Raw genomic sequence first — 72,089 nt, 5'->3', positions numbered from 1 at the left:
ACAGCAGGACAGTAGTTGCAAATGAGAAGTAAATTCCTATTGAAAAAAAAAAAAAAAAAAAAAAAAAAAACACAACACCACACACATGCCAACACACACACACAAACTTGTGGGTGATAAGAAAACAAGTAATTGTTCATTGTATTTGCAATTTCTTTCCTTTCAGTTGGAACTTCAAGAAGCTGAAACTACTCCACTGCCGTGACAGTGTCTCCTGCTGCATAGCTCTCAAAGCAATTGCACACCAGTGCCACAGTCTGTCTGGGCTGTATGCTGTGGGAGTGTGTAGGATACACCTTCCCTCAAAAAAAATACCACAGAGGAAAGTGCCTGCTTTTCCACTCTTGTCAAAAATTGCTTCTGCAGCACTTCTACACTGCGCATAACACAGAAGCATGAAACTTAACAGCAAGCAGAGCCAAGGGATATGGGGGCTTGCCAAGCTCCAGTGTTCAAAACAGTCATGTTTACCAGGAATATGTACATCAGGCTAAAAGAAAGCTACTGTACCTGTAGCGATCTGACATGATCTTGACAAGTTACAGTCTTAAATAGGTTGGAAACAAAAATTCAAAGGCTAGACAACTATCATTTGAAAAACGAAGGTGAGCTTTTAATGATGGGAAATAATGGGAAATGAAGTTGTAATACTCTTGGATGCTCGGTTTACTCTTAAAATTTATTTGTAGATGTGTTTTCTGTGCAGGTTATTTGTGTGCTGAAGTCTCACAAGGTCATCTAGAACATTTGCAGTTCAAGAGGTCTTCTCTTACAAGGATTGCATGTTCCACAATTTCAAAGGGAAAATATTTCTTTCAGGGTTCATGTAAACAAAACTCCAAGCTTCACCTTCTGCTCCTGTTTCTCACATAAAAATTAGACTTTAGAATCCAAACAATAACCCACCACTTCATCTAAAAGAGATTAATAAATGGAAGTATTCCATGTTGTACTGATTGTCAAATGATCCCCAAAACAGCATAGATGCTATTAACATAAATTCGTATGTGAATAGAAACCTAGCTATAAGCCTGTCAGAGCTAGCACAGGCTGATGACTTCTCTGTCAAGTAGTTTCTCAAATTTCACCTGCCCTGTCAGCAACATTTTGAATTTGTAAGTCATTGACAGTCCCTGTATGAAGTGCTTGGAGCAGTTAATGCATTAGACCTTTTTTAAGAATAACAAAAAAAAAAAAAGTTACATTTTGTTAGACATCTATTTTTTTCTTAACCAAATCCATAATATGTTTACTTTTCTAACTAATGTAATACAGTCTGCATCTCCATTTTGTATTAGCTAAAACACATTAAGATTTATGACAGAAGCATTGTAAATGCCACCTTAGCTGTTTTCTAGTATGAAAAATAGAAATATCCATGTAGGTAATTTGTGGTGCAATGGTATTTTCTAGCCATTGTTTGTTATTTGCTTTGTAAATAAGTCATCAGTAGTTAACCATGGGAAAATGTACTTTGATGAATTTAAGTGTATTCTAAAATACAGCTCTATGGAGCAGGGGGTTTTTTTTGTTTTTTTTTATTTCTGCAGCCAAAATGTATTTCTTCTTTTCATTGTTAAAATCTATGTAGCAATATGCTTTTAATGTGAAATTGTTTGTTTCTGCAATGGACTGTGTAATAAAAATTGAAGGCCAAATCCTTACAAGTTGTAAATTAAAGTAATATTTGAGTTTCATCACTTACAGCTAAATCTGTAGCCCTATATATAAGCAGCATATGAAACTAGATATAGTAGAAGTGCCTTAATTTTTTCCGCCTTTCTATTGAAAATTCCACTGTGCTGTCATAGGGATTTAATATTTAATTTTGTATTAGTTTAGTAGAAGTCCCCTGATGTGATCATTAAAGTTTAAACCAGAGCTGTCACCATTTTAAGAGGTTTTGTATCTAATCTATAAACAGCATGATAGGTACTCAGAAGAATTTGACATACTGTTTTGCACTATACAGCAGTATTATTTAGATAACAAGAATATAGAATACACCAGAAATGCAAACAGACTAATGTCATACCACGTCATTACTATCTGACAAGTTCCGAGTAGCCTGCCATGCTTACAGACAACCACCTCACAAAATTGAAATACACTGAGTAACTATTTGAAAGGTCTTAATTGATAGATCAGAAATATTGTTCAACTAAGCTTAAAATCCTAGTTTCATGACTAGTCAAAAGTTCATCAGCTTTCACAGAATTTACATAATTAATTGAAACCATTATTTCTTCTGTACTTAGAATGAAATGCTCACTATGACTTGCTAACAGACAGCCTAATATTTTTTAAGATATTTTTGGTTTCTACAGTCCAATAATTAATTGAGCAACCTGACTGTAAATATTTTTAGCAGTAGTAATGCTGTTGTAGCCTTGATGGTCTAAGGATATGAGGAAGCAAATTTTATTAGCAAAGCATTAGCAAAAATAAGTAAAATGTCTTGGCTTTTTCCAGAAGGCTTGAATGTTTGCTGGTAGTGCTTTGCAGTAAGTAGCATATTATTACACAAGTTCTGTATCTGCATTGTAAACCTTTAATAAAAATGTTTGTGTTTCTTCTATATTTGCAACATACTGTATTCAGATACACACTGATTAACATTTTATGTCCTATATTAATAGTTTAGCTTTAAAAAATGACATGCAATCAACCAATACCAACACAACTGCCTTGAAGGTTCTTAGATTAATTACCTGACTGCTTTAAAGAATATATTGTATATTTTATTTTAGAAAAGGCAAAATCCCAATAGTTCCATTATTTATTAAAAAAAAAATTAAAAAGCATATGGACAAAATTCAGTTTTGATCCAAACCGCACATGTTCCTCCTGTGCTGACAGCTTGTTGTAGGGGCTCAGCTCCAGGAGCCAGCTAGTGTGGAAGCCTGTCTCCAGCAACAGAAAGACAGGGAGAGCAGAAGGAAACTTTCCAGCTTCTGGCAGGCAGATGCTTCCCAGGGTCTTTCCTAATTAAACAGCCTGGGCATATGCCCAGGCACTGGAACAAACTCACCTGTACCACTAAACCAGGAGGCAGAGTAGAGCCTGATGCTACTGCCTGGCTCCCTGCTGACATGCATGCTCCTATAAAATTTTGGAGCCTAAAAGAATTTTCTAGCTTAAATGTAAGTTGTTTTGTCCCAGTTGGTCTCTGTGTCTTGACAATGTTAGTGGCACATTTTCTGTATTGTTGTTGAAGTAGACAAATTTTCGAAAGTCTTTGGTGAATTTTTTGTTATGGAGTGACTGGACAAATTCCTCAATCTATGAACTTATAGAGGTTGTTACTTAAAACGTCCTCTAGCAAGGAGTCCCATGGTTGAGTTGTGCTGAAATATTCTTGGTTTGTTGATTTTTAAAGTTCCTCTAGATATTCTATTTGGGCATAACTCTTTCTTACATTTGAGGGGGAAAAAAAGTGAATAATGGCCATTCAGTATGACATAAGAGCAAGATGTTATGAATATGACCTATTCAGTGAGGAATAAACATGACTATTTTTATTCGCTTCCTCATGCCAGTCATGATTTTACAGATTTTATTGTGTAACTCCTCAGTTGTGACTTCCCTAGCATGCTCATTGCCATTTTGAACACTTGAGCACTGCATGGATGTTTTCAGGGGTTTACTCACAACAACTCTTTAGATCTTTTGCCTGATCAGTAACAACTAATTTACTATCCACTGTTTTATGTATGTGATTGGAAGATTTTTTTTTACACACACACACACACATTATTTTGTATAGATCAATTTTGCATGCCACCCATCCTTTGAGCCCCCCAGTCACCCAATACTATGAGCTCTTTGTCACATCTAGCCTAGCTTTCACTATTTTAAATTACTATGTGTTTTTATAAACGTTACTCCAGTGCATGCCCCTCTTACATATGACAAAATGCAACAGCAACTTTCTGGGATATGACTGGAAACTTCCTCTCCACATACTATTTATTCCTACTGTTTGTTTCTTGCCTTTCATTCAGTTATTAATTAATGAAGGACTTTTCTTTTCCTTTATATCATTGCACTTTGATCTCTTTAAAAGCCTTAGGTGAGATATGGCGTCCAACAGGTTTTTTGGAACAGATGCACAGTATCTCGGCTGTATCACTTTTGTCCACATGCTCATCATCTCCTTCAATGACCTCTGAAATGCTGGGTCAGTTGTTCTTCATTCTGTCTTGACACCTGTCTATACATTCTGCTTTTCCACCTACCTGTTTTACTGAAAAATCAGAATTATCTCTGCGTAGTTCCTGTTTCATGAAGTTCTTTTTTTTAAAAATATTAAGTTCCCAACTGCCATGTATTTTAGTTTTAAAGTCAGTTGTAAAGTGCATAATATAACACAGTAGCTCAGCAGTTTCATACCTGAGTACTTTCAGAACCCTTGAGTGAATAACATCTGGCCCTCACTATTTGATCCTATTGGAAAACCTGATTTATTCTAAGCCACTTCAGCTAACACTTCATTCTGAGATGCCTCTTCAGGCTTATCCTCTATGGAGGATGCAACACAGAAACTCTCCTAAGATCCTCTGTAATGAACTCTCATGCAAAGGATTGACACATCATTTCATTTTCCGCTGTCTTTTATTTCCTAGTTATTTGTGGGACCCTTGGCAGCTTTCCAGTTTGCCATGCTATGTTTACTCTAGGTCTGAATAATTTTTCATATTACCAACATATAACACGGGTAGTCAAATAATCTAAATCCATAGCAAAAAAAATAACTGATTTATGATTGCTGTCAAGAGTCAGACACTGCATCATTTGGAGAAATATCAGAAGTACAGGAGAAGTAATTTACTATATCCAGAAATCTCTTCAAAACACTATTTCTATGATTCTGTGACTGCATAGTACAACACACAGGGCCTCAGTGAAGGTTTCAATATAGAAGAAAGAAAATAAATGCTCTATATTAGTGGCCTTGCTTTATGTCCATTCTGCACCCACATTTCTCTGAGAATAGAAGTGAGATGAAGCAAGCCAGCAGCTGCTGAGCACATTGCTCTCAGCCGTTCCCAGCCTGCGTAAGCCCCTGGAGAAGAACCATTGTCCTCAAGGAGCACATCAACTGACATCAGGAACTAGCCTAATGACACAAGGCAAGAGGACCCCACAGAGATTTTAAAAAAATGATGCAAAACCACATCAATCCCCAAGTTCCATTTGTTTCATAGACATCACCTGGCCAGAAAGTGAGTATCTAGACATAGTAAACCATGTGTTGGTGTCAAGAAAGGATGAAGAGGTTACGTGAGAGAAACCACAGTAGGTGCAGTTCCTAAAGACACTTTTGTATGTAGCAGGCAGCTGCAACAGTTCAGCCCCCTGGACCTGAACTGTGGAGCACGGCCTGAACAATACCATTTTGGGCAACACTGACAATTCAGTTTCTCCAGCCTTCAATCTCTCAATGATTTTGTGCTTTGGAAGAGATTAAACCCAGCTATGTGAGTTTGCATCTTCCCTGATGCGTTATCTACCACCTGGATAGGAAAGAGTGATAAATTCTGTTTATGATCCAAGGGAAGCTGCACAGACACCACACAGTGCCCCAGCAAGACACAGCTGACCTCTGTGATGTAGAGCCATCTGCAGCCTCCCGAAGTCCCACAATAAAATGACTCATCAGGTTAAGGGCAGGACATAGTGTTTTCTTTGGATGAGGACCTTTGTAACTCCTACTCTGTTAAAATTTACCATAAGGATCAGCACAATAACTATACACAAACATGTATTCAGTTTTTAATGTACCATCAAATTAATTCCACTGCACCAAATTCACCTTTGGCATTAGATAAAGAAACAAGATATTTTTTCTTTGTTGGACAATTCAGTGAAAATTTTTGAGTGATATGTAATATTAGGCTGAATTCCTAAGTGCTACATTAGCGAAGAATATAAAAAGTAGTATGGCTAAAGATGACAGATATTTGTTCTGTATCACTCCTCTGGACTACACATAAATTTGCACATACCCACAGATTCACAGATTAATGTGCTGATATAGGTTGCAGTAAAACAAAATACCTTGTGCTTAAAGAAAAGTGTGTTAAAGCCTGTAAAGTTGTTGAACACTCACAGCATTTTTTGTCTTCGTAACATTTTTTAGATAACATTTTATTTCACTGTTCTTTTCATCATAAACTTAGAGGAAAGAAAGTGTTGCTTCTCTTTACACTCTCACTGATATCTCTTCAGAAAGACCAGCAACAGGCATCAAATACATTAATAGAAACTATGCATTTAAAAGGAACATTAATTTCTAGAAAGAAATAGGACCAGAAAGAAAAGCATTACACAATGAAAAGATTGCTGCTGTGTTTGGGAAGAAGCAGCAATAGGTCTACTGAGCTTACACCAGACAGGAGGTAGTATAGCAACTAAAAGCAGAGACAATAACGCTGAAAGGAAAAGAGTAGGGGAGCAGGAAGCAGAAACTTTAGCAAAACAGCCTGTGGAGATAACATGACATTTAAAACTTGTCCTGGTTTTTACTCCAATATAGGTAATCCTGATTTCACTGCATTTTCCTGTGTAATAAATTCACTTACACCATTCTGTCTGTTCTCTTTTTCTCATATACTTCTAAATTGTATTTTATTGTTGATGTATATTTGTTCAGGGCCTGTAAGAGATTTGCTGAAGTTTTGCCATGGTTACCTAAAATTTACCACTACTAGTGACCTGTATTACTGCTTTTAAATCAAAATAATCTGAGGATTTCATCAGATGGTTCTTTGCTCATCCGCTACAAGGCAAATTCACCAATCCAGAGATTTGAAGACCAAAAACAAATGCTATACCCTTCTGTTCAGATATTCTACAAAACCATTCTGCTAGTCTTCTGTCAAGTCCAAATGATCTCACAGCATGGTGTAACGGGTTTTTTTTTTAAAAAAAAAAAAAAAAAAAAAAGTGGGGAGGAAAGTATTCTTGATACAATGAGTATAAATGACAGAAATCCCATTATATCCTCATGATACCTCTGTCCAAACCATGATTCTGCTACATATATTTTATACAGGAGAGCTACCTGAATTGGCTATTGTTTCTCTTCCTACCTATTGCAGTGCCTTTTCTGAGTTTAAGGACTCCCTGCTATTAGAAGCCACTTTCTTGGATATTGGGCTTGTATAAGATGCTTCTTAGAGGTAAAACTTTGATCCAGTGAATCTATTCTCCCAACTTCCTCTTGAGTAAATTCAAGGCAGAGATGCAGGTTCCTCCAGCGCAGTTCAGAGCATTTATCTCTGGGAACCTCATCTGAACCAGGATAAGGTTCAGCCTTATTAGGGAAAAACAGACCATTGCAAAATCTTTCCGCTTCTCTGAGCACTTCTTAATTTTCTTCCTATAAGGCATTATTTCCAAATTTCCATTCGTTGTGTATCATTTACTGCCAGCTAGCTTGCTAATAATAACGGTGTCCATGTTGATGTGGAATTGAGAACAGTACCCAAAGTTTCAGACACACGTATGGCATTTCAGAAGTGCATTCATATACTAGCCACTATCCTTCCTGAAAAATACATACTGGGAGGTGGGGGCATGTTCATCCAGGGGTTATAGTCTCCAAGGGATTTATTCATTTTATCATCATCTCCAAGGGATTTATTCACTTTACCAGGAGCTCCTACTCATGTAATTTTTTATTTTTATCCACAAATATGTCACAGTTACTTTGTTTCAGCAATTTTTTTGTTCCCAGATCCATGACTTTGTATCTGCCTGCACTAAGACAAGTTTCAGATGAGTCTCCCTCACCAATCTCAATCATCAAAAACCAAAATAATAATGAACAAACATAAGTTTGATCATGAAACTGAAGCAAACTCTTCAATCTCCTAAAAACTAACTTGAGAAAATTAAAGTGATAAAAAATGAATGTTTTTTTAAAAAATTCTGTTATATATCCACATTCAAATTTACAACTTTTAGCTGGTGAAGGGTCTAGAGCACAAATCTTATGAGGAGCAGCTGAGGGAACTGGGATTATTTAGTCTGTAGGAAAGGAGGCTGAAAGAGACCTTATCACTCTCTACAACTACCTGAAAGGATGTTGCAGTGAGGTGGGTGATGGTCTCTTTTCCCAAGTAACAAGTTGCCTCAAGTTGCACCAGGGGAGATTTAGATTGGGTATTAGGAAAGATTTCTTCACCAAAAGGGTTGTCAAGCATCAGAACAGCCGCCCAGGGAAGTGGTGACATCGCCATCCCTGGAGGTGTAGGTGTGGCTCCTGAGAAGGTGGTTTAGTGGTGGACTTGGCAGTGTTAGGTTTATGGGTGGACTTGATAATCTTAGGTCTTTTTCAACCTAAATAATTCTATGACTCCACTTCAGTGCAACCAATATACAGGAGCAGAGGTGGTCTGACTGTGAATATGTAATTCTGCTGCTATTTTTCCTGTTTTAATACAATTAACATGGAGTTTCTCTGCCAGCTCTAATGCATAGCTTTATGCATTATAGAGAAGAAAAGCTTTCCTACAATTATCCCATATTTGAATTCCAAATAACAGAGTTAATGATGGCAATATAAAAAGGCAAAGTAAATATTCTATCAAATACTTTTAAAAAAATTAGTCTTGTGTTGCTCTGTAATGCACTGCATTAAGCCAGAGACCATCAGCACAGATGGAGGTTATAGTTATTATCAACAGCAGTAGGAGGCCTGTTCAAAGTTCATCTAGTGATGATACTCATCTTTACCATTACCAAGAATTAATGCCAATGTATGAAATTCTGGCACACCATAAACTGATGCTTAGATTTGGTTCTGATCCTCTCTTGAAAAAAAAAAAAAAAAAAAACCAAACCAAACAACAACCCAACTCTTAAACACTGTATAACAACTTTTGTGTTATCCATTGTTAAGATGCCACTATTCTCTGCTTTTATCTAATTGCTTTATGACACATAGAAACAATCTTGATTTGTATATTTTTCAGAGCAGGAGGGTTTGATTGCCCTTGTCATCAGACCCTAACACATTTGGATCTGCCAGGTTGTATTTATCCCTCTGACTCAACATGCAGAGAACTGGGAAGAATGTTTTCTTCTGATGCTTCAAACTAACAGCATTACAAGAGAAAAATAAAATAGATATTTACAGAAAGAGGCTGTGACAGTAAACAGATGTGCAGAAACACCCAAGTAATGCATCATTTACATATGAATGGTGCATGTCTTGAGCCCCCAAGTTCCCTGTTCTTTTGTCTTCTGATTCTCTGGAACATCAGATACAAGGAAATGTTCCAATGAAGGAATACAAAATGTAATTAAATTTGAACAGCCTGTATCATCTCTGCACTATTGACTAAACTAAGCAAACATTCAGTAAAAGAGGTTGAATATGTACATTCACAGGCTTGTTAAGCAATGAGAGAGAATTTAGATTATCCTCAACTAAATTGCACCTTATTCACAAATATATTGCTTCTTCCCAAAACTCAAAAGAAAATACTAGTTGTTTAAAATCTCAGGGGAGAAAGAAGTATGATACTGTGCCTGGTAAAAAATCAATTCAAATATATGAAAGTACAAGTAGTTTTGCCTTCACTCTATTTCCTAAAATCTAGTAAATGGAAGCACTGATCAGGAGACAATTTTGAAAAGGTGAAGAGAAACAGCAGATGGTCAAATTAGAAACTGAATACCAGTTGAAAGTGTTGATCTTATGACCTGATTTGGATATTTCAGTGTTTACAATCCCTATATGATGTATTTTCCAACCAGTTATCAGTTCTGCCACAGAGTAATAAATTTGATCCTATATGATGCATATAAAAGTTTGATACAAAGCAAAAATTGAAAGGAGACCTTTTCATTTCTGTGTAGGAAGAGGCTTTCAAGAGAACCCAACATAATCTTAAAACCATTGTTATGAGAAAAAGCAAGTAACTCAGAACGAAGACACTGCAAAAAGAGTATGGAATCATCTTTGGAAAATCATAGCTAATCTTTTTTCATGTTGCTTTACTAAAACACTGACCCTACACTGAAACCTTTTTTGGTCAAAAAAAACAGTAAATAATAAGTAAAAAGAAAGACAGAGACAACCCTAAGGATTCATGGCTGCAGGCAACCCACACTGGGGCAGGGACCCACCTGAGGCCACCAAAGTAGTATTTTGACCACTGCAGCTGTCACGTTTTATTTGATTACCAGAGTTTTTCCTCAGTACCTGAATCCTGATAAAAATTTTATGTTAATTGCCAAGAATTAGTCAAGACCATTTTGCCCATGACACAATCTGCCATCAGCACCCTATCTTTTTCTGTTCATTTGGAGACATGGAAGAATCTGATGTGAATTTCTAAATTAACTTCCCGTTATTCAAAATGAGTTAGGTGCCTGTAGCACAGATAACCCTCCTCATGCTGCCTTGATTTGAATAACAATAAAGCCAAAAAGACAGGGAGTTCAACCATCCAGTCACACTCCTCAGGGTGCCTGCTAAGTCCACTCCTCCCTTCATTAGCCAAGTGAACTGGCACAAGCCAGCTCAACTGTGTATTTCTTCTGCAAAGGCATCTGCAACTGCACACAACCATATTCTGACTTCAGGAGAGACAAAGCCATGCAAGAAGAATTGGGCTCATGGGGTCTAACTCTGCAGCGGACAATGTCAACTCCAGGATGCAGCACCTCCAGTCACAGGGGACACTTAAACAGGAAATCTCTTCAACTTTCCTCTTCCTTTATACAGAGCCTTTTGAAAGCAGCCACTTTCCATGATATTTGAAAAGCCATGGCAGTCAGGTGAAGTCCCTGGTAACTGGAAAAAGGGAAATAATTGCACCCATTTTTTTTAAAAGTGTAGAAAGGAGGACCCTTGGAACTACTGACCTGTAAGCCTCACCTCTGTACCCGGAAAGATCATGAAACAGATCCTCTTAGCTAAGGCACATGGAGGACAGGGAGGTGATTTGAGAAAGCCAGCATGGTTTCACCAAGGACAAGTCCTGCCTGACCAACCTAGTGGCCTTCTATGATGGAATGACCACATCAGTGGACAAGGGAAGAGCTACAGATGTCATCTATCTGGACTTCTGTATGGTCTTTGACACAGACCCCCACAATATCCTTGTCTCTAAATTGGAGAGATATGGATGTGATGGGTGGACTGTTCAGTGGATGAGGAATTGGTTAGATGTTCGCATCCAGAGGGTAGTGGTCAAAAGTTCAATGTCCAAATGGAGATTGGTGACAAGTGGTGTCCCTCAGGGGTTCATACTGGACCAGTACTGTTTAATAGCTTCATCAATGACATAGACAGTGGGACTGAGCGCACCATCAGCAAGTTTGCAGACAACACCAAGCTGACTGGTGTGATTGATGCCTGAGGGAAGGGATGTGCCATCCAGAGGGACCTGGACAAGCTCGAGAAGTGGGCCCATGTGAACCTCATGAGGTTCAACAAGGCCAAATGCAAAGTCCTGCACATAGGTCAGGGTAACCCCTGATATCAATACAGGTTTGTGGATGAAGGGATTGAGAGCAGCCCTGCAGAGAAGGACTTGGGGGTACTGGTAGATGAAAAGCTGGACATGAGCCAGCAATGTGCACTTGCAGCCCAGAAGCCCAACTGTATCCCGGGCTGCATCAAGAGAGGTGTGGCCAGCATGTCAAGCAAATGGATTCTGCCCCTTTACTCCTCTCCCATGAGACCCCACCTGGAGTAGTGTGTCCAGCTTTGGAGCCCTTGGCACAGGAAAGACACCATCCTGTTGCAGCGGGTCCAGAGGAGGGCCACAAAAATTATCAGAGGGATGAAACTTCTCTCCTATGAAGAAAGGCTGAGAGAATTGGGATTGTTCACTCTGGAGAAGGCTCCAGGGAGATCTTATTGCAGCCTTTCAGTACTTAAAGGGGGCTTATAAGACAGGTACAAACATTTTAACAGGGCTGCTCTTTATTTTAAAGGCATTTAAAAGTTACATTTAAGGTTATTACAGACAAAAGTGACAATTAGGGCACAGGTAGAACAGATCTAGGGTGGGCAGAGACTAAAAAGCAGAAGTCAGCACATGGCCTAACCATAGCCCAAACCTTAGCTGTCACCCTAATCTAAGAATGCCACCCGTCCCCAAATCAAAATTAAAAGAAAAGGGAACAGCTTTTACTAACTCTAAAATATCCTCTGAGCTTTTTCTGCTACCAAGAAAGTAATGATGGTACCATCAGCTGTCACTATGTTAAACTGAATGCAACTGTAGAGACAAGTTTCTGCCTACCCCTGGATCCCCTATCTTAAATCAATTCCATTTGCTCATGAAGGACCTAGTAATAGAGATCCTAAATTACTTCTGTCCTGAACCCTGACACAGTCTAAGCCTAAACTCAATCATGAACATCCCCTTGGCACACACCAGGGCCACAGCTAGAAACAAAGCAAAGATAGGTGCATGATGCAGCACTCACCTCTGTGACCTCTCCCACACCCAATATTAACCCGCACTTTCTCTGGCACTAAAGCTTATCCTAACTTTAGGCTAACCTTTATCAGCAAGAGAAATTGGACCAACACTGAAATATGAACAAGAAACCCTGGCCAGCCTTAGACAGAACTGCAGTCCAAGGAAGGGCCTTCACAGGAGAAGGCCAACAAACCAGGCACTTCAGTCATTGCCATCCTTTACCCTACCACATATATCCTCAGGCAGAAATAAACATGCAGACCAGGTGATCTAAGCTGAGCCCAGATCCACAAATCAGCATCATGTCAGAGAACAGCTTAGCATGGGTTATAACATCTGGAGGAAAGGCCTGGCCATGTCATCTCTCATTCCTCTGACCCAGCACACAGCCCTGCCTGGGGTATGGCCCAAGCACGTTGCCCTGCGATCACTCGGAGCAGCCACGCTCCCAAACCAGCCAACACCATTCTGCATCTGCACTTCGTTCCCAGGGGTTACTTCACTCTCAGATTTTTGTATGAACAGCGTTGTCACACAAACTCTGCCTTCATCATTCCTCTGATTCCTCATGGGACTGTTTTCCTTCCTTTGTTTAATGAGTGAGGTTCCCACATCCCCTTTCCAATACATATACATAATTTGTGTTACTGTATCCAAAGTGCTAAGCTTTGTTTGCTGCCTCAGTTCTGATACTTTCCTCTGCTTCTTCCAGCCAGTATCAGCACCATAATTCATCCTTTCTTGTGTGTTAGAAAACACAGTTCAGAGGCAGCACATAAGATGCAGCCACCCAAATTGCCTCAACTTGTCATCTACAAGATGAGCAGAATAAATTATTTCACAGAAAACAAATGATGGTCATGATGAAATATCACATCAAGCCAGAAAGGTGATGTGTGTGTTCTACAGCAATATAAAATTTTATTTGGGACTCCTCCTGACATTTTTGAATTAAATTTTCAAATTACACAGGAAAAGACATCACCACCAGGGTCATCTTCATCGCTGCTGTAATTTATGAACTTAAGCGCTAGCCAAGGTGAACTGAATTTACTGTCTGTAATAAAAATAAGATTTAAGAAAATACACCTGAGAAATATACCTTCTACTTCAGCAACAGGACCGCAAGAGCACAGATAGGCTCATAGATTATCAGGACATGGCTGCCATCGCAAGGGCTGAGGACATGGGAGATGCCTCTTAATTTTCAGCTGTCTTCCTGTGCCACACCATGATGGTGGCTTTTGGGTTTTACCACACTCACGCAGACATTTCATGAGGGACAGGAACATGCCATGGTCCTTAACACCAGCATGAGAGTATTTTCCACAAAAAAACCTCTGACCTCTCAACCCTCATCTTTTAGGGTGGTCTGCAAAACAGCTTTAACAAGTTACCAGCTGAGTTTCATGGATGTTAAATAACAAAATACTAAAAATCATCCCCTCCCAAACACCGGTTGTATGGCAGGTTGTGGGTTTCCACTGATCTCATGCCCCTCATTTTCCCACAGCAATAATCACCCCTTTCTGCCCAGGGATTTATCACCTCTCCTTTCCTAGCGCCTGCCTTGGCCCCTCAGGCTTTAACTTGCTTTTCCTCACAGAGCATCTTTATCCTCAGACTGTACTTGGTTTCAGTTTACTGCTTCTGTTTCAGGTCTGGAGAGGGCCAGTGTGCCAGACAGCATCTCCATTTTTACACCTGCAGCAAATGCTGTCACCTCACTGTAAAACTTGCCCAAATGTAGACTGAGATCATCACGCCTACAGCAGTAACACTTTTACTTCCCCTCTTACATATAAACCTGTAATTTTCTCCCTTGCTTGCTGTCTCGCTAACAGCCAGCAGGCTATGCTAAGGGATCAGTTTTCTCCATCAGAAAAAACGCTGAGACCCATTTGCAAGCTGTGTTTTCCCACCAGCAACGCGAGGATAACTAATGAGTCTGCCCGAGACTGACACAGCTCTGCCCAGAAGTGAAAAGATGAAAGATACACATTTCCCCATCAAAATAACAGAACATTTTGTCACCATGCACAGTATCCCATGTACTACCAAGGCTTCCAGCAGACAAATCTGAACATCCCCTAGTGACAACTAGGTCATTTCTTGAGCACAGGAAGATAATAGAGCAACTTCCCTCCTGACAGTAGGTACTTTCTTCCAGCAGTAAGAAACAGGCCATGATAATATGAGAAAAAGTATGACTGGGCCTTTCCAAAACATGGAAGTGATGAAACAGATGTCAGGAATGGCACCTTTGCCCTCTGTATTGCCAGGGAACATACTGACCGCAGGCTCACAGGTGTTGTCTGGAAGCCTGGTGAAGCCGAGCTGATTTCTTAAGCAGTCAAAAGACAAAGTCCAAATCATGATGAGCAATTGATTTCTATTCTTATAAAACTTTGGAACGGGTCAAGTTTTGTATTATCACAGGAGGGCATAAATCAAAAGCCAGAGGAAAATAAGAGGTGGTCAAAACCAATGAGTTGTGGTTTCATAGCTAGAGTAAATGGGTGCATGTATGGTGCTCCAGCCCCAGCCACTGCCTCTCTCATGCCTGCACCACCACCCCTGCGGCAGGAATGCCAGGAAGGAGCAGAATGAAACATAACATTGTTTTTTGTAAAGTTTGGCTTTCAGGCCCAGAAACAAAATATCTGGCCATGCATGAGGCTAAGATCACAGTAAACTCCGCATGAAAACCGTTCCCTCAGGTTGTTTTCACAACCATGTGATGCAGAGGGAAAAAAGGGAAATAATTACTTGATGAAAGTGAAGCTATAGGTTTGGGGGAAGCTGAGTCAAACTAAGCCTCTGCTCCTAAAAGGAAGAGATCCCCCTCTTCCCTCCCACTTATGCAGCTCTTCTGCTTCTGCCTACACAATCCAGCTCCCTCCCCTGTGATGACTCTGGCAGGCACAGAACCTCTCCATAAACCAACTTTATTCACCATCGCAGTAGATGACTCTCTGGCTTGCTATGTCTGTTCCTTGTTACCTGACTTGGCTGAACTGACAAGAGGTGCCAAATGATGAGCGGATTAGCCCGAGGCAAACAGTGTAGGGGACTGAGGGAAGAGAGGGGGATGGTGACTTTCTTCCTCCAGGGCAGCTGAGCCCTTAGACAAGCTCATTTCTTAGGAAACATGCTTTCACTGTGCTTCTATGAGGCTGGTCTCTCCATCTAAACTGAAACTCTTTTGACAAAGATCCCCATAAAAAAAAAAAAAAAAATCCTTCCTTAAGTGTGATCACAGCAACCAGTTCAAGAGAAATAACTAATTTAACAGCAGTTTCAAAAATTACATTACCAACTAGTGGAAGACATTCCTCAGTTAAACCATTGTCTCTTCCTGGTTCCAGATTATTCAATTTAATAGTAATATTAGTCACAAGAGGAAATTGCTTGTTTAAACAACCAGAAAATCCTTATTTCATTATATAGTAGTAAACTGAAAAATCCACAGTGAAAAGTGAAAAGAAAAAAAAAAAAAGCCTGAGCAAAATATTCTCTCATTTCAGTGTTTAATTGACAAGTGCAAACATAAGACTCTCATTCTGCAAGATGTGTGTATCATTCCATTAAAATCAAGTCACATGTGTGGGCAACAAACAGTAAAAAGGCAGCGCTGGGTGAAAACATTGTGCTTTGAGTTTGAAACCAGTGAAAAAAAAAATAGACTTAGAAGATAAAATACCAAATTGAGATTCCATATACATTCATGATGTTGGAGGCCCCGTCCCTGCCTAACCAATATCCTTGCAAGTACTCCTCTGTGCATGGCTTTCCCTGTCTCCTCAAAGGGTGATGGAATAGACAGCCCCCACTCCTCCTTTTGGCCAGTCCTCAGCATTGAAAGCTTTGCACAAGAGCACTGCTATCAGCATGCACATATGGCATTCCACCAGGTAAAGTTTGCTAAACATTCGTAAACAAAGTGACTTACCTGAATCTTTGCTAGACTAGTACTAGTTTTTCTTCACATGAGAGTGGGAGACAAGTTTTCATATCCTCTTTTATTTATCTTTAGGTGGGAGAAGGTAAAACTGCCATAAGCAACTTCAAGAGTTAGAATAATTTGGGTAGGTCCTATGGCATCTAGGACACAGGGAGTGTTAGAGTTCACATGGCTCCTAAGCTGTGGTATGATGACTTAAGCTATTTACCCTATAGAAATGCCATACACCTACATCTTCAAAATGGACCTCATGTGGGCCAGGTGGGGTACATAAGCCTCAGACACTGTGGTAGGTACAGTGGTTTCCCAAAGAAATGGATTTTCTGCATTAAAGGCTGTGTCATCTAAAGTCAATCATTTCAAGGAATACATCAAGGTTGATGAACTACCAATGAATTATATGCATATTTCATTCTCAGCTTTCTGCCAACTTATAAACCACTCCCTCTGGATTTTTACCAGGAGGAAATAAATTAGAAAAATATTCATTTTTCCAGAGCAGACAAGTCTTGGAACTTCTCCCATAGCAAATATCAAGGAATGTAGTACTCTCCTCAACATCTGACAATCTTTTTTCAGTATTGAAATGCCTAGCTTTTGTGAAGCTTATCTCCCATTACCTTTATGCACAGAGACAAGAATTTCAGCCTCATTTTAGCTCAGAGCTTTTCAGTTCTGTTTTTCCTTTTCCTTTTTTAACTTCAATTTTTGTTTTAGTTAATAATGAAGCCAGTCCTTAAAAATGCAAGAATATGGCAGCTTGAAGCAGACCAAACTGGGATAAATCTTCAAGCTGTCAAGAAAAGGCTGACTGACATCTTAAAAGGTCTGCTGCTTTGAAATGCCCCACACAAAACAGGAAATACCACTTCGGCTCTGCTACTACAAGAAAACCACTTTGGCTTCCTGTTAACAGAAAGACATGTCTCATAAATTGAGTTAAACCCGAATCTCGTTGCAATTGGTCACTTTTGTACCACCAAACAAATAAAACAACAAAAAAAGCCCAACCCCCAAACTTCAGCCACAGAACATAAGAGTTTCTCACACAGAAGTATGTTTACATGGACTCCTTGCTTCTTTAAGAGTTAAAACATACAATTTTTTATATTATAACTGCAATACACATGTAAGCTTACAGGCTCGCACAATAGATGCAACATGCCCATAATTTTTCCTAGTTAGAAATAATTTTAAATTCTGAAATTCTACACAGTTTTAAATCAAATACTGCCTCTTTTCTTCCTCTCCCTCCTTGGCTGTCCCAAAACAGCCTTTTCTCTCAATATGAAGGTTTCCTCCAAAAATAAAATTATCTGAAAAAAAATGTAGCACATTATTTATTCCTGTTTATTCGTGCTTCAGATGAAACCCGGTATTGAGTAAATAATCAGAACTAGATGCAGAAACAATTCACAGTCTCCATATGAAATCTCTCCTGTCTTACGAAAAGTGATCCCACCTCATTCTGGTAGCTCATGAGATCTACACCACCAAACCAGAGAAATCTGATTTCCAGAAAAGCCACCAGAAACAAGCTGCAGAAACAGCTGAAATTAGACATTGTCATTAGTTACTCCAAAATCTGCAAAGCCAGACTGATTGCTCCAATACCAAAAGGCTTTACTGACAAAGGAATAGTTGCGCACATGCACCCGTCCATGCGCACACACTTTCTCATGAAAAAGTACAGAAAACAAGTCCCGTGAGGCAGATAGCTAAAGACTTTTGGACGCTCACTAGGGATGCACAGTTTTTTTATGTTATGAGTCAATAGTGCAGGCCTTCCAAATTCAGACCGACAGATACTGTTTACCCCAAGTATCACTGAATGGAGCAGAGAGTTGTCCAAGTTTCTCCAGCCGAGGTGGCTCCCTGCTGCGTTCACTGGCTGTAGCTGTCTGCTTGTGCACACTTATGTCTCCAATTGTAGCTGTGCAGCCCATTGCGATAAATCCAGCACCAAGGGGAAACTGTCATATTAATTAGCAATGTTGGAAAATTAATCCTGTTTTACTACAATTTTCACTTCACATTTCTCATGTTTTCCACTTGTCTAAATAATAGCTGAAGAGAATGGAGATAGACCCCCAGCGCTGCACTTGCATAAAATCCATATATTTGTTTTCTTGAACACACAGAAATTTGTTAAAATAATGACTGCATTAAAGAACACCATTCAAGAATTTTCTGTTCGTTTCTAAGAGGGTGATACAGACCATACTCAGCAGGTTTCCAAAACCTCAGTTGTTCAACAGTAAGTATCTACTGACCATCTGAAAGTAATTTAAAAGCTGTTTTAGGCTATGTAATCTATCAAAACCAATAGTAGAGTTTGAGCAGTCCAAGGACATTTGTCTATATATTTGGGAAACCTGTTTTGTATATGCTTATACAAGCACAGTGTGAAAAGAGCCAACACAGCATGTGCAGGCCACACAGTGCTTTCCTTTGTATAGTGCAAATCTATTTCAGCAAATGGAGTTGACTAGATCTTTTCTGAGAACTACAAGGCACTGACTTGTCTGGCCCTGTTCAACAGACCACTTAAGCATGTGCTTTTTTTTTAAGATCTAAGATGCTTTTGAAGAAAAATGGTGTTTGGTGTTTACACACTGTTTTATGAGAAACTTGCACTTGGGAGAGAAAAATGTACATGCAATTTGACATCCATTAATTATCAGTTATTTAGCACCAGCAGACTAGCCCCAATTATTAAGTCCTGACCCAATATCAGTCCTTATCCTCACACTCGTAAACCCTTTTATACCTGAGGCAGTAACACTATCCCCAAGTATAGCATTCAACCAGTCACCATTTCCCCTGACGCTCTCCTGTTAAAGCCTATATCAAAGGAGCCTACATTTTTCCTTCTATTTCCCCTTTCTTATAGCTTATCATCTGCTCCTCAGTTCTCACACTCAACACAGCCTTAACTGCCATTTTTTTGATGCATTGGGACATAATTCCATGTCTCAATTTTAAAAGGAAAGCTGCTGAATGTTAAAAATGCAGTATCAAGAGTCAAACTTATCACTACACAGGTGGAAAAGATTTCACATGTTCCCACTAACACTATTAACTTTTGTTTTCTCAGTCAAGCTATGATAAAACACATAATGTATAAAGACAGGTGCATCTGTAAAGTGTATTTTCATTTAAAAGATAAACTGTGTTGAAAACTAATGACAAAGAATACCATTACGAAATAGCCAACAGAAGGGCTGATTGCCACAGTTCCTGCAGTGGCATTAATTTGAGAATGGTGGACTAATTCTTCCTTTTAAAAATTCAGCACTCTGCAAAGTTCCTCATACTTGTACACATGCAAAAGATGGGAGGGCAAAAACCCCAAACCTTGTACTGAGGACATTGAAGGCAAGAAGTTATGATCCTCCAACAAAACCCCTAACATACTTATTTTTATTTGCCCAAAGGGAAATCTTGAAACTTTCTAGAAAACTTATTTTCCTGCCCTGAAGATTTTCTTCATCTAAAACTCAAAGCTAGAAAAACAGAAGAAGAAGTTACAGCAGATGTCCCAGTGTAGCTTCAGTTGTAGAGCTATTATTGTGATTCATAATGGAACAAAAAACATAGAGGCATTCCAAGTCAACCTGTAAGCATTCTCATTGGGGCAGGTCTGGTCCATATGTGCCTATCTACATTAGGAAATTCAGCATATATAAATATATAAATAAAACATATATACAGTACATAGTCACATTCATATAAGCCATAAAATTACATATATTTACAAAAATATATGCAGCTATGTTTTACACTTTCAGGTCCACATCAGGAATTGAATTATTTAGCTTCTGTCTTGTGAACTTGATCACCTTCCTAAGTAGGAATCTGGGATGAACTTGTACCTTATATATTCACAGCTGTCAAAAATTAGACAGAAAATAATCTTCCAAGGAATTCTACCAAATCAGTAAGAAAAGCTGATACTTGTTGAAGCATTAGCTGCCTCACAGAAAATTACATGTTAACAAACATTGAAAGACCTTCTCTTCATGTAGAAAGACAGTACCTTGGTCTGGTCCATAAATAAATTTCAAACTCATAAAGCATCAGGCAGAGCACAAACCAGGTGCCTGACAGCTGTCTGTAGTACAAACTCATGCATAATTACTATTTGTCTCAGTTTAAACGGGTAGAATGGTGAAAGTGAATGAATGTAGAGATGAAAATGCATACAGCAGGTTACCTTACAGGGTAAAAAGGTAGACTACATCCTGTCAATATTGTTCTAGCTTCCTTTTAACGGTAAGTTACGTGGTTAAAACAACTTCAATGATCTCACATTTATACAGTACATATTATACAGTTCTGTGACTTCCAAGAGCTAAGACATACTTAATTTACTTCTCCAAGGATGGAAAAACATTTCTTCACTGCTTCATAAAATAATCTTCTTAGGTATGCAGCCCAGGTTCAGGCATGTTTTTTTAATTTGGGGGATTCACCATTTTGACATGAGTTTTGCAAGAAGAACTAAAACTTGGGAGAAAAATTTGTTTTCCTTTCGAAGAACACTTGAACAAAAGCAATCCTCAAAATGCAGCAGTTTAAAGTGCTTGTATGTGAAGACCCGTGGGGAAAAATCTTGCCATGAACCATTGAACTATGGCCTCAGATAGCACTTTCAGTCATAGGCTGTGGAGTCATCTCTTGCTCCTCGCTATTCTCTGTGGACATGTCCTGGACCTCCTGCTGCTGATAAATGTCTTGGACCAACATGATGTTTGTGTTTCTCCACTCTCTGTACTTCATTGCTGTCAGTTTTGGGTCCTCTAGCAACTGGTTAATTGTAGCCAGGTCATGTTCCTTACACTAGGAAGAGAACAAGTGGTTATTTCCCACAGAAACTGTCAAGCTCATTGTCCATAAAAAAAACACTCCAGGAACCTTAGAAAACCATGTCACAAGGAGATGACCAATTATCCACCCTCCTGGCAACATGTTTCCATTTTTAGAAAGGAGATCATCCAAGTTAAGTCCACAGCAGAAATTCATCCCAGTTGAAGGCAAGGTTATGATTTCATATAGATTTTATAGTTTGTATGTTTCTTAGCAAAACTTGATGAGAGAGGATTCATGTGAAAATTAGACATCATTATGCTGTCTCACCACAAGTTAGCATGTGCATGAAACTAGACACAACAGCATTTATTTCTGTAATTCACACCAGTTCCAACTTTCTCAAAAAAATACTTATTCCCAGGCCACACTATAAAGGTCTCTTTTCTGGGAGCTAGACAGAAAATCATTTTAGATATAACCTGTACAATGGCAGTAGAGTGGCTAGAGCACATGTGGATGCTAATACATCTATTGACAGCTACTACTACTAAATTTGGTCTCTACGTTTACACAAGAGCAGCTCAGACCATATACTGCAGGCACCCTGGTTCAATTGTAAGTTATGAACAGCCACAGATATAGGGATGCTGAGACCCTTTATGTCACAGAATCACAGAATGCTTGAGGTTGGAAGGGACCTTTGGAAGTCATGTGATCCAATCCCCTTCCTCAAGCAGAGCCACTTAGAGCCGGCTGTCTAGGACCATATCCAGGCAGCTTTTGAATATCTCTAAGGCTGGAAGACTCCACAGCCTCTCTGAGCAACCTGTGCCAGTGCTCAATCAACCCTCACAGTAAAAAAGTGTTTCTTGATGTTCCGAGGGAACCTCCCATGTTTCTGTCCCCTGCTTCTGGTTCTACCACTGAGCACCACTGAGAACAGCCTGGCTCTGTCTTCTTTACATCCTCCCTTTAGATACTTATGTTCATTGATGTCCTCACATTTTCTGACACGGAGAACCACTTTGCTTTTCCAGCCCTTATTGCCTATCCATGCAGTGGACCACAGGATAGAGAAGCCCTAGTTAGCATCTACAGTTTCTTAATGGAGGCACCATGCTGCACTAACAAACCTTTACTGCTTTTGCCTGGCTCCATCCCCCCACCCCCACCCCAGTCTGTGTGTAAAAGCAATGGAATAGTTCTAAGCATTTTCTCCTACTGCCACCAGCTTCATCATGCCTGAGGACACTCTATGCTAGTGGCTGCCTTGAAAACACCTTGAAAATACTCCCACACATTGACGACACTTCCTGATAGTAGCAATAGACTGCTTACACATCCATATCTCACTACTACTATAATGAACTATCAACTACTCTAATCCCTGTGATGCCCGAGCTGCTTTTTAAACACAAATACTTGTTCAACTGTTGGCTTACACAGGTCCTACCCTAAAGACCTAGCTAGCATCAGTCCTTGGAAGAATGCTTCTGAATTCGATGCAGAGATATGCGTAGTTAGCTTAAGAGAAGAAGAGCTGATAGGGAGGTAGGAGGGAGAGAAAAGGTTTTGCAGTGGAAGACCTCGGTGGCAAAAAGCCATGACATGGAATTTTTCCTGTACCACTAAATTTATTTCTCACATCCATTAAGCCTATGATGCATTTGCGCACAGCTTTCTTCTATTCCAAACGATCCAAAGTATGTTTTGTTAATGATATATTGTGGCAGCAACATTAATCCATTTTAAAGATGTGGAGTCAAAAGTCTAAAATTAAAATTGCACTGAATTTTGCTCATATAACTTCTAAAACTACTAGGGGTTTAATTAAAACAGAGTAAATATGGATCAGATGCAAAACTTCCCTGATTTTTAAATTTCCAATAGATCATTTCCAATTGCCTCATGTCTCATGTTAGACATTAAGAAAATTGACTTTAAAAGCACATAATCCCACTGATGCAAAGAATATAGCACTTTACCACTGCAGGCATTTGCCTTTCAGACAGGCTAACTTAACCACTGCTGTGTATAAAACTCTCTTTGTGTCTGTGAGAAAATGTCTGTGCTGTATTTGTCTTGTCAATACTCCAGTTTCTTAGATTGAAGAAAGCAAAAAGAGATCAACACATTTTATACATTATGAACACTCCAAAAGTGATTTTTCCATATTAAATACAAGTGTTAGACAAGCCTATGGTTATAAACACTGTTAATCATAATTTATATAATACACCCATACTAAACCAATGCAAAGCTGTCCTCCTTGCTCATGTCTGGCAGTAAGGCTTCCATTCAGCTCTGTACTAGTGAGGTTGATTGTCCACAAGATACAACTCTATTTTGTACTAACTGGTTCTTAGATTTATCAGGGAGGCTCCTATCAGGGAAAACTGCCATATGTTTCTATATTTAGCTTCCTGTCCCATAAAATAGGCATACTTTTTAAACTAACTTTCTTGTTAGTGGTGAGCTTACTTTATCACTGATGCAGATGAATACTGCTATAGTCAGTACCACATCACTGAAAACTCTGTGATACTGAGGAGAGACTCTACCAGGTCTCATACTGAGCCATCAAGAATGCCTCTATTCCCACTTGTCTTCTCAACTGTATGTTCAGGAATTTTAACACAGGCCCAGGTGTCAAAGCCAAGCCTCCCATCACAACTAATAATCGAATCAATGACTCTGCTAGTAGGAGAAGTTTTTACGTGCATTTCTCCAGCTTACAATGCCTGAAGCCAAACACACACGCTTGAAACACTCAATTCCTGCTTCTAATGCATACAAAAAGAAACAAATGAAGCCCCAGGTTTACGTTTATTCTTTCTTCTCCTTACAGTTTAAATGCTATGGTTAAGCTTTCTGTTTCCCTCAGTACCATTCAGAAGCAGGCTTTGAAATCCCATGACACTTGATGCTGGCGAGTAAACAGCCTCATAAATCCCCATATTCCAGACAGATTTACTGGCCCTTTCACAGAATGTCCTCTGAACCCCTCCACCCCTCCAGTTCATGATACATATCCAACATAAAAGCAGGATGCTTTTGTTATTAAAAATATTTTAGTTACAGGAGGTCTTTACAATAGCTTTGGCATATCCTGTACATTCTGCAATAATCACATAAGGAAAACTTTTTTTTGGCTCAGGGTCATTTTCATGTCCTTTAGCATCAGCTTACTTTGTCTGCTTTTTCTTTTTTAAGGCTACTCTGTTTAGTGCATTCAGCTGAGTTTGCAAGTTTTCCAGCTAACTAAGAGAAGCTTTCTTTATTAAATTTTGCAAATGGTCTGGAACTTCTGCAAGAAGAGTCCCCTCTGAACTATTGCCTCTGCTTCCAGTTCAAATTGAACAACAAAACACAGATCAGTATTCAGAATGATGTAGAAAACAATTTTAAAAACTTAACCAAATTCTCTGGGGCTTTAAGTAAATATGTAATTAGAGTGTGGCTGAAGTCTAGGCTTACTTCTTTTTTCCAGTCAAGTTGTCTCTTTCTCTCAGGCTTTCCCTTGGCTAGTTCTGTGACCTCACCTTTAACGTGCTGTTCAGCATTCGAATTTGGTGGAGTTTCTCATTAATGGAGGGGTTTTTGCTGCGTTTGATAAATGACTTTCTAAGCTCCTTCTTTGTTGACAGCCGACGATCACCAATGGGAGACAGGCTTGCTTGTTCTAATGACTTGTAAAGTCGCTCCATCTCATCATCATCACATTTTTCCTGATCTGTAAAGAAAAGAATAAATTGGGTATGAGAACATGAATGTGGCAGCAGAGAGCAGAAATGTGAATTTTAACCATCAGGAAGGTTCTTAGCCAAGTCAAAAAGTAATGGTAATTAGAGTTAAAACCAAGGGCAATTTTTAGGGTAATTTATAGGGAAATAATGCACATGAGAAAGACATAAAAACATTTGAGTTTGGTAATAAGAATCAGGTCATGATCCAAACAGATACAAGCATGTATTTCCACAGATAGAGTGCTGCTTTAATGCTCCGAATATATCACAGACATTGAACAACTGTCAGTAATGCTACACTTGAATGAAAACAACTTTGATAGCACCTATAACTATTCACCCTTCCCTGCATGCTGCACACAGTGAATTATGGTTCTACCTGGCAACTCACAGGTCAAATTCTATTTGGTGTACCAGTTCACAGACTGCAACACAGAATTTGCTTGTGGTGCCTAACAATAAAGCCTTGTTTATCTCCACCTTAATTATTCTGATGGCTCCCAAGCTGCAGCACCATCTTCCATGACAGGACATAAAAGGAAAAGCTAGTAAACAGCTGAGAATGAAATAGCATAAAACAAGATAAAAATTGAACCAAAGACATTTTTCAGAATAAAACAAACACTGTATCAGGCATATATAGGGGCGTTTTGGCAGAAGGCCATTTTCATCAACAGACTGTGCAACTCAATTCTTGTTCCTCAGTCTACACTACAAGCTTTTCTACTTCAGTGTTTGCTAAAGGAAAAACAGTTACTGCTGTGTTCAGGGTGCTAAGGAGTCCCTCAAGATCCACTGGGATAACATCTGTGTTTATTTCACCGGCGACAACAGTGGTAGTTCTTCTCAAATGCTGTCCTCCATGTGCCGGTTGAACTGGATGGGCACTTTTTCCTTTTAATGAAAAGTTAAACATTGACTTTTCTAAATCATCTTCAGTCCACAAACATTTTCTGAACAAAAGGAGGAAGTTCTTTTGCTCACTCATGCTGCAGCCAAAAGACTTCTTCAACATGTCAGCACATTTATGAGGCTGCTCCTTATCTTTTACATGTTTTTAAAAGTACAACATCCTCCTACAACGCTGTTCTTTCTAAATATATAGGTTACAAGAAAGGTTTATGATATGCTACAAATATTTGCCTTCACTGTGTTGCTGGCCTTTTTTTCACTACTTTGTGATTATAAGAAGCCTGCTGTAACTTGACAAGAACTAAATATAGCTTCCAACATTAGTACAGTGCTTGGGGGAGGAAAATGAGAACCGTTGTATATTTAACAAGCTGTGGGAAATAGAAAAAAAATGGAAGCGTAAGGCATAATACACGGCAGTAGTATTTCCTGGAAAATGTCAGCTTATGCCATGAGGCTTGTAATCATAACTAGCTTCCTGCCTACTTTCCTGGGATGAAGCAGCTGGTTGCTCCATTATCCAGTTCCTGCACAGGACTGGGTCAGCTCTAATGTAGACATCACGCATCACGACTGTGCACAGTATCACTTTGAGCGATAAATTGACCTTTATCAGATATCCAAGAAAGAGTATATAAGAAGAAAAAAATTGCATTGATACTGTCCAGCAACTTTAAAAAATAGTCAAGCCATGGGGGACATAAGGTGCGTGCTCCAGATACGTTTTGAAGCTAACTCATGATGCTCTTCAGTGTCCTAAAGAGGTCACAAAACAGCAAGCATGAGAAAACACCCTCAACTGAACACTCTTCTTGCTAAGTATTCTAGTATCTTCCATGCACTTGTGGGTGAATGTAAGGAGGACAGTAATACTCAGCACAGGAAAAGATGAAGCCAAAGTCAGAAAAGCCCAGCAAAAGGCTCCCAGATGATACACTTGACCAGCAGTGTGCATTCAGCTCCTGTATTCTTTCAAGTTTGTAACCTTAAAATCCTCTCTTATTTCTTATTCTTCCACCACTCCCACACACAAAGGACTGATCAGGGTCAGCTAAATCCAGAGGGAAAGGAGCATGCTGGATTCTTCAGACTGGGTAGACAAAGGGAGTGACAGTACACCACCTAAATGGAATTTCAGGAAACATTTGGAAAACAAGGGTGAATGAAATCTACAGGCTGTGTAGAGCCACATATGAGGTATACAGTACTTGTCTCCGTCTTTGTTTACACTGATCAACAGTGAACTTCTACAACAGTTAAAAAATACCAAAACAGTATCTTAATACTGTGCTTTTGCATAGAATCAGATACTGCTGTTGACAGATTATGTCTGCCAATAGATGTCTATAAATTGAGGCTAGACTGTCTGATACCTATCTGGACTTTTACCTTCAATGTCCTGAGTTCCCCTGAGCCAAGCTCAGAGAGAAAAAGCCCATGTTTTGCAGGCTTGAAGCTGCCACTGAACACGCTAGCTTGATGCTGTAAATCTGAAAGGGGGAGAGGTAATGGAGGAAGGGAAGAGGCATTATGTCTAGCAATCAATTAACAAGCCCAATAAAATGATCTGTGATAAGAAAATAGATTTTTCTTCACACACTGGTGCATTACGTTATTTCACAAGCCTCTTAATGCCACAAAAGTAAACAAAGAAAACACTACCTGAAGTGTGCTTGCTTGTTTTTCCCACAAAACACCTGAGAGAAAATTAAGGTTGAATAATAGAGATAAAGCAATGTGACTCAAGGCTTAAGCACAGACTGGACTTTTTCTCTAGATTCAAACATTCACAGCACATGTTTCCAGAACTTGGTATTGCTTAATTCCCTTGCATCCGGAGTCAGAGCACTGACCTGCAGATGAGCAAGTCTGCAGCAGAAGCCCAGGCATTCAGCAGTTCTGTATTATCAGGTTTCAGTGATTTGGATTCCTCCTATGAGACCTGGGCTGTCTAGACTGTACTACTGAATTGTTACAAAATATTTGCTTTCCATCACAAAGTAAAAATTTATGCAAAAAGCATATAGTACATAAGCTCAGGCCCTGATGGAAAAATGAACAGATTGTCTGTATCAGCCTCCCAAAGATAAATGTACCATCCCTACTCTGAGCTTTGTTAGCCTCTGAAGGTTTATAATGATGGATATATTTCGCTAGCAAAAATTTTTAACGTGACAGGTTAGGACCCGCTAGTTGGTGGGAGTGAGTCCTTCCGGTGAGGTCACACAGCTAACACCAGGCACAGCCAAAAACACTTCAAAATATAATATTATAAGTTATCTCTTCCACCAGTACCCTTCAAGCTAAGCACTTTCTGTCTCAGGCATGCAAGTTAGGAAACTGAAATGCTACTACAGCACTTCTTTACCTCATCCTATTTTAAAGATAAAATGCATACATTTTTCTCTCAGAACCTACTCCATGATTAGTGGTAAGGAACAAACAGCAAGAGTGAAGGATATTATACATTGTGTGCATTTATGAGCATGTACATGCACAGAGGGGAACATGTGCATTGTGTCCTTTTCCCTTCCCTTGACAGGATTAACTACAAGCAATTCTGCTGAGTGATGTCACTGGAAGGATCAGTCTTCCTGGGATGCTGCACCATGCCCTTCATTCACAAGCCTTGCAGCCTGCTAAATCTTCATAGCGCTTTTGAAGAAATTCTGTAGCATTGTATAGCTCTTTTGACTTTGTCAGACTCCACAGTGGGGAAAGTGGAAAAGAACCAATGTTGAACTAAGGAAAAGAGAAGTTCTGCCCTGAGATATTTTAGTGTTCAAGAGAAAGATACCTCTAGGTTGGGGTGAGGAAATTAAAGTAGTATTTCAGACAAGTCAGAAATTCTGACAAATTCTGTTTCAGGAGAAGTAAAACACAATTCTGTGGCTCGGTGCCGCTTACCTGGAATTTCCCTCTAACTGACAGGAGATATCACAGACAAGAGCAAGCTGCCAAAGGTTCAACACTCCAGCTCTTCACCTCCTCAATTTTCAGCTTCCACTTTCCTGTCGGCCAACTTGCCACAGGTGGGAGACATTAAGGTATTGAGACTCCCCACCTTGCAGCAGCCCTGCAGGATCCTGCCTGAAATCTCAACTTTAATGGTCTTTAAGCCTACAAACGTGAAATTATCCAGAACTTTTCAAAAGGCAGCTGTGAAAAATCAAGCTGATTGTTTCCCAGCAGTAAAGATATAGAAATTGGCAATGTTTGGCAGAAAGAACATTTTGCATTGAAAACCACAACCAACAGAATGTATCTTGCAAAATCTGAGATGAAAGGTAAATACTTGTTCTCCCTTTCTCTAGCTGAGATGTCACAGCTCTCCAACTGTGTATTAATCCCAGGGGAAAAAAAAAAAAAATCTGCTTCTTCCTCTCGTCTTTGCTACTCTTATGAACTTCTTGTAGCTGTGCCAGCACCTCTATTTCTGATTCTGCCAAACCTTTTTATACCAATGGGACAACATATACGCCCAGGCTGGAGAGAGCAAAGGAAAAAAAAAAGCATAATCTGCTTTTGCCCTTACCTACCTACTCATCCCCCTCCTCCCCATCCCTCTTCCATTGTGGTAGTAAAGTTTTCAATAGGAATATGATGACACCTTGAGGAAATCACATTTTCCACATAACTACAGAACAGAAAAGACAGGAAATATTTAATTAGGTAGGCATAGCTTAGGCAAACTCCTCACTGACAAATGCAGAACTAAAGGTAGGAGAGAGTGGTAGAAAATAACAGGAAAAATATGTTACCGCCAACAGTTAGATGCTCTTGACTATAACAGTATACTGGACTCAACAGTGAGGGATGGCATTTTAACAAACCGACTGAACTACAAACACCACAAATAAGTTATCTCTTTTTCAGAGGTTTCAGAAAACCATAACACCATACTTTTCACTGTGATTTCTAAAGCCTTTTTGATGAGAAACAAAATAACCACACACAGTTTTTTCTCTACACAGTTGTTCTCACCATAGGCACACTTCTTGGCTAGTCTCAGCCACGATCTAACCGTTTTCTGTAACTTTTGCAGAAGGAACAAAGGGGCCAGAGCACACCAGAGGATCTGTTCTGGCTATTACTGGCACAGGCAGACTCCAGAGGGGAAGAGGATGTCAGTTCTGAGAAAAGAAGGAATTGAATGCATCCAGATCCTGTTTAACCAACTCATTCCCACAAAACTAACCCAAATAAAATTGAACTGGCATTTGAAAAGCTTTCTGGTTTTTTTCAAAATATCACCACACACCAGATCTTCTACCAGTTACTGTGAGCTAAGGTAAAATAAATAAACCAGAAGTCGTAGCATAAGAATTCCTTGCCAAAATGTATTAACTTCACATTATCATAAACCCCTCAGAAAAATGAAAGGAAGAAGGATGTTATTGCTATAGTAGATGATCTCTAAATAAATACAAAGACACATTCTTGTTCTCTTATATTAATCTCTCAGTTTCTACAGCTTCCTTTTTTTATCATAGTTTTTGATTATGATGGTGGTGGCTCATAATCAGATACTTTTTGTTCCAGTGGTTGCCAGAGAAATACAAAGGATAGAGTTTGACTGTAGGGTGTGTCTAGCTGTCCCGGACAGGGCAAGGCCAGCTTCTGGATACAGAGCACGTAGTCAGATAAATGTTTGTATTCTCAAGTGTTTCTTGTTTACCTTTTGGTTTCTTTGTATCACAGGCAGCTTTGAATCCTTTGTCACTGTGCATGTAGCAAGCTACAACATAGAAATATTAAATAATACCACAAAATAAATGGAAATGTAATGCTGATCTTTCAAAAGATAAAAACGTTAAACTCCTTTTTTGTATCTTTGTATTACTCTCCGGTATGTAACCTCTCCCCAGTAATCAAGCTCTGAGAATTAAGGCTGAGAATGGTCATAACACCACTGAGAGTGGTGTCATTAAAAATATCATATGGCACAGCTCCTTGCACAAAACACAGCTGCTTAGCAGATTTAGTTTAAGAATTTTAACTGAGAAAATAATCCATGATCATTTAGTTGAACCTGTAGTTTCTCTTACGAAGATTCAACTATTTATCTCTGAGAAACTTTTATTTCATTGTTTAACTCATCACTGACACTCCTCCAATGCTTTTGTATTTTCATGTTAAGCTCTTCTCACAAAGCCACAGCTACTCTTTCTTCCTTCCAGGTACTAACTTTTCTCACATTAGCCTTCATTTCTGACTTTTGCCAACAAAAATGCTCTTCAGTTCTTGTAAACATTCACCTCAGCTCTAGGCAGCTATCAGCTACAGCCAGAAATTCCTCATGGGGTTTCACTACACAGATGTGTCCACAAAGAGAGTGTGTGACAGGTTTTTTCTATCCTCACAAAGAGAAGGAGAGAGCATGGACACACATGAAGGCTCTGTGGGGAGTGGGTTGAGAAGACCACATAGTTGTTCTGACAACAGCAGGGCTGGCTTTCTGCACACAGGACATGTGCTTTCAGGACAGATGCCAATGAAAGATGGACCTGTCTCCTTCTAGACAGTCTCATTACTCTGAAACATGATGAGCTCTCAGAAATGCACTATTCTGAAGCACTGTAAAACAAATAAGGACTGCACTGAGGTATGCATTCTTGTCTGGCAAGAGATAACAGAGGTATTCTTACTAGTTATTGTAAATCATGAAGTTATGTGGCTAGCTTTTACGCCATAATCTGGATTCATCTCACAGTATTTGTGCACATCCTTATCAACTAGCTGGAAGGGGAATTCTTGGGGCATAAGACACAGAACCAGAATTGCATCCTTTTTCATAACTTTCATTTGGAACTGAATTGCTAGTTTACGTTAGTCCTTATTTTCCACCTCATTCTCAAATTAAAGTAGCTTCACTAATCTCCTCGCAAATTATTTCATTTATTTTTTTCAGTGGCCGTTGCAGGAGCAGGCCACACACACCAACACTCTCCATCCCCTCCCCATATTATGCAAACTGATAAAGGAAAGAAAAAATGTGTGTATGGTGTATGTCTTGTTCAGCAACTGGTTATGATGCAGACAGTAACTAGTGAGGTTATATAGTTTCCACAGTGACTGTCTCATTGGAATTATCTATTTCTGGAATTCTATCAGAGATCACCAGTGTGGTTAGGATTGAAGTGTTCTGGATCAGGGTTGGCCATCATCTAAGCAGTAAGCAACAGAAGAATTCATTTCCCCAGGAATATTTTGGGGAAAATTAAACCACCTTGCAAATGGCAGAAACATACTAAGATGTATCTCAATTTACATTTTCATCCCATTTTAATAGTTACTACTATATAGCCTATCAAATTATGCTTTAAATGACTATGAATGTGTCATGTTAATTCTATGACTATCTGTAGAAGTACTTGTCCCCCTTACCATTACAATGGAAAGCATTAACCTATACATTACTGCAGGATTGGTGACAATACTGGAGTAACATAGTCTAAGCCAAAGTTTAGATTTCTGAAGAGCAATCACTGAATCTTGCTCAGCAGGATCTGTAAGCCACCATGCCATATATAACCTATACTCCATCTATCAACCTGAATGTACCTAGTAATGTTTCCCAAAGGCATTACTTAGTCAAATTTAACTCAGAAGGTGAAATTACAGAAGCCAAAGCATTTACTAAGTCTTTGTGATATTTTCATTAGGGACCCCATTTCTGTCAGCCTCAGCCTTTTCACTATTTGCAAAGCCAGACTTTATGGGAATTAGATTCCACAGTAACTTTCACAAAATATCCACTCTTTTCTGCTACACAGAAATAGTACATATGCTTGGTTTTGCTTTTAATTCTTACTGATCTTCATTGCTACAGAAGTCTCTAGAAGAGCAGCCTAGAAGATTGATAATGAAGCTGAGCACAAAACACACTGAATTAATTTTCTCTTTTGCTAAAAACTGTACTTCACTCAATTTCTTTTTTTTTTTTTTTTTTGTAAAATCAGATAAACATTTGACAAACTAAAGGCATGCTAACTGTTGATATTTGTAAAACAACTAGGAGACTGACAATGTAACGAATGTGCCTTATACTATCATTTTTGAATCAGTGCCAAGTTTACCTACAGAAAGATAACCTAAGTTCCCAATGAGTCCAGTGCTATTTCTTTCCACCTTTGCACTACCTTCAGCCTAAGCTTTTGGGTGCACCTTTGTTTTGCATTGTACTGAGACAACACTGCACTTTCGGCAAAAGTACTCACTTCAAATCTTTACACGGATTTAGAATCATGAGTAGAGCTGATGCACAAGAATATTGTTGTTTCCTTATGTATTATCTCTCTAGGCAGCACACTGAGGATCTTCTCATTTCAGCATATTGTATGCCAGAAACGCCTCTTGTGCTTCAGCTGCTTTTAATGCAGGAAGAAGCAGCTTTGCTCAAAAGGCAAGATATATTGCTTCGCTATGGCAGGAGAGTTATTAACAGTAACGGTGACCAAATTCTAGAACTATTACCACCTTTTTAATTTAGCAGCACATTTCAGAAGGAGAATACCTGTGCAGATACCCACTTGCTTAAATCTAGTCTTGAAGGACTTTAATTCAGGATTGCGGTTGTTCCCCCTTGATTACAATGAAGCTCAATGAAACAAATAAGAAATATGTACTGGAAGTAAATGCAACTTTTATTTTTAAAATTGAATCGGCCTAACCCCATGTTCACCACTTCCTACATATGCCATTTTGCTTAGGGTGTGAGTTCCGTGACACACTTTCTTAAATTTTGATCCAATCCTAACAAGACAGCTGTACTGACATAAAGCAAGCTAATAAAAATATGTCTATGTTAGGATTTTGTACAAAGGCTATATTCTTAAACATAGAGGTAAAAATTGAGAAAAGCTGTAAAAGTACTTACCAATTAGATACTAGGTTATATATTTAATGTGCAATAAACCAAATGTTTGTTATAAATTATGTGCCATTGGAAAACTTCAGTGAAGAGTATAATGGAAGGAAGTTGAAAGGAAGCTGGGGAAAACCCCTGAACTCCCACATTGTATGGCTCTGCAGACAAAAATCTCCTCTCTCATTAGCTCACCTTTGGCTAGTGATCTCTGTCCTGTTGCATCTGGCACAGCTAGACAATGTGTATCCAGACCTAAAAAAGAGTTTTGGGATCCACCACTGGGTCGGGAAAGCTGGACCTCCTGGCTTTCTGCTGCTTCTCCACAGTCTACTTCTGGCGGTTCATCAGAGTGAATCTGTACGCAGAAAGTTAAAGGCTGATCACCCTCTTCTGTGGCAGAGCTGTTAACTAGGTCACGGCAGGACTGCCTCTCGGAATAAACCACTTTGGACGTTAAGGAAGATGATGACTCCCGGGAGTTGAATGTGCTTTCAGGAGAGGAGAGAGAACAAGATGCTTCACTTGACAGAGTTGTGAAAGAAGACTTCTGCTGATCCTGCATTCCAGAAAAAAAAAAAAAAAAAAAAAAAAAAAAGGGGGGGTGAGATAAAAATATTTCCACATTATTCCTGTTCCCAGGTTCTGCATGTTATAGATATGCAGTTGAAATGCTAACTGACTGAAAATTGATGTAATCTGATTAATTATCCATCCAAACAAGCCTGAGGTAGGGTAGCCAATCTCCTACAGAACAGTAACTTCAGAAACTAAGCCACAAGGAAGCCAGAGGTAAAACAGATAAAAACCTGGCAATGCCTAAAAACAATAGACCAAGGGAAAATATTGCATTGAATGTAGACTTCCATGCTAGGTCTCACACTCACATTCACTCTTTAGTTTGTCTTCACTTTCTTGGTCTTATCAAGAGTACAGAAGAAAAACTGAATTAGCCATTGAATATGAAGTTACCTTGAAGCATTCAATAAATCCACCAATGCCATAACCATGGATAGACAGAAATGGACCCAAGCACTGATGTGTCTTGACCTTCTCAGTACACAGAACCATTTTACCTGGTCCATTCTAGGGATTAATTATTCACCAAGACAGGAAGGTTGATGGGTAATATGATGTCAAGTTAATGGTAGAAAGAAGAACTCATGGGACAGAGGGCAGGAAAAGGGGAAGGGTACAAGATTTGTGCTGCTCATTCACCTGCTAAGATTCATCCTTCAGCACATAAATCTGGAAAAGGGCCACAATTTCACTTAGAAACACATCAGAAATCATTAAGACATCTTAAGGTCCTCCATACTGTACTTGTCACCCTGACTCAACAAGAGTGCATACAACCAAAGAGGTCTTGGAACATCTTACAGTCATCATTAGGAGCTAGGAGCTGAATAAGAGAGGGTATGATAGATGCACAATTTCATGTAAAGAGAAGTTGAGAGAAAGAACAAAGTTTTGAAAAGTATTTAGCTTTCCAGACAAGCAAATAGATGCCCAAGTCTTTGTCTACAGTAGGCGTTTACACTGATTGACTTGTACTAATATCTGGTCACCAAAAGCAACTCACAGAGGAAGAACTAGCACTAGTCTGCTTCTTAGCCACAAAATATCACTGAAAAGATGAGCCAAGAAAGTCAAATACACAAGTAATACATACACAAACACACAAATATACATACAAATACCCAGAAGAGGATTAATTGACAGTAATAAATGAAGTAATGGAAGACAAGGTGCCACAAAGACTTATGGTGAAGCTCTTAGCAGAAACTATCAGAAAGCATGATGAGATCGTCATGATATAAAAGCCAGATTTCTTGTATCTGCTACTGCTGAAATACTCCTTGTGCAAATCATCTGATTCTGGCACTGGCCAGAATTCTGACTTGATGGGCCAGAGTTCTGGCAAGTTTATGCTCTCAATACATATGTAGAATAAATTTGTGTAAGGATTAAAACAGATGATAACTAGCCTGGAAGCATTGAAAATTACTGAGAAGGTGTTGCTAGGGAAACCTGGGCAAGCTGCAAACACAGTAAAGTGACTAGCTTGTAATATGCATTTCTAACCTGGTAAATTAGAAATAAAATGTATTCATATAAACCAAACCAAGGATGACAATTTTTTTGGATTATGATATATATACTTCTGCAATTCAGTGTTGCTGTAATGTATACTATTTCCTTTTTACATTAAAAAAAAAAAAAAAAGCAAAGTTGATTTGCCTTCCTGTGCTTGAATCTAGCTGTATCATGTATCTACTAACCAATTCAGAAGATGAGGGCCACCAATATTAGATTGTGGATCACCACTTCTTTGTATCACTTGCTTCACTTGTAAATTTTCAAAGCCATTCCTCCAACACTCTGCCAAACACTGTGAGACTAGACTTAATTTATATTCCTATTACAAGAAATACAACATTGTGTTTCAAATGCATTTTTATTTTTAAAAAGGAAACTTTCACAAAAGCATCCTAAAGCAAAAGACAAGGTGATGCTGTCATAAACTACATGTACGAGTGATAAAAACACCCTTGGGAACACAGGTGACCTGAAGCACTTAATCTAAGAGCTCCTAATGTAAATACAAATTGTTGAAGCATTTGTACAGTCAAACAGAACAACCAAACTGTAAAAGCTCTTCCTCCCATGGTGTGAATGGTCTAATTTCAATTGTTCAGAGACAGAAAAGGAAGATGTTAGATCTCACCTCTATTTTTTTGGCATTTGTTCATGCAAAAGAAAGTGCTGTTGAAATGAAAACTGTGCCTCACTGAGTGGAATATATTTGTGTTTTCATTTTCATTGTGTGTTAAATTAAAAAAAAAAAAAATGTGGGTGAGAATAAAGATGACTGCCAGAATGTTTCTTTTTCTCTACATATGTGTTGTGGGATTTTTTTCTTTGGCACCATAAATGTTTACCTAAATTACTCGAGTGGTTCCTTTGGAAGTTTTGCAATGATCCACATAATAATAAATCTCCATTTTAGGGACATTTCTAAAGCAGATGCTTGAGCCAGAAGATCATAAGAATTCCACTGGAGATCAATGAGTCTCTAGGCATTTTTTAGAGAAAAATTATCACCACAAAACACTTCAACTGCTCTTTTGAAACTGCTGTGATCTATTGTCTCAACATAGCTCATGGTTTTTGAACTGTAAAGCTATTCACATGTGAAGAAATTAATGTAGACAGTCATTTTAACTTTTGTCCTACAGATGTTAAAATTTACTTGTTCCTCACTTGCTGTTTTCTTCCACGGTACCCAAAAGCATGGAAAAACATAGAAAGCTCATGACTACTACTTTTTCCAAGTTTCAGAATGGTTTGGGTCAGCAGAGAACAGAACAGCAAATTAAAACTTTGTGCTAGAAGTACAGCAAAATGTTTGCTACTCTAACACGTAACAGAGCCTGCACCTGGGTTTCCAAACTAATAGTTTTCAGTCTGGAGTTGGTCTCAAGAGGTTTGGAGGACTTTCTTCTTAAGACAGCATCGGGTTGATTTTCTAGAATGTCCATAGCTCCTAATTTCTATTTTGCAAAGTCCCTTTATCACTCAGGAGGAAGAAGTGCAACTTTTAAAAAATATAAAAATAAAAAGAAATGAACCCCAGTCAATGTCTGTGGCATTCCTGATGCTGTGCTAGGTTCCCAGGATGAGTATCTCTCCCAGTAGTAATCTGTGAAGATTCAAGCAGACCTTCCAAAAATGGTGTACCCACAGAGTATCAACCTAAATCCATCCCTGTTTGGGACCTCACAGCTTGGTTCAAAAACTCCGCAGCAAATAAACAGGCCACAAGCAGTGTTTAACCAGCCTTCCCCGAGACAATCAAGAGCTCCACTCCTCGAATTGACTTTCCACTTAGAAACTGTGCTTTCCCAGTCCTTCCAGTGTTTTTCTTGCTCCAGTACTTGTCCAGAAGGGAAAGGGGTATTAAATTGGGTATTTAAAAGATGACTCTGACTTGCAGTCAAACACAGCTGCACTGGTACTTAACTGTTCCTACCCATCACATAAGCAAGCTGAGCATAGGGCAGACCCATGGCAGCTGGAACTTATTCCAGTGGCACTTCTGGGATGAAAAGATGACAACTTTGCTCAGAAGACACAACTTTATCCATGGGAGAAAGGACTTTAAGCTGGGGATGAGGTGAAGGGAAATCAGAGAGTTTAAGGCTGAAGAGAAGATAACCTTTAAGGGAAAGGCTGAGGAAGCAGGACCTCTTGGCACCTGCAGCATTGCCTACCTCCCACGTGTTCCCTGCTCACACGTGGAGGCCAGCACTCAAGAAGAGCATATGGGAAGGAGACAAATGGACATGGCCTCTGCAGCAACAGTTTGACAAGCAGCAGGAAGCCAGAAAAACAGAAAACTAAAACCCAGCACCTGTTTATACCTCATCATCTGGAAAAATGCAGGCATTCGCTCAGCAGCGAGCGATGGAAAAGACATCTTCAGCTTCTTAAAGGCAAGCCACTGAGGTATAAAATTTAAGATGCTTCATTATCGGCCCTCAGCCCAGAATAATTCTTGGAGACGTATTGCCAAGGTTCTTATTTTCTCTGATATTTATAGCCGCTCAGCCACATTTAACTTCCAGTTAATACAGGCAATAAAGATTCACGTTTTACACAGTGAACACCATGCACCTCCTGAGTGCCAGGCAGACTGGTTTGCCATGACTAATGTTACACAACTGTTTCAGAAGAGGAAGTGAAGACTGACTTATCTGACTGAAACAGAAGGGGGCATGTGGGTGACAGTGTGACATATGCTCCCAGCTTTATGCAAGTTAATTAAAGACTGCCAGACAGGCAACCCTGAGCATGACATCTCCTTTTACTATTGCCTGTGACTGCACAAGCTTCTCCAGCTCATCTGTATATTTCAAATTTGTTTCTGCTTCACTGTCTCTGTACCAGTCCCAACTACTGGATGTCATTTCAGCATGCCATACAGGAACCTGTACCACACCAGTGAAGCATCAGACACTTCCCCTCTGTGAGATGCAATGATTTAGTATTAAGCATGTTACTGTGTACTCCTCAGTGTCAGCTTTCAGCTGGGGAAGGGAAAGGCTTGAACTCAGGATTCCTGATTTCACCTGCATTACCACCCCAAACCAGATTACTCATTTCTAAACACAGAATTAAGTAAACCTCGTATCTTAAAGCACATGTTAGGGGAGATGAGATCATTGGGAAAAGGAACAATACAGAAACAAGATTAATAGGGTGATAAGTGGCCAATAATTGGGCAAGTCAATTTGATTAGACACATGGGGGTGCATAGTGCTTATTATAATTTATGAAATGAAGCGATGCAAGAAGGAATATTCTGGGCAAATACTCTACAGCAAGAGAGAAAAATGGCGTAGATTTTGGGAGGATGCCCATCTTTTTTTATAGTCTGTTTTTCAGAAGTAAAGAACCCATTTTATCACCTTAAGAAGAGGCCTCTTTCCCCTCACTTCACTGCCACAAAATCAGCTTCAAATTCAGCAGTTTTAAGAACAACTCACTCAAATACAAATCTGTTGGATGATGCTACCAGGGTCACAAAAAGAAAGAAGATTTGGGTCTGATTAAAGAAAAAGAGTAGTATGAAAAATTAGGTTTAAAACCTTGTAAAGAAAAGACACAGCATGTGTGTAAGGTAGAGTGACACCTTCCTTTCTCTAGCAAGATAAATATGCCTCCATCTGAAAGAGCTGTTCTTTTACAGTGAGAGGTTCCCAGTGGTGCAGGCTGCAATCACTGCACGCTCTGCCACAGGGCAGGGACCATCAATGCATCCTCATCTCACAGGAATACAGCATGAGCATTTCCAGCCACTTTTTTAGGTTATTCCTCAAAGGTCCACCACCTCAAGAAAGTTTTGTTCCAACTGGCTAGCAAGAAGAAACAAGCTAATTACTGTAACACTTACCAAAGGAGGAGGTGGTGTCTGGACTGTGTAGGGGGGAGGTGGTGTGTCTGTTATTTCTGGATCATCGTGTTCACTTTCACTGTAGCATTCTGAGGCAGATATGAGAAATGAACAAAACCAAAGTGTTAGATGGACACTCATTCATTCCTTGCAGTGCTGTGGTAACAAAAGATCACTGAGTAGTGTTTCTGGACTGAGGACCATGCTGTAACAGGTCAGTGTCTCCTACAGTGAAAATTAACCCACTTGTGGTAATGTTACACTATTTCATGGCAACTTTTCTTTTTTTCTTTTTTTCTTTTTTTCTTTTTTTCTTTTTTTCTTTTTTTCTTTTTTTCAAGTAAAAAAATTTGACAATTTGCTATGACAGGAAACACTAGGTGGCACTGCTCTAGATAACTTCACAAATAGGTTTGGGGTGGGGTTTCTTTCCTCCCCCCTTTGCAGCCTTTAAAAGAAAGGCTGCATCGTTTCCAGTATTAAATTAGGGAGACCTTTTGCAAATAATAGATGCTGTCCCTTAATCTCTGTAATCAGTAAATTTTCCTGGAGCTAGCAAGAGGCATTAGTGTTTTGTTTGCAATTTTGGAGAACACAGGTTGCTCGCATGGCGCTTCAGAAACCACAGAGCAGCCTTGTGAGAGTCTTCTGTTGCCACATGGTATCTTACATAGACATGCCATGAAGCATAACAGTACATGTCCTGAGCTAGTACTAAAAGTAAACACAGTACTCTAGGGCTATACAGCCCACTTTTTTTTTTTTTTTTTTTTTTTTTTTTAATAAAAACTAAGCTGATAGTATCTCTCAACATGTGTCAGAGAGGCAGTCACCTTGTTATTTCTTTCAAATACCTGTGTAGCAAGTGAAAGCATTTTCTCAGGTGTTTTTTTAAAAGTGGATTAAATGAAGTGATAGTCATTGACAAAATGAGACACAGAAAAAGAGAGGCAGTAAGTTTCTGGTTCCTATTCCCAGGGCCTGGCTGTAACCACTGGGCAAGATCACTTCCCTCTGCTAAATCTCCCAGGACGCCTCAGCCTCCCACATCCAACCCTTCTAGGAGCAAGGGTGTGCATCCTGCCCTGTGCCACGTGGGAAGTGGCAGTGTTCAGTGTTCACCCCACCTGACTGAGCTGGGGACATGAGAGGTTGCAAAGACATAGTCAGAGCTTAATGAGAACGACATGAGTAAGTGCCAAGTGTCACAAGAGCAGAGGCTGCCCCTGTGGCCTCCACAGGAGCTGGCACTCTGCGCTGCCTCCGCTGGCTGCGCACAGCAGCTTGTGCTGTCCAAGCGCAGCTGGGTCTCTCCAGTGGAAGCAACCAACCTACTCTCTTCCCAATTAGGCAAGGGTTGTTTATGTTCTGTGTGTACTTTGCAAGAGCTGGACTTCATGGGTTTACACCACTAGAAAGCAGTATGTTAGCTCTGTCTCTGGGAAATCACCTGTGATTATCTCATCTTTTATTTAAATTAATACCCACACACTTTCTTTTTGTGCATGTCATTTAGGGGATTTGAGTAACGACAGTGTGAGGTGAACCAAATTTTAAGAGAAAAAATAATTATACACGAGAGAGGTTTCTAAGATGTTAACAAAGTATAACTTAAAGAGATTCATTACTTTTTATCCCCATACTCTGCAGAATTATAGGATTTTTAATAGCATAGCTGCTATTCTCTTTACTGGAAATATGTGCTGGTACATCTTAGCATAAAGGACTGCGACTGGCTGCAATAAGGCTTACATCAAATTCTAAGGCTCTATTAATGCCTTCTTGAATAACTGTTAGTAAAAAGCTTGTTGTTTCTACAGCTCCACTTTTAGGTACACAGAAGAACCAAAAAAGAATCAACAGCTGTTTCTGATACTCTAAATAGGCAAATGGGATTGGAGGGGGTTCTAAAATGTGTAGAAAGTACATGAACATACAAGAACTGTCATAACAAGAGCCAAGACCCTCCTGAAGAGTTATGGTGTGTGATACAGAGGGGAGAACCAGGTCAACAGGAACAAGAAGTGACTGTGGGTAATGACAGCATTTTTCTGAAATGTAGTAATGCTTCTGCAAGGGCTCATCCACCCAGGTGCGTTGGTGGGGTGCTGAACCCACACTCAGGGCAGCTGCTGAAGCACCTGTGACAAAACATGTGTGGAAAGACAAGGAGGTGTTTGACACCTAAATCAGAGTGCCTTTTTCTGAAGGGCAAAAATGGGCCACCAACTTCAACAGCTGAAGAAATCTTGGCTATGTTATGTTTACTGCAGGGTAGTTAGAAAACCTGCTGCAGAGGTTATTGAGATTATTTTGTATCCTTCTGCCATATTTTTTTTTTAATTAAGATTCGTGGGCTGACTCATTTTGAACTGTTTTATAATTCTTGACTTGGCTAACACAGCAAATACTACATTTTCTGAGGCTTAAAAAAATAATTTGTTTTCATGTATAGAATTTTGGCCATCTTCATCTTCCATCAAAGTCCTCCTTTGTGAAAACATGTACAACGGGTTTGACACTTCCTTCCCAAGTACAATTACCATGCAGTTCTTGCTACACAGCCTAATACTCAATATAGCACTTTATCTGAATTATCTCAGACTGTTTTGATACAAAACTGGGTTCAAAGAGGACACAGGCATTTTGGAGGAATTTGGGGGTATGGAAATTAACAAGTTTCCTTACATGAAATAAAGAGGAACCATGAACTGAAAACAAAGAAATTGATGGGACCTGCTTAATCTCCAGAAATCAGTGGTATCTATGTTTATCAGCCCCAAAGCTGCTTTTAGTGGCAGGGTATAAATGAAGTCAGAGTATAAACAGAGCCAGATCAGACTAATCAATAATAGAATTAAATGTCCAAAGCCTGGATATAAACCACAGCAGAAGGGATGTAGAGAGGAGCATTTCAGTGCTTAGACAAACAGGCTGCATCATGTAAGTGTTCATACTACCACAAATACCAGTTTCTTATTCATAATGACAGCTCCTTCACAACCTGAGCTGTTCTAAAAAAGGCACTGGATACCAATACTCTAAAAATGAAGGGCCAAAAACCCAGATGATATATATTCCTCAGGCCAGAGTCCATCCCTGGTTTGCTAATATAATACTACCAACAGCACTTCTCATTCTAAACCAGCTCCCAGCATGTGTGTCCTCACCAGCACCTTTTCCAAGCACTCTGACAGGTGACTTGCTTTGTCCTCTGCCCAGATTTCTGATTTGAGTGCAGGTATTCTCCATTATAAAATTCTACTAGGTCAATATGCAAATTAAGACAATAAATAAATTGCTAGGGAACTTTTGAAATTACTCATTCCACAATGAACTCTTGGGTTGAGCTCTGAAGGAAATTGTAAGCTTCAGTACATCACTACTGCCCCTGCCAAAGATGCTGTTATTGGAACCCCCAGGAATTAAGGAGACAATAGGGACAGGTCTACATTGCACAAGATGTTCCCAAACTAGCCAGCTCTTGGGTCACAGCACAACTCCTGTAATATACCTTACCAGCTCAAAACCCAAGAGTAGCATAGTTGTTTCTCTTCACACTTGGTAGGCTTAGCAAGCCAGCAAACTGCCAGAAAGTAGTTACACACCTCTCAGGATCACCAAGTGGCACTGTTTCTCACCACTGTTTCTTCTCCTGTGATTACGCTGTGCTGTGCCAGTGTGGTTTCTCTGAGCTCAGCTGGTAGACAGACCGAAGTTGACAATTTAAAAGAAAGAGCTGACAAAAATTTGGCCAAGCAAAAACTGTGAGGAACATGATGTAGTTACACACTGAAAGCACCATTAGGAACATACCTTCCTCATTCTTCCCATTGGGTGCCTGAGGGTCTACAGCCATCCCCAGCTTACTTAGCCACCTGTGTTTGAAATGGAGGGAATACAGTTAGGGATACTTGCATGCTGTTCAGATAGAGTTTTGGCCCTTTCAGATGTGTTCTACATTATCACATCTCTTTTTATTAACCTGAAGAATAAATGTGAAAGTTTCTTCCTATTTCTTAGATCATCTTCTAGAAAGGCACCAGTTACCTGAATATTAATATTCCCTGCAGTGAGCAGAACTAGTTACCTGGGACATCTTCTTTCCCTGATCCTGAAAAAATCAATACTGATGACCAAGGAGTTGCATTCATGGAAGCTAAAGGAAAAGTATGTGCGCTATAACACAATGCCAGTGGCTTAGTCTTGCTGCTGAGGTGCCATCTTTCACCAGAGATGGAGCAAAAAGGCATAGGAGCCATGGAAGATAGTGTCAGCTGTGCTGGCCATAGCTATCACAGCACAGTCTAAGTATCTAAGCCATTTAAAACCAGACTTTCTGACCATTATATACTGCTTTCTTCAACTTTTTATGACTTTTGGTTTTAGTAAGTCTCACTTCCTGTGTTGCTTTAAGTTATTTGCAGTTGGGTTTTTTTCATTTCTCTTCCTAGGTGGCTGCATTTTTCTAGTGCTAGAAACAATCCCTAGATAACCTTTTGTATATTTTGTTTGCCTGTAGACCATTCAGATCTATCCAGGTTTTAAGAAACTAGCCACTAAAAAAGCTTAAGCCTTCCACATGAAAACTCAAGGCCTAAATAAGGAATGTATGAAGGGCCGGAATTAAGATTCATAACTCTGAAAAAACATTGTCTCTGATCTTGATTCTTCTGAAGCAGTGGGAAATTTGCTAGTAAGATCAGTGTCAAAGTAAATGGATTCTTAGACTGCAGTATGAACAAAGCCATATAATTCAAGAAGGCAAAATGTCATTTCTGTAAGAGTGAATTGTTGACTTTCTTCTAACAGTTAATCATAACAGAATGATTAAAAAATAATAATAAAATGAAATCTTAACAAAAGCAAAGGTTTGTTAAAATATCTAGGACTTCATTTAACCACAAGGTCAGACAGATCTCTAGTAACCATGTGCAACTGGCCAGGTAAATGCACACAGCTAGCCAGCACACATGTACTTCGCATGTGTGCATGACAATAGCAAATACATGCTAAATTAATGAAGCAGATTACTGTATTAATAAATCCACCGTTGATTTGATAGATAGATAGATAGATAGATAGATAGATAGATTAGATAGATAGATAGATGATAGATAGATAGATAGATAGATAGATAGATAGATAGATAGATAGATAGATAGATAGATATGCATGAAGAGTTACAAAAGGTCATGATCCATCAAGCATTTATGCACGCCAGTAACTCGACACAGGCGAATGCCCCAGTGAGTTCAGTGGAACCACTTATATGCATATGTATTTGTGGGACTGGAGCCAAGAGGACAGATGTCTTTTAGTCTATTTTGACTTATGCATGAGTATGCATGTACATTATGTATTAAATACATGTATTTTATACTTTGCCAAGGAAAACATCATCAGTTACAACAGTGAGGAATTGTTATTAGTGCAGTACAGTATAAGCTGCTAGGCTACCTAAATTTAAGCCAAGATGAAATTTACTTGAGAAGTGGAGTTTGAAGAAAGCCATTCTGGGGGCATAAGACCTGGGACACCTACACAGATTTCAATCATTCGCTCACATGAGACTAAACATTTCAAAAGTGTCATTAAGACACTGAGAATTTCCAGCTGGGCTCCAAACTGCCTGCTAGGACTCACTAACGTCCTCCTTTAGATCTATTTTTCCTTTCCTTTCTCCCTACACCCTTCCCTCTCTTCTCCCTCAACAGAACTATTTCTGTCCAGCAGTCCCTTGTTCTCAGTCATCCTCAGCCCATCTGCCTCAAGAACTTCACACTCCCATCAGGAGCTAGCTCAGATAGGAAATGTAACAATACAAAAATGAAGGGTTATCTCCCCATCAGTATGCTCTGTGCTGCTCCAAGGTGCAAAGGACAAAATGTTCTTTCCATCTATACTTACTTGTATGCATCTATAGAGTACTGATTTATGAATGTGTACTACACTACTGTAGTATCGTACAATTCTGTATCTGTAGCCCTTTTGTAAGGTCACACACATTCTCTCAACCTCTATCCTTTTCTGTTGTGGTAAATATGTATGAGGTCTCCTGTTTATAGAAGGAAAGAACAGTCAGCGCCCTGTGAAGAATTTCACAAGGATCACCAGCAGAGCCATGATTAAAATCCTGACCTGACTACCATAGAAGCTCTCTTTCCAACTAAATTGTACAACTTTGGCCATTTAATGCAATAGCATTGTAAACAGACTGCAATCTGAAGTAAAAAAAAAAAAAAAAAAAAAAAAAAAAAAAAAAAAAAGACAAAGATATGAGATGTATCTCAATCTGCAAAAACTAGATCAACAGAAAATGATGCCTGTTTCTGATAGCTCAGTGGCTTCTAAAATGACACTATTCCTATCAATTTTTAATTCTTGAATTAAAAACCACATGAATGAATTGTTGTTCTTACAGACATTTGTGCACATAAGATTTCTGGTCTGTTGTGAGGATTGTTTAACTGCAACATAGTTTGGTGGTGAAGTAAACACTTACTTACATTAAAGAAACAGTCCCTTCTATCCCTTTAACCCTCCTTGTTAAATGACATGCTACTATGAAAGCAGATACTATTATATTCTAGTCCTAGATCACTTCTGGGACTAAACTATATTAAGCTTTTCCCTCTCTTTCTTTTCTTCCCTCCCCTCACTTCACTTCTCCCAAGGTGATGAGCTGCTATCAAATCTTTGCGCCTCTCCAACAGAAAGGGATTTATACCAGCAAATGTCAGGAAGATTAGTATCAGAATCAGCCTAATAATGTGATTCTAATTTCAACTGTCATTAGTGAACAAATAGCAGTATTTTCCTTCTGTACAATCACCAGAAAACAAAACAGACTCAGTAAACCCCCAGATAACGTCGTCAACAACCACCTGACAGTGAGAGAATGAACTTTCAAATGGTGTTCTCAGGCGTGAGACAGGATGAAACATGGCCAGTCGCTTCTACTTACGTGTTCATTTCCAGAACATTTTCTGCTGCGAAATAAAATGTCTTGATCTGTGGGTGGCTGATCTTAATAGCACTTTAAGAAAAGAAAAATAAGAGATATGAAGAAAACAAGTTTACATAAGAAAAAAAATAGCTGGATGAATTATTTAAAAATATTTATTTCCTCCACTATATTAATCCAGATCAGCTTATCCATCCATACAGCCTTTTCTTAAAACTCTAGTCTATTTTTAGCTCATTTGCTAGGCACACATTATTCAGAGGGTATAAACTACAGGAACTAAAAAGGAAGGAAGGAAGAATAAAGCAAAGACCTTCATTATGTCATTACATAATTCAGTTGTGTGCCCACATCTTTAACACTGTGTGCAGCTTTACTTCCCCCAGCTCAGAAAAGCATAGTAAGCCTGTAAAAGGTTCAGAGAAAGCACCACAGGTGACCCAAGGTATGGAACAGATTCCATGACTGTTTAATCAGGCTAAGACCCACAGCATGGAAAAATGATGGTTGAGGAAAAGGAGATATGATGAGATACATTAAAATCACAAGCAGTGCACAGCAGGTGAATAAGGACTGACTCTTCACTCTTTTCTAAGACAAGTTTTAGGAGGAACCAAAGAGGCAACTAGGTGGCAGATTTGAAACAAACAAAATGGAGGTAGGCCCCTGACTAACCCCAACAGTTAGTCTGTTGGTCTCAGCCCCAGACAATGCTTTAGATGAACATCCACTATTTTTCAGTCTTTTTTTCCTAAACCATAGTCTCAGATCCTGAGACTGTGTGGCTTCCCTCTTTTGTTCCTCATTAGGTGACTCTGTCCCATGGAAGCACACACACTATTTGACTGGGTTCCAGCAGCCCTCATCACTTCTCTCAGTTCTCCTAACTTACCCCATCCCAAATAAGTGATGAGCAAGTGTTTTCCTCCCAGTCACTGACAGCCAACAGCTGAGAAGGGCAACATTTTCTTGTGGTCCTGTACTATGTGACTCAACCTTTCCTCTGAGAAAACAAAATGAAACTCCCCATATTCAAAACAGCTGTTCCCTTTCTTTGGAGGAGTCAAGCCCACAGTTAGTCTCAAGAACACCTACAGCTAATGTCAGCATGAGACCCGAACAGATGAATGAAGGCTTTCTTTTAAGGGACAGAATAAAAACTATGCTGAGCCTTATAACTTTGAACAGCAGCAACTCCTCTCCAAACCTTTGAAGTGTACTCAGAAGCAGCAGGAAGCCAGTGCTGCATATAGAATTTGGAGAGAATATTTTGAAATGTGTACCCAGCTAAACAAACTTTTTATTCCCTGCACAATCAGGGGCTTCAAGTACAGCCCAAGATCAGTTGCACCACAGTGGCCTAAAGAATAATCCCGACTCAGAGGGAAGCAGCATTACTTGCACCACTACTGACCTCCCCACCTAGGAGAAGGTATTTAAAATAGACTACAACTTATAATCAGTGAAAAAAAGGGAAAAAAAAATGGCATACTGGTTTACTTTTTTATTTGTAGCTTTAGCAGAGCACATCTGGCAGAGAAATTTCAATATTTTTTTTTTATTTTATTTTTTTCCAATATGGTTTTCTTTCAATAGCTCAATTAGTATCTCATTATTTACACAACACAGAAGAGCTCCCCACAGTTTCACTGCCAGGCTCTACTGAGACTGAATTCCTTGCAACATTGTAAAAATCATGCAAAACCAGAGGCAAGAGATAAACTTACTGCTTTTTTTTGCATTCAATTGCTCGGTCCACACTGAAGTCTGGAAGTCTGATAAATCCTTCTGCTTTTTCAGCCTGCAATAAAATAAAATAAAATAAAAATCACCATGTCAACCAGTTAGTAAACTACCAGACTCCAATGCTCAAAGACATTTAATGTGCAAGTGCTTGTTTTTGATGGCTTTTTATAGTGTGAATATATATTCTCATCACCATGGGGACAGATTAACACCCAATGTTTTGGATGATATTTGGTAACAAGAAATATTCCTATACCAGCTACTACTTGTGCAAGTCCTGGATGCTAGAAAGCCACCACTCCTGTCTGTGCAAGTAGCAGAGTGTGAGCATAGGATTTGTTATACACTTCCAAATATCAAAGTGCCCGAAAGGGGAAGGTTCCTCAACTCCTACAACATTCCTCGTCCTTCTCATCTCAAAGCATTTCAGGATTTCTGAAGTATAGTCCGGAGTCTGAAACTGTCAAGGGCAAAATTTACATTTGGATCAAGCCAGGACTAAAAACAGCAGGAAGGTGGAAGAAGCAGTCCCTCTGCAGCCATCAGTGATCATACAACTTCTCTGAACAAATTGACCAGCCACACTTTGTGCATAGACCACAGAAAATGAAACTACTGATTCTCAGCTCTAAAAACAGAAAAGACAGCTGACATGAGTGGATGAATAAGGGTTATATAATCTGTTACATCTGTCTGGATGTTACATACAATCTCAAAGGAGCATTTATTCCATTATACAGCATGTATGTTACACAGATGCATAACAGCAACATGCATGATATATGCATATTTGCAAAATACATGACTATAGCGATGGGAATTGAAAAGTGACCCAAAACGATCCAAGGCAGAGATGGACTGTCCCCCAGGTAACTGTAATGTGGATCATTTTGCAGGGTCACCTATGTACTCCTGTACATGAGCAAGGCAGAGGTGAGACCAGCTGCTCCCATGCCAGGAGGTGAAATGGTCAAGGGAACAGTCCCACACAGCTGAGCTCTGTTGTTAAACACTGTGAACCAGCCCTAAAGAGCTTCGGCCACCCTAAGAGCTATCACTCCCCCCAGTGAACCACCCCTAAAGAGCTATCACTCCCCCCAGAAATCTGCAGGCATGGTTCAGGAAGGTAGCAAAAGCCAGGCAGACATTTAAAGTGCACTGTTTAGATGTAGTCACTCCTTTCTGGACAGGTGAAGGTTTGCTGACCATTGGCATCTCTGTTTTGGGTCAGCTGCACTCTGTGTCAGAGAGTGGCTCCAGCAAAACTGAATTTACCAGTTAGCCTCAAATCCCTGTCCTTGCTGATGCCTGCAGCTGAAACACCTATCACTACATCTATCTATATTCACCCAGCCACAATAAGACTAGGAATCCTCCTAAGAGGAGCAATAATGGAGACAAAAGTTTGTAGCATGTAACATCAGGAAAAACTGTACTTTCCAAGATACAGAAAGTGTTCATTCCTGGACCACTTTTTTTTTTTGCTGCTCCCAGCTCTTATCCCTGGGCACATTAAAATTCTGAAGAAGTATAAAGCAGGTAAAATATACACAACAATTACAAAGACAGAGGATAAATGAAGATGACTGACAGCATCTCAAGTCGCATTATGCATGAATATGAAAAGACTATAAAAAGATGTTCATTGAGACAAGCCTTTGTGCTTTAACACTTTAATGCTTTGAAGTATGAATCTCTGAGAACAGAAATATGGATACAGAATAGATATTTCAGTGGGTGGGTTCCCCACATCTCTGCATATCTGTTCTTCAGTAAACAGTAAATCATGGCATAACCACTCCTGAAGTTATTCATAGTAGAGGTTTATATTTTGCATCTTCACCAGTAAATGGTTTTGCCTGCTCCAGCACAAAAAGAAACAAACAAAAAAACCCAAACAGTTCTTTCTTTCTTTCAGCACAGAAGAAAGAATGATGTTCATCAGCATCTGGGCTGAAAAAAAAATTTATTTTGCAACGTGGCTTCATTTGTACCAAAAAGTGCCTATTTGTTGTTGTGTGTTTTTAACTTTCTCTGATCATATTTGTATCTGTCAAACTTGTTTAGAGTCTGGCTTGGGGAGCTTTTGTTTCCATTCCACAGGTTGAAATTTAGTGAGACTAAACTTATTGACATAACAATTAAAGAAAAAAATGTTGCAAGATTTTTTTGAAGTCTTTTTTTTTTTAATGGATATTTCATTCAATTAGACTTTATGCTAGTATTTTCAACTCAAATCCATAGTCTATCAAAGACACAGGGATGAGCAAATGAGTAGGGGTGAGTAAAGGAGGAGCTCTATTCATGGGCTGCATTGTACTAAAGATAGAGAATTTACTATTCTGCATTTCTGTACCAGAAAGGGTGGTCACTTATTAGACAAGGTGCAGCAAGAACACTGAAATTCCTATTTGATTGCCAAGACCAGTCTAAGAATGCCAGAGACCAACTTCAGAAAAGCGGTTCATAAGGTATCAAAGCCATCATGACACACATTTCTGGATGAGAAACACATACAATGACAGTTGTTTCTCTGCAGTATGAATCAAGAAACCAAATTTTAAAAAAGATTCAAAAGACCCTGTGTGAAAGGATATACCCAGGTACCTACTCACCCATACCCCAATAAATCCAATCCTTGAGCTACATAAGCCACCAGGTGAGTGAGTGGGTGACTATGGTCTGGGGCAGGCTGAGCTTACATGTTACAAATGCAATCACAGCTCCGCCAGTTTTATCTACTGGTGCAGTAGCCATTGATCTAGACTGTATCCTATAAATTGCTTAGGGTGCTGCACAAGCACTCACGAGGAGATTAAATCCATGCAATGCCATTAGTTACTGTCTCTACTGTCAATGCATACACATATTTGATCATTTAGATTTTGCTTTGGACTAGCGAATTATCAGGACTCTGTAAGCCAGTGTGGGAACACTCACCTGGGGTGCTCCTATCCATGCAGAGATAGAACTTGGGCTTGTACCACTGACATATTCAATCAGGGTCTAAATTAGAGGAGTACTCTCTATACTGCTAATGACAATCGTTCTTTAAGTAATTTACATTTACTGGTTTTACAACAGAGAAATTTCCAGATTTCTTATGCAGTATTTTGTAAGTTCCAGTTGGTAAAAGATTATGTTCAGTGCATTCAGGTTCTATATTAATAATGTCAGTGATTTCACATTTATTCATTTATAAGAAAAGTTTAATGTTTCATTTTATGTATGAGTGAAAGTAAGGAGGATAGTGGTGTGATTATTTTAATGCACTATTGGTACACATCTCAGATGTGTCATCTGTATAACAGAAAATAAGGGATTGATGGGTACGTAGTTCCATAATTATCAGAAAAAAAGAAACCAAATCATAACAGTAAAACCTTATGAGTGTAATTACAGTCAGCAAATAGAATTCCAAATAAACACTAGGAACAGAACATGTGGAAGTCATCTTTTCAGTCATTCTTGGAATAAAAATGACATTTTAAATCATTAAAATTGTATAGAAGTCTTAAGTGTTTTCTCTTAAATGTTATCTTTAATGTGACTTCAAACATGCTATTATTTAACTCACACATTTCACTCAAACTTCCTTCAGATTTTATTGCAATTCTGTAAAATAGCCCTAAAAGACTCTGATTAAAAGAACCTTGACCTGTTTCCTATTTAATCAGGATGTTTAAAAGAATAAGCTGTTATCTTTTGTGGTTTTTATGCAGGTTAACCTAACACATAAATTCACACATTTTGCTATGTCAAATTGTAGGAAAATAATTTCAAAAGTAATAACAGTCTCAGCAAATGCTTGGGACAAAAGCATTTTTTCACAGAAAAGGCTTTTCACTCAAAAAAAAAAATCAAAAATATTTAGGAAACATAATGCATGAATACAATGAAGGAGGTTAAGGTCCTTTTTAGTTTGCCTCAATACATTCTCTAAAAGTTGTGTCTTTAGGAGATTTAGTAAATAATTTAATAGATCTTTTTCAGTATTTGAAATTAACATAGTGGTGCAGAAAGATTTTTTTTTATTAAATAGTGCTGTAAAGTCAAAATATCTAGATATTGCGGAACAGCTCCAATCTGCAATTCAGGTTACTCCTCATGGCTTCACCACAGTGTTTCATTGCTGCCCCCAAAAGACCCTGTGGATGCTGGAGGAGCAGTTTGGTCCTCAAGCATTTTCAGTCTTTTTTCTCTCTGCCAAGTATACCACTGTGGCAACCTACAGAACTGTGAATAATTTGTGTAAGATATCGGACCAGAGATCCACAAAGCCTTCAGCACAATCAGCCGACATCAGTGACTTTTTATCATTCATGTAAGCAGCTACTATAACTCAAAAGTGAAAGGTTTCCATTTTAAAAGACTGCAATTATACAGCTCCTGGCAAAGCTGTTGGAGTAAGGAACAATTTAAATGCAGTCAATGGGGGAAAAAAACCCCAAAGATAAATAGTGACAGTAGATCACAGCCTGCAACCCTTTGATTTTATATTTATATTTCTTTTCAGCTGAATCCCCATGACAACCATCGTTAACACATCTTGCTTCAACTCTACTTGGAAAACTAGATGAGCTATCCTAAAGGCCCACAAGACAGAGCCGTTTAGTGCTCTGTCACTTTCCAGCCAACACTATCCAACACAGTTGCAACAAAGCGCAAGGAGCCAGGAGCCTGGGATTACACGTGATGATTTTCCTACACAAGAGTACTGATTCCCTCCAGGCTTTCAGTATGAGAACTAAAACTGCTAAAGGGGCATGCAGCACCACACACTTTCCTCTTCAAACAGTTATCTTCAAGGCTGCTCCCTACAGAGAGCAGTACTTGAAAGAGAGAACCAAAGGTTAACAAAGAGCAGTTGTCCAAGGAGTCTGGTGAATGCACCCAGAAAGTCTGACTGCTCAGATCCATCTTCTGTGTTTCCTTTGCAAAACCAACCCTTCTGTGTTTCTACCTAGTCCAAACACCTTCCCCTCCCCAGGCTGGGGTCACGTCCATGCTGCAAACAAATGTTTACCTGTCTCATGTGATATCCATGTTTTATAAAAAGAGCAAGCATACATGGGAAAAGTTTTGAGGGGAGCCTACCCAAAACTGCTGAGACTACTGGAGCCCTTACTTCACTGTTCCCAGTACTTCAGCTAACCGGTTGAAAGCTAATTTGGATTTGACTGTGTGCTCTGTTTTGCTTTCAGTGAAGGAGAAGCTTGACTTGGGGTGTCTGGATCTGCCCTTGGTGACCCTTCCCAGAGTTTTATTATTTTCTTTTCTTTTGAGCTGTAGCTTTCACAACATATTTTATGTTAAATTGAAGGAACTATTGTCTGCAAATGTCACCACAAGGGTCTTATATCACCTCCCCCAACCTGCCTCATGTGAAAGACCCAGAACCAGAGTGGCTTGAAAGCAAATTAAATCAGAGCAACAGAAACATCCAGAGCTTCAGAGGTGCCTGAAGACAGACTTCACTGAGAACACAATGTCAGCTGAGATTACCTACCCAAATCTGGGACAATGCACATTCCTGTACAAATTCCACCCACTCCCTATTTTCTCCATCTCCATTAGAAAGAAAGGTTAGGTCCAGCACCCTGTTGCTATGCTACAGTTGCCAGTGTCTGGTTGATTGCAGTTTCCACATAGCCACGAACAAAACACGCTTTTTTCTCACTAGAAAGAAACTGGTCAGACAGAGCTATAGGCAGCCAGCGAGCGTCCACCAGTTCCTTTGGCCTCAGCCCTGCTCCTTCCTCCACTACCACCTTGTGCTTCAGCCTCTATAACAGGGGTCATCATGGAAAGCCTCAAGTATGTGAGGAGCAGGACTCTTCCTCTCTCAACACAACTGTGAACTTAAAATTGTGGTCTTGGATGCCCAGTTGGGACCAAGGATTAACTCCACTGAAGTCAGTGGAAGTTCAGGCAGAATTAAAGCCAAGCCAGATAGTAAAAAGAAATATCAAGCAAGCAAGTGAATATGTCACTGGTATTTCTGCTTACTCCTCAGAATAATTATTTTCTGATACTTCCCATGTCTAAAAGGCACATCAGCCATCCAGCTCACCTTTCTTAACGCTGCTTTGCCAGAAGTACAACTGCAATCACTAATTTAGAACAGGCAGTGTTAATAAGGGTTTGCAGGGTATTTATGCCACTGATGACTATCTGTCAGGCCATGTCTTTCAAGTAGAGATATTGTAAGCACTGGGAAAACAAAGCCTTTTGTTTATCTTTTTTTCCTAGTTATCTTATTTCTTTCTCTTTTCTCTTTCTCTCATGCATGTATTTGACTTGGTCTTGAAAGAAAGCTAAATCAGACTACCACAACACCACAAAAAACAACAACCCAAGACCAGCAGAGTTATTTTCACTTTTCCCCCCAAAAAAAGAATAGCTAATACCATATTTAAATGTCATTTTTTTTAATCCTGTTAAAAAACCTGCAATTGAAGGGAGAATATGAAATACTCTTTATATGAATAAAGTTTTGTTTAGAGTTTTGGGGTTAGGTGGGTTTTTTTTATGGTTTAAATTATTTTGTTTGTACCTTGAAAGAGCAATTATTTTTAATGGGGATTACTGCAATAGAAATAAACAAGTGGAAACAACCTTGCATTTGATTTCTTAAAATGCTCTAAGAATTAATAAGTGTTCCTTTAATCTCTCATCTTTTCCCAGGCATGGGACATGCTGATTTCCAGAGCAGTCTGTTTGCATTTAGGAAACTTGATGCCTGTTCACAATTTGACACTAAAGGTGCTGAGTTTCAACGTATGTTGTTGCTAACATCCCCATATCATCTGCATACCCCAATTCTGGGCTCCGTCATTCCATCACTTGAACATGATAGGAGCTTTCTTAGAGGCAGCAGTGCAAGAGAGCAAAGTGAAGGGAATAATTATGTCTGAAACTTCCGATGATGGGCAAGACACCCTCTTTGCCCAATCAAGACAAGCTGTAGCAAACAGCCTAGAGTAAAACCAACTGTTCCCTAGGACTCTGCCATAACCTTTCATTAAAAGAATTACTCCGAGTTTCTCACCATGTCTTCCCTCACCACTACTTGTTCAGATTTTAATTCCTAGTTCTTCAGCTGATTACAGGAATTCAGGGCCTGCTGTTCTTTGTCTCTGTTTCCCACTCACACTGTAAGTGGAGTAGGCTACTTGGGCTGGACTGCCTGGAAAAGAAACACTATCTATATTGGTTGTTCTGAGAGTTCATCCTCTGAAAAGAAAGCTGGACCTTGAATTCAAAACACCGAGTTCTCCTGCAGATTTGACTGCAAGCATTGACTCATCAGAGCAGGAAGTTAATAATCAGCAGAATGTGAAAACCTTTAATCACAATGCTCTGGATGAGACATCAGCAAGACCAGGAGTAAAAATATCACCAACTGGCAGTTCTCATACCTGCAACCCTACCAGTGCAAACTGAGGAAAAAAAAGAATAAATTAAAAAAAAAAAGTCCAAAAAGCAAACCAATAAACTAATTAATGTCAGTGAGGAAGAGGATAGAGAGAGAAGCAGGAGAGACTTCTGAAAATTAAACTAATTAGAAGTGAAGAAGCGTTACTGGTTTGGGTCTTGATAGCGAGTGTCTGCAAACTGCCCATGCCAGGAAAACATTTCCCAAATTCAAATGCCACCAGTGCCTGCAAAGAGCAGCTCTTTAAAGGGCAGAACAGACAGCAAGTTAACATTTTACAAGCACTTCCTAAACTAGAAAACACATAGTTTTCTGCATGTTTCACATTCACATAGACATTTCCCAGATTACCAGAAATGTCAGGGCTGAGAAATAAACCCAGTCATTTGTAGGTCTCCAGAGTGCATTTAAATTGTGACCCCATCTCCCCTTCTCTCAGTCTCAGCAGATGCTGTTTGTCCAGCACCCAGAGCTGGATGGACACTGTACTCACCAGCTGACTGCTGTACCAATACAGCGATGACTCCTTCAGCACACACCAGAACTTTTTCCATTTGTTGCCAATGAAAGCTCCTTTTTCCTTCTTTTTGTAGAGCCATCCTTGACAATCGGCTTGCCCCAGCTCTTTACACGATATCCTCCGTCGGCTCATTATAAAGAACCCTGTGCCATTAAAAATACAGTGTTCTGCTTGTTTAAAAGTGCATTACCAGGAAAGATGTTCCTGCTAATTAAAGATATTAACCTTACTTAGCAATCTCAGCAAGCCATCCAAGCATATTTTAAAATATACTTAGAAGTCATTCAGTTTTATAATGGCTGTGGCAGTAACACACATTCATTTGAAAGGCATTCTGATGTGCAGAAACAAAATAGTAAGCTATAGATAATGCAGACACTAATTATTGCTAAGATAACCATATACAAGTTTTTGTAAATTAAAAATACATCCTTTGATCCTTTTAAGAGAAGCACGCATATATTTCCCTTGACACAGATGCACTGAAAAGAATATATCTATTTAAGTCAGCTAGAGAAAACTATTATGCCAAGTACATGAAAACCGCTAGTGTGTGTGTATGTGCAGGCAGCTGATTCCACCTCACTGATTTCCAGCTTCGATTCAATTAACATACCACAAGGATTTAGTCCAAAGGAGCAGCCCGTTGTCATTTTTCTCAGAATCAGTGGAGTTAAAAAGCAGCCTTCCACCAGCTGAGTAGCAGTGTAAAATCCTCACCCTCCCAAGAATAAGACATACTAAGAAAATAACAAAAGAGGAACCCAGAAGAGACAAGAAAAAACAATCTCTCATTACCTTGACTTTTCTTTTTTGTCTTCTGACGCAAGGGAACCTGTAAGAAATGCAGGAAGGAAAGAAAAGAGGAAATTTCAGATTGTGTTGCAACATTTGTGTAGAAAGGGGAGGGGGAAGCTAGAGAAGGACGTGGTGGTGATGCTGGTGGTATATGCAGGATGGAAACGCATAACCCACTCACTGCTGAAGGGACGTTAGTAGCTGAAGCATAAAACGTGTTAATTAAAATTGATGTATATCTAGTTGAGCAAGAGCAAACGTAACTATATTATACATGTGTGTGTCTACTAGTGCTTCCTGTTTCACACCCACAGGCAGCTTCTATTTTGCTACTGTGTTTGCCTGAATTGTATTCTGTGTTCAGAAGTTAAAAAATAGAAGTTAAGACTCCAACATTTTAATGTTTCATTAGACTCCACGAGGGGGATTTACAAACGTGGGGAGATGAAAAATACATGCCAGGTGTCTGATTGTCCTTTAGCTCATTCTAAGAAATTCTGAAAAATAAAAAAAAAAATTGATTTTGCCTTCCTCTTTTTTTTTATTTAGTGCTGAGAATGTATTTCCCTCTATATAAGAATTTTATAATACTTTTTTAACAAAAAAATGATAACCATACAAACCCAGCAGAATATCCAAACTGTAAAACATAAATATGCCAGAAGTTTGCCATGCCATATATGACAGTTTTAGTCACGTCAAAAATAACAGAATTGAAGTACATTTACTCATTTTCAGTCTGTATATTTCAACCCACATAAACACATAGAAAATGAAACTAAAACAGAAGACCACAGGCTAAAAAAGAGGTCATTAGAAATGTAAAGTCTGGCTTTTGAAGTAAATTATCCCCAGACATGCTGTTTGGTCACACGATTGTGGACAAAGCACCTGACTTCTCTTCGCCTCAACCTTTCCATCTCTAGCATGGGAACAAAAGCATTTACCTTTTTCTATTTTTAGGAAGGATTTGAAGCCTCTGGCTGACAAATGCTGGATAAAGTGACATATGATTTAATATGCTGGCCACAACGTTGCTATGCAAAGCTGGTAGCTACCTGATCCGCTGCAGAGCTACGCTATGAACATCCCTAATGCAGCCCCTCTGCCTAGCCAGCCAGCTTTTCAGAGAAATAAAACCCCACTTCATCTTATTCTTGAAGGATTTGATTACTTTTCTCATAGGCGAACTAAAGGTGAGTAAAGCTGCACCATCTGGAAACAGTAACAGAAGAGACCACTGCCAGTATTGACGAGAGCTAGAACTTTCTTTAACCAGTGATCTTTGCAGCATGTATCACAGAGCAGAACTGCATATCGCTTATCTGATGCCTCTTTGAGATGACCTGAGAAACACACTTGTGGGAGGCCTTACCAGGAATGAATAATCCCAGACTCCTGCTTAATCATCACGTATTCTTTTTCCCTTTTTCTTTTTTTTCTTTTTTTTTTTTTTTTAATTTAATTCTACCACTGCCTTCTCTCAGCCTATTCTCCATGACAACAGACAAAGAAAAGCAATGAGAAAACACATCAGCTCTATTGGAGGCTTTGCTATTTCCCCATCCTATATGGGCCACCTTTTGTGTCTTGATTGCAAAGAAAGTAATGCCCTATTTGGGACACATGGAAACAATATATGGCCTCAGTGAATCAATGGGTCACACAGTCACACTAATTACTTTCCTTTAGAGCTACCCAAAGTGATATTAAGAAAAACAAATATGAATCAGCTGTCCTTCCACAAAAACTATGTAGTGGGGCAATGTCACAACTTTGCCATGACACTACAGTGGGGTCATTTCATCTTTACCCAACACCAAGTAGTACAACAAGAGCAGCACTACTGAGACAGGATGTGGCTCTCTAAACAACCGAGGAAGAAGTAGATCTTTCCACTAACCTTATTTATGATCTAAAGCAAAATAATACGGTTTATGGCTTATCTGTCAAGAAAAGGTTAATATCCATATTATGTAAATCATCTGTAAGAGCCTGCTTCATATACAGATGGATGAAAAGATTGATTACCTAGTAAGAGCTCAGGGTAACAAAAAGAATTTACAAATGTGCATTTATTATTCTGCAGTAATGATAGTATCTTGCTGCAATTTGACAGGGGTGATGAATCCCCATCTCTTCATATTTTGTGGGAGGAGTTGCGAAATGAATGGGGGATGGAAGGGCAGTTTACCCAGCCAGCACTGCATTTAGTTTGCCTGGATAAAATCAGTGATAAATCCTTAACAAAATCATTGCTGAGTGAGATTTTGTGAATTAAGGTACATCTCTGGATTTCATTCCCAGTATTCCTGAAAGCTGAATTAAATTTTCAATAAATTAATCTTAAACCTGGAATTCAACAACTTAAGTAGTTTTTAGTGCTGTTCAGAAGCCCAGCATCATCTTATTAAAAATATCTGTTTTGCTCTGTGCAAGAGTAATTTCTAATCCTAGACTGCAACAATGAAATCTGGTGTTATGCACAAAACTGCCTTCCCAAATGTTGCGGATTTATAAAGAAGCAAAAACAACCTCTTTCTCCAAAGCACCAGTGTTTGAAGTCAAATATCTTATGAAATAAGCAAACACTTTGCAGTAAAACTGTTTTCATCTTAAACCAATAGAAAACCTATATATAAACGAATCTATCACAAAATTCATAAAATGCTTCACCAGCAGGATTTGGATTCAGTTTTCCATGAGAATACAACACACTAGCAAGTCTCCAGTGGCAAACCTTTCCTCAAGAAGTAAATTAAAGTTTCCTCCTTCAAAAACTGGCTTAGAGTCAACAATCTTTCATTTCAGTGAACCCGAGTGAAAATTGATTAAGAGATACTTTAAAGTTTCACCTCTAACGGTGACATTAACACCAGTGCAAAACAAAGAGAAAACTGTGGAAGGCAGAGTTATTACCAGTAAAGCCAATGGTACCAACCAGTGGCATAACAGCAGTTTCAGACGTCAAGGTACTGTAACTACCAGACATAATCACTGAAACTATCTGAAACTGAATCAGATGTCATGATTTTACTATGCTTCTGATAATGGTGGATGTTTCTCTATAAATCTGTTTCCTGATGGCAAATTATTTATTTCATTATCACATGTTCAACTGAAAAACAAACCAAAAAATATCAAACCTCTTTCTATCTCTTGTTGTTACCAGGGAAAATCCAAGAGCAATAAACCTCAGAAAGCTCCAAAATTAATGCAAAACATTACAGTTATTTGCAACTTTAGGAGGGTCATCATTTTTGCACAAGGCTGGCAATAGAGGGTAGGTTTTAATCTTTTCAGGTAGGTTTTGGTTTACTCATCAGTTTACTGAGACCTGAACAGGATGAGATAGTGATTCTGCAGGACAACGTAGACTTCAAGTTTGCTATCCATTATTCCTCCACTTGGCAAATACACCCATGAGCCAATTGCAAAGGGAGCTGCACAACTAGCGCTGTTCACAATGACTGCTATGCCAGGTAGGCTCCACCAATGAGCAAAAACATATGAGAGAAGTGATAACTTCAGTAAAAGACTTCTGTCAGTTTAGAGATCCTGTTTTTTTCACGGATTGACAGTATAGTTGAGCTTGGAAGGGACTTCTGGAGGTCATATGGTTCAACCCCCCCAACGCAAACAAGGACACCTACCACGTCCAGACAGCTTTTAAATATCTCCAGGGATGGAAACTCCACAGCCTCTCTGGGCAACCTGTGCCAGTGCTCAGTCACCCTCACAGTAAAAAAACGTTCCCTGATGTTCAGAGGGAACCTCCTGTGTTTCAGTTTGTGCCAAGTGCCTCTGGTCCTGTGTCACTGGACACCACTGAAAAGAGCCTGGCTCTGTCTTCTTTGCACCCTCTCTTCAGGTACTTATATGCATTAATAAGATCCCACTGAGACTGTCCTCCAAGCTAAACAGTCCCAGCTCACTCACTCTTTCCTCATATATTAGATGTTCCGGTGCCTTAGTTATCCTTGTGGCCTTTCACTGGACTCTCTCCAGTATATCCATATCTCTCTTGTACTGGGGAGCCCAGAAGTGGACACAGTGCTTCACGTATCACCTCACCAGTGCTGAATAAAGGGGAAAGATCACCTGCCTTGACCTGCTGGCAATACTGTGTCTAATGCTCCAAGGATACCATTTGCCTTCTTTGCAGCGAGGGCATTTTGCTGGCTCGTGTTCAACTTGATGTCCACCAAGCAAGACTCCCAAGTCCTTTCCTGCAAATCTGCTTTCCATCTGGGTGGCCCCCAGCATATACTGGTTTCTTCTGTCAATATCATTTGTGCTCATAGGGAATAACAGTAGGGGGTAGAAGTCAGAAGGCTGGACAAGCTTTGGCAGTCCCTCCATAACATCCTGGATTCGGGCCCCTGCCAGGCAGCAAACCTCTCTAGATAGTTGGTCAGGCCTACAGACAGGTGACTCTGGCCCCCACAGTGGGGAGTCACCCACTGTGTTTACTCACCGTTTGCTCCTGGTAGCCTTGCATGGTTTATGGTTAGATGAACCAGGTCCTTTTCTAGTAGGCACTTCTGGCTCCTCTTCAGTTTGAGGGCAGTCAACCTATATTGCAGTTGCAAGTTCTTAGGTGGGGCAGAAGCCTTCCTCTTGGTACTAGAAGTCATCAGCTTCCATCCTTCCCCTTCTCCAGAGGTTTTGCTTACTTTGGTAGTGGGGGTAGACACTGCCTGCTTCTCCACTGCAGGTGGGGACTGACGTTTTAAAGCTGTTGTGTGTCAGAGGAGACTTTACCTATCTCCCTTTCATTTTTTTCTGATGCTGTGCAGCCTGCTCACTTCCTCCCATTTCTTCTCCACTTGCTAGCACAGCTTCTTCAAGATGGGGCACCTCCTAAAGGGCAGAGGGCCATCTCTCCCAGCCTCAGAGAGAGGTCTCAGGCTAGGACTCTGAGAACCTGCATTCTGGGACTCTGAGGGCTCTGTCTGCCTTCTAAAACTGAGTCTGTGTGGAAACATCTGCCCTAGAAGGGGCAGCTGCTCCCACATCCATTGGCAAAATTGCCCTGTTATTACCATGTCTAAGACTGTTACAGCAGCACAGTTTCAACTGTAGCTCCCTTACTTTGCTCCTTAACACCCTGATGCACAAACTGCTTGGTCTGTTGGCTACCCTCTGGGGCTGGCTCTTAGACAGTTTCCTCCTGAGCACCAGTTAAAAGGGTGCTTGACCCTCCCTAATCAGAGGCTTCAGGCACCCTGGGTCAGGGGCAGCTATCATAATCATTAAAAGCTGCTAGAGCTTCCTCAGCTCACACCCTTGTGGCTCCCCTTACCTTGTTCTTGCCTGACAACAAGGATTTGCAGGTATGTAGCACGGGGGCTACATGTTTCCAACTTCCTTTCCAGATGGGTGACTTTGAGAAATCATCTCTGCTAACCAAACTCAGATGGGCAGCATCTCCCTGGGGAGCTGCTAAGAACAGTCAAGGATCACACCAAAGGATGCTTCTGCCCAGATACCGAGGGGCTTGCAGCCTGTAAACTCCCCAGGAGAAAAAAAATGGATGAAATAGGTGTATGAGGCTGTTTTAGGGGAAAGAAAAAAACTGTTCTAAAAGCAAAAGCAGGGGCATTGGGCTAATACTGAAGACCAGACTTCATGTCTCATGAAGTTCACCTCACAATGCATGAGTCTGAAAAGGTACCAAAGAAAATTGTGATTGACAGTTCATCTTCTACAGAGCTGTACTTTCCTTAGGCTTCTCAAGAGTTAGAGAGATGCGTGGCTAACAAAATCCTTTGCTAAGATCATGTATCCTAAATTACTGCTTTTTCTATCTATTGAGGGATAGAACTTGGAAGTGAGGGCACACTTGGCATTAGGCCCATACAATAGACTTCATTTTGCCTTAGAGCAAAACTAGGGCAGGCCTGTAGCAGTCTCACCACTTGACTTGGCCTATAAGCAAGATTTTGTTTGGATATTGATGTTGTCCGCAGTCTTCTACGATCATGAGGACAGAACCCCAACACACCACCTCTTCAGCTGATGAGTAATTCTGGCATAACTTCAATTATACTTACAAGAGCATTGCCATCAGTTTCCATGAATGGTTTCAAAGCTTAGCAGGAAATCTGTAAAAAGATAAAGTTTTTGTTACTTAAGTTCTGTATTATATTTTCATATTAATATGAGTCTTGGCAGTAGAGTAAAAAAATGTGTTAATATGCTTTGACCTGCCAACTTTACCCTCCCCACTCCACACATCCCCACAAAAAAAATCCCAAAACTTTTCCAAAGATAAAACTATGTTATGTGAACTGATTTGCCTGATTTAGAAGTCAACCATAAGGAACACTAACTCGAAGTTGTCCAAGGTTTTCAATGAAATAAACAGAATAAAGCATGTGGATATAGTCAGAGGGTTGCTTATTGTTTGGTTTGGTTTGGGGGCTGGGTGGGTTTTTGTGTTTGCTTTTTTTTTTTTTTTTTTTTTAGGAAATGCATGGAGAATAAATAGATAAGTAAAACTGGGGGTTGTTTGAGTTTGGGGGGTTTTTTTTGTTCATTTTGGTTTTTACTTTGAAAGAAGTCTATAAAATTGTGATTTCCGCTTTGCTGAGTTATTCCTAGTGTTTCCTGGGAACTCTAATTAAGTAATCTGCTGGCTCTCTTGAATGGGATGAGATCTCATACTGGACTGCCCATTTTATAATGAATTGCAATTTTCCATTCTGGAGAGCAAAATCTGTGCAGTCCAACAGTAGACGCTAGGGTATTTTTAAAAAAAGGTACACAGCGTAGTTATCCATTCAGGTGTCAGTTCAGGTGATTTCATTTGGTATACACAACCAATAGTCAACTCTCTGCATGATTTTCCTTAGTCTGGTAGAATGGATACATGACAAAATAATTAGTGCAGTATACAAGATGAAGGAGAACATACCAACTTTTTAGTGTCAGCAAAGTTCCTACAAAACTCACACCTCTGCCTATGAAAAAATCATAGAGTGAAATGGGAGAGGATACAAGACTCTGCTGTAGTGAGCATGAAAGGATTTCCAGAAATAGAGCAACACTTCAGAATAATTTCTAACAAGAACTTGTTCCTGTTACTAGAACCAGTAATTTAAGATATGTGCCATTTCTCATACATAATATTTGTTTTAGTTTGAAAATAAAATCTTAAAACAGAAAATAAAAACCCACCTACCGGCTTCCAGCAATTTCAAACCAAAAATAGAAAGTCAAACAAATACACATTTTTCTGGCTCCCAACTGTTTCTGTTCAAAAATAGAAAAAAGCATTTTCTATAAGTGGCTCAAATAGAAGTAATATCATGATGAGGAGAAATGTTACGGCAAATAATTTCAAGGATGTTTGGAAATCATAGCTAGTATAAACAAGCAGAGGAAACACCTTTAGTTATACAAGCAAATTAACATCAGGCCTTAAATACTGAGCCAGAAAACAAGGGAATAACCGTCCAAATTACAGTCATTATTGTGACATGTGGCCTTTTTCCTGTCATTTCTTCATTTCATGCGTGCTTTGGGTTTGGGGAGGGTGGGGTGTAATTATATGAACTGCACAGATTTGAATCAGTCATGGTACCAGGAGCAAGAGGAGAAGTGTTAGTTAACTGGCAAGGAAACGTTTCCGCCTGTGTGCTTTGTGCCAGAGGAGTTGAAATGGATTTCAGCAGAACCTTCTCAGTGACTTTAACTCAGACTTTTGTTTAGTCTCCAGAAACTGGATAAGCAATCTTTGAGCCAGCATCCAATTTTCAAAAGCAGCATTGACTTCTGTCTCATTCCAGTTAAGAGTATAATTTATTATTCCATGTGTAAAGATATTTTTTTCAAATTGCATGTTCACTGCAGAAATAACTCTCCTACAACATAACCTGAGTTTATTTCTCCTAAGTAAACCCAACCTGAGTGAGATTAGTTACACTGTGAAACAGCATTAGGATTTCTATGTCCGTTCAAGTGTATTCAACTGTTGCAAACCCAACATTTCAGAAGGGCATAACCTGTTTATCTCTGCACTACAGTAAAATAAGTGTTTCCTTTCAATTTTCTGCAGGTGCACTGTGGAAAAACCATCTATCCTTTCTAAAAAGACAGGTGAACCAGGAGAAGGAGGCCAGGATAAATAAGGCCACTCAAGCAGAGCTAGTCTGTACCCACCTTTACCGGATGGTCCAGCATATATCTGCAGGGGCTGTCTCTGGGAACCGTAGGCTTCCACCCCCCAGTATTGCCCTCCCGCAGGCTGCAGTTAGCATCCCCTGCTGAGCTGTGCCCCTCGTGTGACGGTAGGTGGTCATACAAGGGCAGCCCAGGACTGGCATTTTTTTCTGGCAGAAGAGCTTTCCAGCCCACAAAAGCTACACCTGAACTTGGGAGCTTGGCAAGCCAGCGAGAGGTTAGTAGGAGACAACACTTGAGTTCCTACCACCAGGAGAGTGTCCTGATTCCTAACTGGAACAGCTGCAGCAGGAGAAGCCTTGGCCCAGACCATTTCATAGCACTCAGGGTGCCATATTACAGACCAGAGACACCCGTGTGTGTATCCTTGTCCTTAGGTGGACGTTGAATTTGAAGTGGGGTGTCAGCCCCAAAGGTGTACCCTAAGCACAAATGTGAGGGATTCCAGTCCTCATCCTAAGTCTCTCCATTTGCAACGAGGTAAGCTCTAGTAACAGAAGGAGAGGAAAACCCTCCAGCCTACGGATTAAGGCACCCACATTGAAAACGTACCAGGATTGCAGTCTGCTGCAATGAATGTTCAATTCACTAAAACCGCAAAGTGGAACAAACCAAAGAGAGAAAATAAAACCAGGGACAGTGAAGCCTCTTCCACTTCAAATGGCTTTACAAAGGAGCAAACAGACTTGAATGCCTCACTTCCTGGAGGATAAAAACTGCTAGATCTACTAGACAAAAGCAAAAGGGGATGGATTTACATTATCAGTTTGTAAACGTTACCTACATTTCTTTGACTTTTCTTAGAGGTGCCCAAAACAACTAATTTAATTTCAGTCTGAATTGAATATATGTCAAATGTGGTTTCGGCTAAAAAATTTCTAATTCAAGTTTCTGAGGGTTTTTAATTTTGATTTAACAACTGAACACTAAATATCAGTTTGCATAGCTTTATTAGTCCCATTTCACTCCTGCTCTTTCAAGAAGAGTAGTAAACAAGTAGGTACATGAGTAATAGCTGATGCAATAAATGTGGAAACACAGCAAGTGACTTATCAGAAATATCTTGCAATCATTTCCATTTGACTACATCATCTCCTCTGAAAGAAATAGAAATATCTCTGTTAAAGATCAAAGGCAATGTTAAAGGTGGAAAAAGGGGAAAAAAAAACCAATGAGGTTCCAATGATTCTAATTGCAAAAAGCAATCCTAATTGATTAGTAATATTTCTCTTGTGGAAGTCAAAATTCACAAGGCCTGACACTGTCTCTTAGCAGTTACAAGCTACAGTGAGTACATTGATCTGCATTGATATTGGTATAAGCCTGCCAGACATGCCTTCCAGGCATGCCTCAGATGACATCCAGAGTGGGCATATGCCTTCCTGCTTCTGAGCAAAAATATTTGAGATTTGTAACATGATTTGTAACATGACTAAAACTATTTGTGTTGCAGAGGCACCCAAAATATGCATAGCTCAGTTCCTGTTCAGATGGCATTGACGCAGACTACTCAGAAAAAAAGAATTCTGCTCTACCAAGCACCTAGTCAGGGCTGTAGGACAACCTGGAAAATAAACTTTTTGCCTTCTGTTTACATTTCTCACACTGGTCACCAGCTTTGACTTCTCCACTTGCTTTCTGTTTACTTGGCTGCCCTACAGTAGGCAGTGAATTGAGTCGATATGAAACTAATGATAGCGCTACAAAGATTTCTCTTAAAAAAAAAAAAAAAATCAATTATTCAATCACATATCTCACAACAAGAATTAGGAATATTATTGCCCCAACTTATAGCAGTGCTTGAAGCACTGTCCTATGTCAAGGAGACAGCCTCCCATAAGAGTCCTAAACTACCACATTACCTCTAACTGGGGTTCTTGAAACAATGCAGGGGGGGAAAAATCACAATTATTGTAAGCTCATAATTGTCCTTTGGGTTACTAGAGATCAATTTAATACGACAGAACCTTACCATTAGCTACTAATTAATCGGATAGATTTGGTTATTTAACTGGTTCATTAGCTATCTAAACTGGCTATCTTATTTGTACAAGCAGTTTCTTCATCTTCAGATTTTCTCTCATTTACTGGCTCACCAGGAAAGTTGGATATTAAGCTGGTGCTTTGCCACAGGGCAATGACAAACAAGTATTAAGCCACTTGTCACAAAACTTGGTGGGTTGTCCCACCCCAGTTAAGTGGTGTCCTACCCACCTTGGTCCCCATGACTTCATGTTTCCAACTGCAAATTAAACTACAGATTCACCATTAACACTGGAAACAAGTCAATTAAAGCATACCTTCAGCTTTGACCACAATGGATAAATTTAAGCTTGTTTCTTGTAATTTTTATTTAAATTACTCTTTGAAAAGCCAAAAGGGTTCTTATCACAGGCTTAGCAGCAAGAAACTGCATTTGTCACATAATACCATTAGTTATAACCTTATTTTCAAATGTATTGGAAATTTCTCAATCTCCTCACCTGTAAGCATTTCAAAAAGACAACTTTGACTCCATTTGGGAGAGGGCCAGCAAAAACAAAGTTCACTGCTCCTGTCTTGGAGACAGAAAGGGTCTGGAGATATTGCCCTGCTTGGATCACAGGCAGGCCCTGTCAGTCCAGCCGGGAAGCCCAAGAGTGGCAGGTTACAGGCATTGACAGCTCTGAGCATGCAGTTGCAAGAGCCCACACTCACTGCCTTCGGGGGTAGAGGCGCTGGAAAGAAAGAAGAGGTTCAGCAAGTAGAGAGATGTTCCAGCTGCCTGTGTGGCCTCACAGACAAAACCAAGGAATGCAAATGGCATGCTTAGTGTAGTGTGTCTGCCCCAAGTGTGAGTTTGCATGCAGACTCCCTATAGTGTTGAGCTGATTCCTAGTGCTGTTAATGTTTGAAGGCCAAGGAAGGGTTTGCAGAAACATTAAATGCAATACTGCAATCACTACTGCCTCCTAGATGGCTCTTTTGCTGTGGCGGGCAATAAAAGCTGGCAAAGTTAAGTTGGCTGTGAAAATGAATGAAGAGTTAGTGCAGTTAGGGGATAAGGAAACACTCCAGGGCTAAAGAAGCACTTCCCTGCTGTTCTGCTCTCTTCCAAAGATGCATGGTTATTTGCTATCCCAAAAGATGAAACACAGAGGGGAGGCTGGAAGAAAAGCCCTCCTGAGACAACAATCTAAGGGTTTTCTCTTGAAGCAAGTTCCTTACAAAAAGATATAAATGAGGGGAGAGGGAGCATCGTTCCCTCCTGTGTTTTTTCAGATCAGCCATTCAGCAGTTTTGAGGGAACACTACAAGGTCCAGCACCTAAAGAGAGAACAACAGGGTTGTGTTTCCCCAGCACAAAGGCACAGAACTGCTGCACTAATCATAAATGTAGATCATAGCAGTGACAGAAAGGTGAGACATCCTCACTAGAAGGCTGTTCTGACAAACATTTGCTGTCAAGGAAAAACAGAAAGTTTTGTGCATCCAATGGAAGGTAAAAGTTGAAAAAATTAGTCACAGTGGTAAGCCACTGCAAAACATTTTGCAAATTTGAAGGCCAGGGTTCAGAGTCAAAACGAATGAGAAAAGGTATTGCCATCAAAATGAAACAGATTTTCTAGTTGGGAAAATAAGACTAATGAAAAAAAAATTCTGCTATATATTGATGACACAGTGAGACTGCTTGGTACACCCCATCTTCCAGCTCTGCTCCCATATCATTTCAAGAACAAACTGGCATCGGGGCCCTTGCCTAGCACAACAGAGTGGCATTTTCCTTTTGGAAAATTTTTACATTTCCCTCCCAGCAGCCATCAGCATGAAAACACACCTCAAAGTCAGGGCAGGAGTCCCTCAGGCAGGGAAGTGTCTCCCCACAGTGCTGCCAGGCTGCATGGAGGGGCTCAGGCTCCACCCACACATTGCTAGAGGCATCGCCTGGGCAGCAGTAATTTGATTTAAGGCAGTGAAGGCAAGGCTAGAGTCCTGTCTCTGTTTACAGACACTCTCCGAGCACTGTGAATGGAGTTTCCTCTATGTCCAAAACAACAGTTAGCTGACCAATATTTCCTGAGCTGCCACTCTGACAAGAGATGGAATGAGGAAATTCAGTCCCATTACAACTTCACTGTAATACATAAATATATCAATAATCAGTACATCAATACATCATCATCATATCATCATAATGCATCATCATTACACCATCATAAATAATACATCAATAACAGGAGCACACTTTTGGCTCCTGCATTTCAGAACAAAAGGCCACAAAAAAATTGCAACTGTTTGCACTCTCCGAAGCTTAGATGTAAATCCTCTCCTCTTTTCTTCCACTCAGGCAGTGTTCATTATATCGACAGCACTATACAAAAAGCCAGCATTCAAAGTCAAGAGAACAGGTTTTAAAAGTAAAACAAAATCGTTATGCTGACGGTTATGAGGATGAAGTAAGGAAGAAGTAGCTAGGGGATTTGCTGTTTCTTCCACCAGAGACTTCCACTCCGCTTTCACAAAGTCCACAAGAAACAGAAGTCTTAAAACTCCCGTTTGATTCTTCATTAAAAGATCAGGAGCGTTGAAGTGCTTTCAGCTTTTCAACTTTTCAGTTTTTTCAACTTTTCCTTTCAGCCTTCACAGTATACAAAGTACATGCACTGTACTCAAATGTCACCTCTGCAGTAGAGAAATCTCAGTGAGGCAAAGTATAGTGACAGCAAACTGCCCTGGCAGGCTGCACCAGAGGAAGGTGGAACTGATCCTGCACTACAGTGTAGTCTGGTCAGCCATAGAGATTTGCATGTGGTCTTCTTTTCCCCACAGGTGAAAGGCATTTCCATAAGAAGACAAGAACGGAGAAAAACGGACTTCTAACATCAGAGCTTCTACAGAGAAATTTAACCAAGACCTACTCCTCAATTCAACATCCAGCTCCACATGCTAGCATATAACAGAGTTTCTCCCAGGTCCAGGACAGTCAGGCCAGCAAGATGGGCAGGCAACTGGGAGCCCAGTGATGTTCTCAGTACATCTGAATTAGATATAGACTGGTGAGAGGCAAAAAAATAATCTCTAGGATAAGTGCTCAGAGATATGATGAGAAGGTTCTCTTAGAAACTCTTTGCCCTGGGAATCCAGCTTAATCATCAGTGGCTTCCCTGCTTCTAGACTGTTTCAGCACTAGGTTTGTTCTTCTTTTAGTCACATTAATTCTCATTATATGTTCAAATAGCTAGCGGACATCTTTACTTTGGCTCATGTTTGCAATGAACAAGAGAAGAAAGCCTGCTTCACCACACAAAAAGAGCATAGTAAGAAATACCTGCTAGAAGTTAGCCTCTCACCAGTGTGAAAAAGGTGTCTTGACTGAGATGGGTAGCATAACAAGCTGGTTGGCCCTGAGAGCTGAAATAAAGCTTGGGAAAAAAACCTATTACTGGTCGCAAAAGATTGCTGCAATACTTTTCTGCAGCCATCAGCACCTCTAGGCATTCAGGATTTACTATGATTCTTGCTTCTTAAATACTATGGCCTTTGCCAAAACATCTGCACACAAAAATAAATCATTAAATGTGACTATTTGCTACTCCTGCAAATGCAGATCTGACTACATCGGATGCTTGTTTCTTGAATCCTAGAAATGTGCACTTTTCCTTAGTCTTTTTCTGTGTGGTTGTCCTCACTGTAGTAAAATCTGAAAGGAAATCAGTAAGCATTTTTCTAAAGAAGTAGGTAATATGGTGAAACTATTTACATAAAACTTAAAACTGAGCTTGTTCTTTGACAGGAATGATTTTCAGGTTTTCTCAGAAGATCTGGACTTTTTTGATATCATAATCTGTATTTCACCAAACATTTTCCCTTAAATTCTGCCATGTCATGGCTCTTACAGCACTTCATATAAAGTTTGTCCCTTTCATTTTTTTCTTCTAATGAGAGACTCTCTCCCCTCTGTTTTTCTTCTAAACCAGTCTCCAGCTGTTTGTCTTTTCGTATCTAGATGAGTGTATTCCAATATAGAGTACCTCCATTTTTAACTTTTAATCTTTCAAGTTTTACATAAGAAAAGCAAATAGACATAATAAGTTTTAGACTTCCCAGGGAGAAAAAATATTAATGAAGACAAAATAAATTTAGTATTATCAACTATTTAATGGCAATGTATAGCTCACAGTATTTGCAGCCTTAATAGTTACTCTTACTTTTACGATAATCTTTAAGTAATTTATTCTAATTTGTTGCTTCAGTTTTCCCCCTCATGGCATGTGCTATTTTGGCAACAAAAACCCCACGGTAGTACAAATAATTAACAAGAAGTAAATGTTCAGAGAAAAACAACCCCATGCTTGGTAATTCCCACTGCAGCAGCGTTATGATTTATATCAGTTAAAGAGTCTGAGGCTAACAAGGATTTGAAACACCCATAATCTATATTACCTCAGTTTAAATCAACTAACTTTGTGACAGCTTTCAACACACACTTTCTGACATGGGAAGGAATTATGTATTTGTCTTCCTAGCTGATCTCTCAGGCTTTACTCAAGTGCATGCCACAACACATCCTTCTTCTGTTGGCAGCTAGATCGCTTCTCATGCCTTCTGACCAGATATTATAAATGAGCACATCTATCTTACAAGCACTGTCAAACACAGCAAGGTTGTAATATTCCCATCTTGTTAAAGTCATGGAAATGTTTGGAAAGATTGAAAGGTCATTGGAAAATTTGGCTACAACTCC

General features: G+C 39.6%; 2 protein-coding genes across 3 annotated transcripts in view; one reads left to right on the top strand and one right to left on the bottom strand.

Annotated features, from left to right (window-relative positions):
* OPRM1 (opioid receptor mu 1) overlaps positions 1–1,734 on the top strand; it is a 9,548-nt gene extending 7,814 nt beyond the window's left edge. Inside the window, exon 3 of the mRNA XM_026845943.1 lies at positions 167–1,734. Within this exon, the coding sequence (XP_026701744.1) occupies positions 167–205 (39 nt within the window). The 3' untranslated portion in view covers positions 206–1,734. The remainder of the gene's footprint in view (positions 1–166) is intronic.
* A 14,239-nt stretch (positions 1,735–15,973) lies between these two features.
* Positions 15,974–63,287, bottom strand: IPCEF1 (interaction protein for cytohesin exchange factors 1). 2 transcript variants are annotated; one of them, XM_026845140.1, is made up of 10 exons: positions 63,235–63,287; positions 57,179–57,215; positions 56,354–56,523; positions 48,404–48,477; positions 46,677–46,748; positions 43,526–43,587; positions 39,710–39,798; positions 33,949–34,312; positions 24,771–24,961; positions 15,974–21,258 (listed from the first exon to the last, which is right to left on the bottom strand). In XM_026845140.1, exons 1-10 carry the CDS (start codon positions 63,256–63,258, stop codon positions 21,058–21,060), a joined length of 1,284 nt encoding a protein of 427 aa, XP_026700941.1. In that variant the 5' UTR covers positions 63,259–63,287; the 3' UTR covers positions 15,974–21,057. The 2 variants fall into 2 exon arrangements, with proteins under 2 accessions (XP_026700941.1, XP_026700942.1); XM_026845141.1 differs by lacking the exons at positions 57,179–57,215; positions 63,235–63,287 and adding an exon at positions 56,997–57,092.
* Positions 63,288–72,089: the final 8,802 nt, after the last annotated feature.

Source organism: Athene cunicularia (assembly GCF_003259725.1).
Source record: "Athene cunicularia isolate RWA chromosome 3 unlocalized genomic scaffold, athCun1 chr3_part1, whole genome shotgun sequence".
NCBI lineage: Eukaryota > Metazoa > Chordata > Aves > Strigiformes > Strigidae > Athene > Athene cunicularia.
Note: the sequence above shows the minus strand (reverse complement) of the source record. Positions and strands in the feature narration are given on the sequence as shown.

Bases quoted from the DNA above. Each gene is read 5' to 3' on its own strand.
- IPCEF1 (XM_026845140.1), bottom strand. From the start codon at position 63,258: ATGGAAACTGATGGCAATGCTCTT. The intron at 34,313-39,709 runs GTAAGTGTTACA...TCTGGAATGCAG, and splicing joins AGACACCACCTCCTCCTTTG to GATCAGCAGAAGTCTTCTTT. The intron at 21,259-24,770 runs GTGAGGTCACAG...TTCTCTTCCTAG, and splicing joins TGCTGAACAGCACGTTAAAG to TGTAAGGAACATGACCTGGC.